This window comes from Triticum aestivum, chromosome 2B (genome assembly GCF_018294505.1).
Source record: "Triticum aestivum cultivar Chinese Spring chromosome 2B, IWGSC CS RefSeq v2.1, whole genome shotgun sequence".
NCBI lineage: Eukaryota > Viridiplantae > Streptophyta > Magnoliopsida > Poales > Poaceae > Triticum > Triticum aestivum.
Window position 1 is genome coordinate 512507684 of NC_057798.1, and position 72089 is coordinate 512579772.

The 72089-nt window shown below is 45.3% G+C and overlaps 4 protein-coding genes across 4 annotated transcripts; 3 read left to right on the forward strand and 1 right to left on the reverse strand.

The window, feature by feature from the left end:
- The first annotated feature begins 20884 nt into the window (after positions 1 to 20884).
- LOC123041527 (putative protein Brevis radix-like 5) lies at positions 20885 to 22456 on the forward strand. Its single transcript, XM_044464124.1, has 2 exons — positions 20885 to 21220; positions 21339 to 22456. Exons 1-2 carry the CDS (start codon positions 21137 to 21139, stop codon positions 22128 to 22130), a joined length of 876 nt encoding a protein of 291 aa, XP_044320059.1. The 5' UTR covers positions 20885 to 21136; the 3' UTR covers positions 22131 to 22456.
- An 861-nt stretch (positions 22457 to 23317) lies between these two features.
- Positions 23318 to 27270, reverse strand: LOC123039274 (uncharacterized). The gene is made up of 3 exons (XM_044462505.1): positions 27238 to 27270; positions 26318 to 27148; positions 23318 to 25518 (listed from the first exon to the last, which is right to left on the reverse strand). Exons 1-2 carry the CDS (start codon positions 27268 to 27270, stop codon positions 26327 to 26329), a joined length of 855 nt encoding a protein of 284 aa, XP_044318440.1. The 3' UTR covers positions 23318 to 25518; positions 26318 to 26326.
- A 3525-nt stretch (positions 27271 to 30795) lies between these two features.
- Positions 30796 to 35786, forward strand: LOC123045742 (uncharacterized). Its single transcript, XM_044468916.1, has 5 exons — positions 30796 to 31162; positions 32219 to 32286; positions 33641 to 33690; positions 35197 to 35339; positions 35424 to 35786. The coding sequence occupies exons 1-5, from the start codon at positions 31149 to 31151 to the stop codon at positions 35638 to 35640; spliced, it is 492 nt and encodes a 163-aa protein (XP_044324851.1). The 5' UTR covers positions 30796 to 31148; the 3' UTR covers positions 35641 to 35786.
- A 6528-nt stretch (positions 35787 to 42314) lies between these two features.
- Positions 42315 to 43355, forward strand: LOC123041528 (NAC transcription factor 56). The gene has a single exon (XM_044464125.1). The coding sequence runs from the start codon at positions 42476 to 42478 to the stop codon at positions 43124 to 43126; it is 651 nt and encodes a 216-aa protein (XP_044320060.1). The 5' UTR covers positions 42315 to 42475; the 3' UTR covers positions 43127 to 43355.
- Positions 43356 to 72089: the final 28734 nt, after the last annotated feature.

Sequence of the window (72089 nt, forward strand, 5' to 3'; positions counted from 1 at the left end):
GGACTTTGGTTGACTTGCTCGATGATCAGCAAGCCAAGTTAAATAAACGGATCTTCAAGAGGAAGACGGACACTGATAGTAGTGTTACTATCTACAAAGCTTGACTTGTTGCGAAAGGTTTTCGACAAGTTCAAAGGTGTTGAATACGATGAGATTTTCTCACTCGTAACGATGCTTAAGTCTGTCCGAATCATGTTAGCAATTGCCACATTTTATGAAATCTGGCAAATGGATGTCAAAACTACATTGCTAAATGGATTTCTTGAAGAAGAGTTGTATATGATGCAACCAGAAGGTTTTGTCAATCCTAAAGGTGCTAACAAAATGTGCAAGCTCCAGTGATCCATCTATGGACTGGTGCAAGCATCTCGGAGTTGGAATATACGCTTTGATGAGTTGATCAAAGAATATGGTTTTATATAGACTTTTGGAGAAGCATGTATTTACAAGAAAGTGAGTGGGAGCACTACAGCCTTTCTGATAAGTATATGTGAATGCCATATTGTTGATCGGAAATGATGTAGAATTTACTGGAAAGCATGAAAGGGGTGTTTGAAAGGAGTTTTTCAAAGAAAGACCTCGGTAAAGTTGCTTACACATTGAGCATCAAGATCTATAAAGATAGATCAAGATGCTTGATAAGATTTTTCAATGAGTACATACCTTGATAAGATTTCGAAGTAAATCAAAATGGAACAGTCAAAGAAGGAGTTCTTGCCTGTGTTGCAAGGTGTGAAGTTGAGTAAGACTCAAAACCCGACTATGGCAGAAAATAGAAAGAGAATGAAAAGTCATTCCCTATGCCTCAGTCATAGGTTCTATAAAGTATGCTATGATGTGTACCAGACGTATTGTATACCTTGCTCTGAGTTTGGCAAAGGAATACAATTTTGATCTAAGAGTAGATCACTAGACAGCGGTCAAGAATATCCTTAGTGAGGACTAAGGAGATGTTTCTCGATTATGGAGGTGATAAAAGAGTTCGTTGTAAAGAGTTACATCGATGCAAGCTTTTACACTAATCCAAATGACTCTAAGCCTCAATCTGGATACATATTGAAAGTGGGAGCAATTAGCTAGAGTAGCTCCGTGCAGAGCATTATAGACATAGAATATTTGCAAAATACATAAGGCTCTGAATGTGACATACCCGTTGACTAAACTTCTCTCACGAGCAAAACATGATCACACCTTAGTACTCTTTGGGTGTTAATCACATATCGATGTGAACTAGATTATTGACTCTAATAAAACCCTTTGGGTGTTGATCACATGACGATGTAAACTATGGGTGTTAATCACATGCAGATGTGAATATTAGTGTTAAATCACATGGTGATGTGAACTAGATTATTGACCCTAGTGCAAGTGGGAGACTGAAGGAAATATGCCCTAGAGGCAATAATAAAGTTATTATTTCTTTCCTTATTTCATGATAAATGTTTATTATTCATGCTAGAATTGTATTAAACGGAAACATAATACATGTGTGAATACATAGACAAAGATAATGTCACTAGTATGCCTCTACTTGACTAGCTAGTTGATCAAAGATGGTTGAGTTTCCTAGCCATAGACATGAGTTGTCATTTGATTAACGGGATCGCATCATTAGGAGAATGATGTGATTGACTTGACCCATTCCGTTAGCTTAGCACCTAATCGTTTAGTATGTTGCTATTGCTTTCTTCATGACTTATACATGTTCCTATGACTATGAGATTATTCAACTCCCGTTTACCGGAGGAACACTTTGTGTGCTACCAAACGTCACAACGTAACTGGGTGATTATAAAGGTGCTCTACAGGTGTCTCCCAATGTACTTGTTGGGTTGGCGTATTTCGAGATTAGGATTTGTCACTCCGATTGTCGGAGAGGTATCTCTGGGCCCACTCGGTAATGCACATCACTATAAGCCTTGCAAGCATTACAACTAATGAGTTATTTGCAGGATGATGTATTACGGAATGAGTAAAGAGACTTGCCAGTAACGAGATTGAACTAGGTATTGAGATACCGACGATCGAATCTCGGGCAAGTAACATACCGATGACAAAGGGAACAACGTATGTTGTTATGCGGTTCGACCGATAAGATCTTCGTAGAATATGTAGGAGCCAATATGGGCATCCAGCTTCCGCTATTGGTTATTGACCAGAGAGTTGTCTCGGTCATGTCTACATAGTTCTCGAACCCGTAGGGTCCGCACGATTAAACGTTCCTTGACGATATAGTATTATATGAGTTATGTATGTTGGTGACCGAATGTTGTTCGGCGTCCCGGATGAGATCACGGACATGACGAGGAGCTCCTGAATAGTCCGGAGGTAAAGGTTCATATATTGGATGATATGGTTAGGCCAAGGGGTCAAGCCCACGGGGCTATAAGTCAGTGCAACAGGAGTTTTGCGGAGGCCAGGGGGCCAAACGCTAGAGACCCTGGCGTCTGGCCCTGGGCCAGACGCCGAGGCCCATGGCGTCTGGGCCAGACGCCAAGGATTGTGGCATTTGGTCCTGGAGTCCGAGTGGGACTCTTGCCTTTCGGGCAAAACCGACTTTGAGGAGGCTTTTGCTCCAAGTTCCGACCCTGGGGCTCAACATATAAATAGAGGGGCAGGGCTAGCACCAAAGACACAACAATTGATCCCTTGGATCTCTTAGCCGCGTGCGGTGCCCCCTCCACCATAATCCACCTCGATAATATTGTAGCGGTGCTTAGGCGAAGCCCTGTGTCGGTAGAACATCATCATCGTCACCACGCCGTCATGCTTACGGAACTCTCCCTCAAAGCTCAGCTGGATCGGAGTTCGAGGGACATCATCGAGCTAAACATGTGCTAAACTCGGAGGTGTCGTGTGTTTGGTACTTGATCGGTCAGATCATGAAGATGTACGACGACATCAACCGCGTTGTGCTAACGCTTCTGCTTTCGGTCTATGAGGGTATGTGGACAACACTCTCCCCTCTTGTTGCTATGCATCACCATGATCTTGTGTGTGCGTAGGAATTTTTTTGAAATTACTATGTTCCCCAACAGTGGTATCAGAGCCTGGTTTTATGCGTAGATGTTATATGCACGAGAATAACACAAGTGAGTTGTGGGCGATACAAGTCATACTGCTTAGCAGCATGTCATACTTTGGTTCGGCGGTATTGTTGGATGAAGCGGTCCGGACCGACATTACGCGTACGCTTACGCGAGACTGGTTCTACCGACGTGCTTTGCACATAGGTGGCTGGCGGGTGTCAGTTTCTCCAACTTTAGTTGAAACGAGTGTGGCTACGCGCGGTCCTTGAGAAGGTTAAAACAGCACTAACTTGATGAACTATCGTTGTGGTTTTGATGCGTAGGTAAGAACGGTTCTTGCTTAGCCCGTAGCAGCCACATAAAACTTGCAACAACAAAGTAGAGGACGTCTAACTTATTTTTGCAGGGCATGTTGTGATGTGATATGGTCAAGACGTGATGCTATATTTTATTGTATGAGATGATCATGTTCTGTAACCAAGTTATCGGCAACTGGCAGGAGCCATATGGTTGTTGCTTTATTGTATGCAATGCAATCGCGCTGTGATTGCTTTACTTTATCACTAAGCGGTAGCGATAGTTGTAGAAGCAATAGGTGGCGAAACGACATCGATGCTACGATGAAGATCAATGTGTCACGGCGGTGACGATGGTGATCATGACGGTGCTTCAGAGATGGTGATCACAAGCACAAGCTGATGATGGCCATATCATATCACTTATATTGATTGCATGTGATGTTTATCCTTTATGCATCTTATTTTGCTTTGATTGACGGTAGCATTATAAGATGATCTCTCACTAAATTTCAAGGTATAAGTGTTCTCCCTGAGTATGCACTGTTGCGAAAGTTCTTCGTGCTGAGACACCACGTGATGATCGGGTGTGATAGGCTCTACGTTCAAATACAACGGGTGCAAAACAGTTGCACATGCGGAATACTCAGGTTAAACTTGACGAGCCTAGCATATACAGATATGGCCTCAGAACACTAGAGACTGAAAGGTCGAGTGTGAATCATATAGTAGATATGATCAACATAGTGATGTTCACCATTGAAAACTACTCCATCTCACGTGATGATCGGACACGGTTTAGTTGATTTGGATCCCGTGATCACTTAGATGATTAGAGGGATGTCTATCTAAGTGGAAGTTCTTAAGTAATATGATTAATTGAACTTTATATTATCATGAACTTAGTCCTAGTAGTATTTTGCAAATTATGTTGAAGATCAATAGCTCGCGTTATAGCTTCCCTATGTTTTTTATATGTTCCTAGTGAAAAACTATGTTGAAAGATGTTAGTAGCAATGATGCGGACTTGGTCCGTGATTTGAGGTTTATCCTCATTGTTGCATAGCAGAATTATGTCCTTGATGCACCGCTAGGTGACGGACCTATTCCAGGAGCAGATGCAGACATTATGAATGTTTGGCTAGCTCAATATGATGACTACTTGATAGTTTTGTGCACCATGCTTTATGGCTTAGAACCGGGACTACAAAAACATTTTTGAAACGTCATGGAACATATGAGATGTTCCATGAGATGAAATTGGTATTTCAAACTCATGCCCGTGTCAAGAGGTATGAGACCTCTAACAAATACTTCACCTAAAAGATGGAGGAGAATTGCTCAACTAGTGAGCATGTGCTTAGATTGTCTGGGTACTACAATCGCTTGAATCAACTGGGAGTTAATCTTCCAGATAAGATAGTGATTGACAGAGTTCTCTAGTCACCATCACCAAGTTACTGGAACTTCGTGATGAACTATAATGCAAGGGATGACGAAAATGATTCCCGAGCTCTTCGTGATGCTGAAATCGACGAAGGTAGAAATCAAGAAAGAGCATCAAGTGTTGATGATTGACAAGACTACTAGTTTCAAGAGAAAGGGCAAAGGGAAAGAAAGGGAACTTCAAACAGAATGACGAGCAAGTTTTCACTCCCATGAAGAAGCCCAAAAGTTGGAGCAAAGCCTGAAACTAAGTGCTTCTACTGCAAAGGAAATGGTCACTCGAGGCGGAAATGCCCTGAATATTTGGTGGATAAGAAGGATGGCAAAGTGAACAAGGGTATATTTGATATACAGATTATTGATGTGTACCTTACTAGTGTTTTTAGTAGCCCCTGAGTATTTGATACTTGTTCGGTTGCCAAGATTAGTAACTTGAAACAGGAGTTACAGAATAAACAGAGACTAGTTGAGGGTGAAGTAACGATGTGTGTTGGAAGTGGTTCCAAGATTGATATGATCATCATCGTACACTCCCTATATTTTCGAGATTAGTGTTGAACCTAAATAAATGTTATTTGGTGTTTGCGTTGAGCATAAATATGATTCGATCATGTTTATTGCGATACGATTATTCATCTAAGACAGAGAATAAACTGGTATTCTGTTTACACGAATAAAACCTTCTATGGTCATACACCCAATGTTGATGGTTTATTGAATCTTGATCGTAGTGATACACATATGCATAATATTGATGCCAAAAGATGCAAAGTTGATAATGATAGTGCAACATATTTGTGGCACTGCCATTTGGGCCATATCAGTGTAAAGCGCATGAAGAAACTCCATGATGATGGACTTTTGGAATCACTTGATTATGAATCATTTGATGCTTGTGAACCGTGCCTTATGGGCAAGATGACTAAAACTCCGTTCTCCGGAACAATGGAACAAGCTAGTGACTTATTGGAAATAATACATACCGATGTATGCGGTCCAATGAGTGTTGATGCTCATGGCGGGTATCGTTATTTTCTGACCTTCACAAGATGATTTGAGCAGATATGAGTATATCTACTTAATGAAACACAAGTCTGAAACATTTGAAAAGTTCAAAGAATTTCAGAGTGAAGTGGAGAATCATCGTAACAAGAAAATAAAGTTTCTACAATCTGATCGTGGAGGAGAATATTTGAGTTGTGAGTTTGGCCTTCATATAAAACAATGTGGAATAGTTTCACAGTTCACACCACCTGGAACACCACAGCGTTATGGTGTGTCTGAACGTCGTAACCGCACTTTATTGGATATTGTGCGATCTATGATGTCTCTTATCGGTTTACCACTATCGTTTTGGGGTTATACATTAGAGACAGTTGCATTCACTTTAAAAAGGCACCATCAAAATCCGTTGAGATGACGCCTTATGAACTGTGGATTGGCAAGAAACCGAAGTTGTCGTTTCTTAAAGTTTGGGGCTGCAATGCTTATGTGAAAAAGTTTCAACCTGATAAGCTCAAACCCAAATCAGAGAAGTGCGTCTTCATAGAATACACAAAGGAAATTGTTGGGTACACCTTCTATCACAGATCCGAAGGCAAGATATTCGTTGCTAAGATGGATCCTTTCTAGAGAAGGAGTTTCTCTCAAAAGAACTGAGTGGGAGGAAAGTAGAACTTGATGAGGTAATTTTACCTTCTCCCTTATTGGAAAGTAGTTCATCACATAAACCAGTTCCAGTGATTCCTACACCAATTAGTGAGAAAGGTAATGATGATGATCATGAAACTTCATATCAAGTTACTACCGAACCTCGTAGGTCAACCAGAGTAAGATCTGCACCAGAGTGGTATGGTAATCCTATTCTGGAGGTCATGTTACTTGACCATGGGGAACCTACGGACTATGAGGAAGCGATGATGAGCCCAGATTCCGCGAAATGGCTTGAAGCCATAAAATTTGTGATAGGATCCATGTAAGAGAACGAAGTATGGACTTTGGTTGACTTGCTCGATGATCAGCAAGCCAAGTTAAATAAATGGATCTTCAAGAGGAAGACGGACACTGATAGTAGTGTTACTATCTACAAAGCTCGACTTGTTGCGAAAGGTTTTCGACAAGTTCAAAGGTGTTGAATACGATGAGATTTTCTCACTCGTAAAGATGCTTAAGTCTATTCGAATCATGTTAGCAATTGCCACATTTTATGAAATCTGGAAAATGGATGTCAAAACTGCATTCCTAAATAGATTTCTTGAAGAAGAGTTGTATATGATGCAACCAGAAGGTTTTGTCCATCCTAAAGGTGCTAACAAAATGTGCAAGCTCCAGTGATCCATCTATGGACTGGTGCAAGCATCTTGGAGTTGGAATATACGCTTTGATGAGTTGATCAAAGAATATGGTTTTATATAGACTTTTGGAGAAGCATGTATTTACAAGAAAGTGAGTGAGAGCACTACAACCTTTCTGATAAGTATATGTGAATGACATATTGTTGATCAGAAATGATGTACAATTTACTAGAAAGCATAAAAGGGGTGTTTGAAAGGAGTTTTTCAAAGAAAGAGCTCGGTAAAGCTGCTTACACATTGAGCATCAAGATCTATAAAGATAGATTAAGACGCTTGATAAGATTTTTCAATGAGTACATACCTTGATAAGATTTCGAAGTAAATCAAAATGGAATAGTCAAAGAAGGAGTTCTTGCCTGTGTTGCAAGGTGTGAAGTTGAGTAAGACTCAAAACCCGACTATGACAGAAAATAGAAAGAGAATGAAAAGTCATTCCCTATGCCTCAGTCATAGGTTCTATAAAGTATGCTATGATGTGTACCAGACGTATTGTATACCTTGCTCTGAGTTTGGCAAAGGAATACAATTTTGATCTAAGAGTAGATCACTGGACAGCAGTCAAGAATATCCTTAGTGAGGACTAAGGAGATGTTTCTCGATTATGGAGGTGATAAAAGAGTTCGTCGTAAAGAGTTACATCGATGCAAGCTTTTACACTAATCCAGATGACTCTAAGTCTCAATCTGGATACATATTGAAAGTGGGAGCAATTAGCTAGAGTAGCTCCATGCAGAGCATTATAGACATAGAATATTTGCAAAATACATACGGCTCTGAATATGACATACATGTTGACTAAACTTCTCTCATGAGCAAGACATGATCACACATTAGTACTCTTTGGGTGTTAATCACATATCGATGTGAACTTGATTATTGACTCTAGTAAAACCCTTTGGGTGTTGATCACATGACGATGTGAACTATGGGTGTTAATCACATGCAGATGTGGATATTAGTGTTAAATCACATGGTGATGTGAACTAGATTATTGACTCTAATGCAAGTGGGAGACTGGAGGAAATATGCCCTAGAGGCAATAATAAAGTTATTATTTATTTCCTTATTTCATGATAAATGTTTATTATTCATGCTAGAATTGTATTAACCGGAAACATAATACATGTGTGAATACATAGACAAACATAATGTCACTAGTATGCCTCTACTTGACTAGCTCGTTGATCAAAGATGGTTGAGTTTCCTAGCCATAGACATGAGTTGTCATTTGATTAACGGGATCACATCATTAGGAGAATGATGTGATTGACTTGACCCATTTCATTAGCTTAGCACCTGATCGTTTAGTATGTTGCTATTGCTTTCTTCATGACTTATACATGTTCCTATGACTATGAGATTATGCAACTCCCGTTTATCGGAGGAACACTTTGTTGGCTACCAAACGTCACAACGTAACTGGGTGATTATAACGGTGCTCTGCAGGTGTCTCCAAAGGTACTTGTTGGGTTGGCGTATTTCGAGATTAGGATTTGTCACTCCGATTGTCGGAGAGGTATCTCTGGGCCCACTCAGTAATGCACATCACTATAAGCCTTGCAAGCGTTACAACTAATGAGTTAGTTGCGGGATGATGTATTATGGAATGAGTAAAGAGACTTGCCAGTAACGAGATTGAACTAGGTATTGAGATACCGACGATCGAATCTCAGGCAAGTAACATACCGATGACAAAGGGAACAACGTATGTTGTTATGCGGTTCGACCGATAAAGATCTTCGTAGAATATGTAGGAGCCAATATGGACATCCAGGTTCCGCTATTGGTTATTGACCAGAGAGTTGTCTCGGTCATGTCTACATAGTTCTCGAACTCGTAGGGTCCACACGATTAAACGTTCGTTGACGATATAGTATTATATGAGTTATGTATGTTGGTGACCGAATGTTGTTCGGAGTCCCGGATGAGACCACAGACATGACGAGGAGCTCCGGAATGGTCCGGAGGTAAAGGTTCATATATTGGATGATATGGTTAGGCCAAGGGGTCAGGCCCACGGGGCTATAAGTCGGTGCAACAGGAGTTTTGCGGAGGCCAGGGGGCCAAACGTCGGAGACCCTGGCATCTGGCCCTGGGCCAGACGCCAAGGCCCATGGCGTCTGGGCCAGACGCCAAGGATTGTGGCGTTTGGTCCTGGAGTCCGACTGGGACTCTTGCCTTTCGGGCAAAACCAACTTTGAGGAGGCTTTTGCTCCAAGTTTCGACCATGGGGCTCAACATATAAATAGAGGGGCAGGGCTAGCACCAAAGACACAACAATTGATCCCTTGGATCTCTTAGCCGTGTGCGGTGCCCCCCTCCACCATAATCCACCTCGATAATATCGTAGCGGTGCTTAGGAAAAGCTGACGGAACTCTCCCTCAAAGCTCGGCTGGATCGGAGTTCGAGGGACATCATCAAGCTGAACGTATGCTGAACTCGGAGGTGTCGTGCGTTCGGTACTTGATCGGTCGGATCGTGAAGACATACGACTACATCAACCGCGTTGTGCTAACGCTTCCGCTTTCGGTGTACGAGGGTACGTGGACAACACTCTCCCCTCTCGTTGCTATGCATCACCATGATCTCCCGTGTGTGTAGGATTTTTTTGAAATTACTACGTTCCCCAACAGCTTCTGGTCCCAGTTACATAAATTGGTGGTAAACACATGATATTGCCCACCATTCAGCTGCTTTGGATGGCTCTAGTATCCACCTTGCTGTTGTTGTTGACTGCCTTGGCCAGATTGTTGGCTATATCCACCTTGGTTGCCCTGGGAACTTTGGAAATTTGGGTTTGACCCGCCGCCCGGGCCATGAAACTCGCCTCCACCTGAATCGTTACCCTGCCCATTGTTACCATCAAACATGTTGGAATTTTTAAAGGCCTTCATGATCGTACAGTCCTTCCACAAATGGGTAGCCGGCTTCTGCTGAGTGTCGTGTCTCGGACAGGGCTCATTTAGCAAGTGCTCAAGTGTGGGGCCTGACCCGCCAGATCGGGGAGGTGGCCTCCCTTTGCGCCGCTGGTTATTACCCTGCGCTGGTGTTAGCCACGAAATCCAAACTGCCGTCAGCCTTATGTTTATTACCTCCTTGATTTGCCGGGTTGTGCTGAGGGCCCTTGCCATTGCCGTTCTTCTTTCCTTTCCCTGCCTTGTCATCATCAGACTCGGGATCCTTGGTACTATCAGAATCAGCATACTTAACTAGAGCCGCCATCAGCGTGCCCATATCCTTACACTCGCGTTTGAGCTGGCCCAGCTTTTGTTTCAGAGGCAAGAAATGGCAATTTTTATCCAACATTAAGACTACAGAGCCGGCATCCATCTTATCAGATGAATGTATTATCGCTTTAACTCGGCGCACCCAATGGGTTGTAGACTCGCCCTCCTCTTGCTTGCAATTCGTCACATCCATGATCGACATGGGTTGCTTGCACGTGTCCTTGAAGTTCTGGATGAACCGGGCCTTTAACTCCGCCCAAGAGCTGATTGAATTCGGTAGCAGGCCTTTCAACCAGGTGCGGGCAGTTCCATCCAACATCATGGTGAAGTACTTAGCCATTGCAGTGTCACTAACCTCCAACAGCTCCATAGCCATCTCTTAACTCTCAATCCATGCCCCGGGCTGTAAGTCAGTTGTGTAGTTTGGCACCTTCCTAGGTCCCTTAAAATCTTTGGGCAAACGCTCGTTACGCAGAGCTGGCACCAGACATGGGACTCCTCCGGTCCGGGTGGCTACACCTGCCTCAATAGAAGTCGTCGGATAAACCGGATATAGCTGGTAAGCTGTTAACTGAGTCGCCTGATCAACCGCCCGCTCGGCCTCTTGCCGTATTCTGTCTTGATCTACCAAGTTAACAGCCTCATGACGCGCCGGGTTAAGCCCACCTGGCTGGTCACGGCGTCTGACGTTGCTTGAAACGGACGCTGAATCCATGTGCATGCTATAAATCGGGCTTCGGCTTGGACGAGGGGTTGAGTGGATCCTGTCCCGGCTGTATGAGTATGCCTCCTGTTGTGCCAAAGCCGTCTGAAGAAGTTCTCTCACCCGGTGGGTTTCAACCGCTGCCGGAGAGTCGCCATCAATTGGGAGAGCCGCCAATCGTGTCGCTGCTGCTATCATGTTCTCCAATGGGTTGGAATAGTGACCCGGAGGTGTGGGTACATACTGAGGCGGCGCCATGTTTACGTGAGGAGGTCCGATCACCTGTGGCTGAAATGGCGCGCCGTCTTCGGGTGTCGCAACATGGTCCGCTCCTTCACATGGAGAGAGCCACGGCGGGTTGCCTATATGCGGAGTAAGCCACGGCGGGTTACTGGGCCCTGCCCCTGGCGTGTGAAAAATATTCCGAGGATCATAGACCAGGGGGAGTCTAGACTGAGTCTTCTGATGCCTCCTCCTCATGACCTCATTAGCTGCGTTCTAGTCCTGCGTGAGCCGAAAGGTATGTGCCTGAATCTGCTGAGCCTGAAGGTCCAGAGCCGCCCTCTTTGCAGTGATCCTAACATCTTCCGCTGCTAGGTTTTCCTTAGCTTGTGCCATGTCTAATTTTAACTGCGCCACCTCTGCATCATGACGAGCTTGATCCGCCGGGTTGACCATGGCGGTTAACAGGGTGGTCAGCTTGTCTGTAAGATCCATCAACACCTGAGTCGGCGAGCGCACAGGGCCTCCCGCCCTGGCTGCCGCTGACCTGGAGGTTATTGTTGCTGTAGTTGTGGAGTCTTGGACGGGTTGTGTGCCAACCATGAAAATCCCAACCCTGTTCGGTGGCTCGAGGCAATCCAGAATACTGCTGCCATCGAAACAGCCCCCAAGCCCGCCATCATACAGTTGATATAATGAATCCGTCTCACTTGTGGACGATTCACCATCGGAGTAGATGGTCGTCTCATCACCAGAGGCAGATCCTTCAGAGAGTCCTCCGTGGACACATCCCACGAAGGCATGCTTCACCGCCAGCGGAGCCTGGGCGGGTCTTGCATGTTGAGCCATCTCGATGATGTCGGTGCAGATGTCCGGCTCAGGGTCCGGCTCGCCAATCTTGCCGATGAAGACATGGATTCCGCCGAAGGGGACCCGGTACCCGTACTCAATTGAGCCGGCGTCGGGGTCCCAGCCTGCATCATCGATGTAGAGCTTGCCGCGATGACTCTTGGTCATCCGGCCCAAAGCATATCCTTTGAGCCAATCGAAGCTGCCCTTCAAGAACTCAAATCCACCGTGCGCTGGCCCCACGGTGGGTGCCAACTGTCATGGAATTGTCACGTCAGATGTCCTAAGGAACGGACTTCGTCGTGAAGCCATCGCAACCAGGAAGCTTGAAGGGGTTAATCGGGTCAAGAGACACGAGAGTTTTATACTAGTTTGGCCCCTTACGATGAAGGTAAAATCCTATGTCTAGTTGTGATGGAATTACTGGGGTTTCGATGAACAGGGAGCAAATACGCTTTACCTCAGTCTCGAGTTGTTGTTTCTTACCCTGAACCGCCGCCGGGTCCTCCCCTTATATACAGAGGTTGACGCCCCGCGGCTCTACAGAGTCCCGGTCGGCTTATAAACAATATCCGGCTCGGTCTCTTAATATCTCTTGCCTTACAATACAAGTCACACCTCTACGACGGTTTATCACTACGGGCCTTAAGTCTCCTCTAGGCCTTGGGCCCTTACTAAGCCGCGGTCTTCGACCTTGAGCTTTGGGCTTCAAGAATGCCTATAGGTATAACCCGTCCCTCCTGGCGGGTTATACCCAATAGTTATATCCCCAACAGACCTCGAGGCGGACAGATTGAGAATCTAAGAAACTTTTCAGAGAAAAAAATGAGGAAAGAATATGACTTGGAGAGAACAATCGAAGGGAAACCTTGAAAGAAAAATCTAATCTCGTAAAAAGAATTCCAAGAAACCTCGAGAGAGAAATATAGAAAATAAATATTTCAGAGAAAGAAAAAAAGAGGAAAGAAAATGCCTTGGCGAAGAGCTCGCCGAATTGGTCCTTGCCTGGTCGCCGGCTTTCATCCCTGAAGTCTCAGCTCATGCCAAATCTACAGTGACAGCTCGTCGCCATCATGCTTCCACAGCACCCGGATTCATGGGTGGCCGTGTGCAGGGTGGCGTGGGAGGTCAGATTTGTCGGTGCTTGGGGGTGACGTCCCGACCACTGGTGACGCGTGGGTGGCATTGGAGAAGGTGCCAGGCCGTACAGGAGGCGGTGCCAGACCATACAGGAGGCAGAGCTAGCCGCGGTTGGCCCCGCGGGGTTGAGAAGGGGCACGGCGGTGTGGGCCGGAGCACAGCGGTTGCTCGTCGGGGCGTAGGAAAGCAAAGGGATCATGACATGGGGCTGGTAAGTCACGGTGGTGCGGGCGTGGGAAGGAGATAACTATGGGAGCTATTACAGCAAGGGGAGCAGAGAAATAGTGCAAGGCGGCTGCAAATATTAACACGGTAACGGACAGTTAATACGGTGGGTCCAACTCCTACATAGGTACATAAATATATGGGAAGTTTCCTTCAGAGATACAACAGTGATACAAAACTCAACACAAAGCATTTAAAGCCAGCAATCCGAATCTAGATGCATAGGAATGGCGGTGATGTCGGGGGATGGAGCACCTAGGTGCTCCTGTGTATTTTCCCATAGTTATCATCTTTGTTTATACACATGCAAAACATGTCATCTCTCTGCTTGTTTGAGGGTGAGATGCCTGATGGCATGCACAAGTCTGCTGAAGGCTGTGAGACAAACCTAACATATATTGCATCAAAGAAGGCAAAACATCTTAAAGAAAGCGAGACAACCCCAAAGTCTTGTCTTGATGTGGTGTTCAAGTTACTTGAGACTAGCAGTCAGACAAGCTCACAGAATTCGCTGTCTGAATCAGTTCGACTTCTTCAATCCAAGTTCTAGCAGAAAGGCATTCTACAACTTGACTTTGACTTGAAGTCTTATCTCTAAGAAAGATTGCGGAGAACACCAATGAGAACCTTATTGCTAAACAGCTACACCTGGAATCTATGACAGACATGCTAGGACGGTCTCACAGCCTTGCTCCGCAGCTTGTGAAGCAGTTCCCATGCAAGGCTAACCTTTCTTGAACTGTCTTGGAAGTGGTCTTGGTTCAGTATTATTCTGTTATGCTGTGATGGCGCCCAGTTTTTGTAATCTGCTCCTTCGTTGCGCTTTATGATCATTGGTGGCGACCTTCGATGCCCAGTGGATGTAATATACCATAAATCCTTTATTGTATAGTGTAGGTTTATTCTAAGTTACTATGTCGTAATTTATTTATTGTATAGAGTAGGTTTGTTCTTAATTCCTACTAGTTACTGCCATCATTCGCTATCTGAAAATAAATGGAGAAAATCTGATGTAGTCGACCGGGCCGAAACATTCGCCTCTAACTTGCCTGCTTTTTAGCGGGCCACAATTGGGTCGGCCTGCAACTTTCTTGGGCCTGAAGGCCATTGGGGCCTTCACACTTTGCGCTAGGCCCACAACTTACACGGGCTTATATTCGGCCCACAGTTTAGTTGGGCCTTTAGTGGACCCAAAGCTTAGTTGGGCCCATGTAGCTTGGGCCATCAACAGGCTGAATATTGTGCTGGCCTGTTACGGTCTAGAAGTAACCATGGGCCTTTAGCAAGCCGAAATGCATGTTGAGCCTCAATTTTCACTAGTCGTCGACGGGCCTTCAGTAGGCTAAAATGTAGACCGGGCCTTTTTTGGCCCAGTTATATGATGGGCCATTACCAGGCCGAAACATATCTCGGGCCTTAGTTGGCCCACTAATATGATGGGCCTTTAACAGGCCGAAAGCTTTGTAGAGGCATCAACATGTCGAATTACACGACAGGCCTTTAACAGGCCCAAATCATGTTGGGCTGAATTGTTGCCACCTTTATCACGGGCCGTTAGAGGGCCGTATGTCGCGTCGGACTATATATGGCCCATGGACAACACATGCCATTCTCAGGCCGAAAGGAACACCGGGCTGAAATGGGCCCATGTCTACATCGGGCCTCTAACATGCCATAATGTCGCTGGGCCGTAATTGGGCCCAAATATTCGGTGAACAATTAACATGCTAGATCTGGCTGCAGGCCGTAAATGGGCCATGTTTAAACAAGTCGTTATTGGGCTGGCACACTAGTACCTGAGTAAATCCTACGAGCCTTTGACTGGGCCGACCTTTTTAACCTATATGGGCCTTTGTTGGGCCGTGCCACGTGTCGACGTATCATAGGCGCCTTCGGTCAAATGAGTGGATGACATCTATCCCAACGGTGAGCCGACACGTGGTTCCTCCGGCCAATGAGAAATTTAAACATGGAAAATCCCCACTGGTCGTGGCTGTTAGTGGGTTATCGGATCCAAAACCGGTCCCAGTAGCTTAACGAATGACCCCATATGGTGGATGCCACATCTCGGTCACCCTTGATGAAATCACTTCCATGACGCGTGATTTATCGTCATGGAAGTGGACACTTTCGTGATGATAATTTTGGTAATCATGGAACACTTCTACGACAGCACAGGTATGACTATCTTGATTCTGTCATAAAATCGTCATGGATGTACATGCATGACAAAAAACGTGACCTACTGTGACAAACACGTACCATCACGAAAGTGTATTTTTTTGTAGTGATTGTTCTCCTCCATCTTGCAGCTATAGAACTTGTTGGAGACTTCATATCTCTCAACTCGGGCATTTTCTTGAAATATTAACTTCAACTCTTGGAACATCTCATATGCTCCATGACGTTCAAAATGTCTTTGAAGTTCCGATTCTAAGCCGTAAAGCATGGCACACTGAATTATCGAGTAGCCATCAGATCGAGCTTGCCAGATGTTCAAAACATCAGCATGTGCTCCTGCAGCAGGCCTTTCACCTATCGGTGCATCGAGGACATAATTCTTCTGTGCAGCAATGAGGATAATCCTCAAGTTACGGACCTAGTCCGTGTAGTTGCTACCATCATCTTTCAACTTATCTTTCTCCAGGAACGCATTAAAATTCAGGGGAACGGTAGGATAGGCCATTGATCTACAACATAGATATGCAAATACTATCAGGACTATGTTCATGATAAATTAAGTTCAATTAATCAAATTACTTAAGAACTCCCACTTAGATAGACATCCCTCAAGTCATCTAAATGATACGTGATCCAAATCAACTAAACCATGTCCGATCATCACGTGAGGTGGAGTAGTCATCAATGGTGAATATCTCTATGTTGATCATATCTACTATATGATTCACGTTCGACCTTTCGGTCTCCAGTGTTCCGAGGCCATGTCTGTACATGCTAGGCTCGTCAAGTTTAACCCGAGTATTCTCCATGTGCAAAACTGTCTTACACCCGTTGTATGTGAACGTAGAGCCTATCCCACCCGATCATCACGTGGTGTCTCAGCACAAAGAACTGTTGCAACGATGCATACTCAGGGAGAACACTTATACCTTGAAATTTAGTTAAGGGGTCATCTTATAATGCTACCGCCGTACTAAGAAAAATAAGATGCATAAAGATAAACATCACATGCAATCAAAATATGTGACATGATATGGCCATCATCATCTTGTGCTTTTGATATCCATCTCCAAAGCATCATCATGATCTCCATTGTCACCGGCATGACACCTTGATCTCCATAGTTGCGTCATGGTCGTCTCGCCAACTATTGCTTCTACAACTATTGCTACCGCTTACTGATAAAGTAAAGCAATTACATGGCATTTGCATTTCATCCAATAAAGAGACAACCATAAGGCTCCTGCTGGTTGTCGATAACTGTTACAAAACATGATCATCTCATACAATAACGTATATCACATCATGTCTTGACCATATCACATCACAAGCAAGCCCTGCAAAAACAAGTTAGACGTCCTCTACTTTGTTGTTGCAATTTTTACGTGGCTGCTACGGGCTTCTAGGAAGAACTGTTCTTACCTATGGCACAAAAACCACAACGATGATTTATCAAGTTTGCTATTTTAAACCTTCAACAAGGACTAACCGCAGTCAAATCCGATTCAACTAAATTAGGAGAAACAGACACACGCTAGGCACCTTTATGCAAAACTAGTTGCATGTCTGTCGGTGGAACCGGTCACATGAACGTGGTCATGTAAAGTTGGTCTAGGTCGCTTCATCCAACAATACCGCCGAATCAAAATAAGACATTGGTGGTAAGCGATACGACGATCACGACCCATAACTCTTTGTGTTCTACTCATGCATGTCATCTACGCATAGACCTGGCTCGGATGCCACTGTTATGAAACATAGTATGCAATTTCAAAAAAATTCCTATGCTCACGCAAGATCTATCTAGGAGATGCATAGCAACGATATGGGGAGACTTTGTCTATGTACCCTCGTAGACCGAAAGCAGAAGCGTTTGACAACGCGGTTGATGTAATTGAACTTCTTCTAGCCCCAACCGACCAAGTACCGAATGCACGACACCTCCGAGTTCTGCACACGTTCAGCTTGATGACGTCTCTCGCCCTCTTGATCCAACAAGGTGTCGAGGAAGTATACGAGTTTCGTCAGCACGGCGGTGTGGTGATGGTGATGGTGATATGATCCGCGCAGGGCTTCACCTAAACACCACGAGAATATGACCGGGGGGTGTAAACTGTGGAGGGGGGCGTTGCACACGGCTAACAATTGATGTTGTATCTTTTAGGCGCCCCCTCCCCACATATATATACGTTGGTGGGGAGGAGAGGAAGCCAGGGGCGCCCCAAGTAGGCCAAATCCTACTTGGGGTCCTCCCAATTCGGCCTCCCCCTTCCTTATTTTATTAGAGAAGAAAGGAAGGGGGGAGAAGAGAAGGAAGGGGGGTTGAACCCCCTCTACTCCTTCTCCTATTCGGCCACCTGCCTTAGGGGGGCGCGCCACCCCTTGTGGGCTAGTGTGCTCCCATCTTATGGCCCATATCTTCTCCCCGGGGGTTCCGGAAACCCCTCCAGTACTCCGATATGTACCCGGTACCCTCCGGAACACTTCCGGTGTCCGAATACTATCATCCTATATATCAGTCTTTACCTCTCGACTGTTTCAAGACTCCTCGTCTTGTCCGTGATCTCATCCGGGACTCCGAACAACATTCAGTCACCAAATCACATAACTCATATAATACAATATCATCATCGAACATTAAGCATGTGGACCCTACGGGTTTGAGAACTATGTAGACATGACCGAGACACCTCTTCGGTCAATAACCAATAGCGGAACCTGGATGCTCATATTAGCTTCCAGATATTCTACGAAGATCTTTATCGGTTGAACCGTTATGACAACATACGTTATTCCCTTTGTCATCGGTATGTTACTTGCCCGAGATTCGATCATCGGTATCTTCATACCTCGTTACAGGCAAGTCTCTTTACTCGTTCTGTAATACATCATCCTGCAACTAACTCATTAGTCACTTTGCTTGCAAGAATTCTTATGATGTGTATTACCGAGAGAGCCGAGAGATACCTCTCCGGTACTCAGAGTGACAAATCCTAATCTCGATATATGCCAACCCAACAAACACCTTCGGAGATACCTGTAGAGCATCTTTATAATCACCCAGTTATGTTGTGACGTTTGATAGCACACAAGGCATTCCTCCGGTATCCGGGAGTTGCATAATCTCATAGTCGAAGGAATATGTATTTGACATGAAGAAAACAATAGCAACAAAAATGAGCGATCATAATGCTAAGCTAACGAATGGGTCTTGTCCATCACATCATTCTCCTAATGATGTGACCCCGTTCATCAAATGACAACACATGTCTATGGTTAAGAAACTTAATCATCTTTGATTAACGAGCTAATCTAGTAGAGGCTTACTAGGGACATGGTGTTTTGTCTATGTATTCACACATGTATCAAGTTTCCGGTTAATACAATTCTAGCATGAATAATAAACATTTATCATGAAATAAGGAAATATAAAATAACAACTTTATTATTGCCCCTAGGGCATATTTCCTTCAGGAATCTCGCCAACTCCTCCAATGTAGTCCAACTGTCGACTTAGTCTGTTGCTGGTGCCGGCAACAGGAATGGCCAGGGATCCACCGCTTTTGGCTCCGGCGTGACATTGGTGGGCATCATACCTACAATACATTCCCACCTCGCCTTGTGGCGCGGGTCGTTCGATTTCCCTTCCTGCTTTGCCCAGTTGACGAACGTCACCAGTGGAGCAGTTGGGTGTGGTATCCTTCACTTCTCCACCATGGTGCCCTCGAAATAGATCCGCCAGGCCAGATTCAGAAGCCCCTGATCCGCCTGGTCTTTGCATATCTGGGCATATCCCCCCCCCCCCCATGTCTGGATCTCAAATCCAGATCCTCTTCCGTGTCTTGCTCGGCTTCCTTCCATTCCCACACGCACTGCAACCATGAGAGCTTGTCGTCGCAGATCCTCATCGGTCGCTCCCTCCATCGCCGCACTCTCGTCTCCTCCAGTATCGCCGGTTGCACAGATCTGATTGGTCGTAGCATCTCCGAGAATGCTTGATAAACGAACAAGAGCGGCATCTGAGGTACCTCCACATCTCGTGGTGGGTGTGGAGGAGGAGGCGAGCACGTGGGTTTGGTCCGACGAGGCATGGGGCGACTAGTTAGCGCGACACTGGGTGGTGCGGTGGCGGTAGGCAGCAGATGGGGTGGGCGAGTCGTAGGAGAGGGCATGGGCGGGCGGATGGGGTGGGCGCCTCTTTCGGTCCCTGAAATTTAATTTCTCTTCCTCTTTATTTTTATGTTAGTCGTTTTAGCTATTTGCATAGATGTTTCTACTATATATGCCTAGTGTGTGATCACGTGATTAGATATCAGTAAGATATTAACACCGTCAATGATATGATCATAGTTTATCTCTGAATTATATTACTAATAAATTTTCTGCTAATATACTCAACAATAACTACCCAGTCATTTTTATAACAACATTAAGTGAGAAAGTAGCAACAACTAATTTTCTTAACCAAAGCGATAAATAGTACTCCCTCCGTCTAGGTGAGTAAGTCATCTTAGGCTGTGTACCGTGACCAATGAGAAGGGAAAAACAAGAGACGTTAATGTTTATTTGCTAATTAATAGTATTGCATGCAATGAACTAACCACTGCATGACGTGTTTGATAGTTTCAAGTCATTAAAAGCATGCCCACCTCTTATCTCTTATTGGTTGATATGTCAAGAAACAAGAAACGAGATAGAAGTTAATGCACCGCGCCTAAGTGTTTTGGGATTATTTGGTTTTCGTAAGATGACTTACACATCTAGACGGAGGGAGTACTGGTACTGATTGAGAATAAAGTCAACCCAATATTTTTTTCGAAAAACCATTTTGGTTTCGGTGCATTTCAATTCAAACATGAAGATGGAGCAATAAACCTCGCCAGCGTTGGTTGGGGTTGCGCGAGTATCACACAAGGCGACGTGTGAGCTGGTGCAATTTATGTTTCAGGCGTATCCCGCCGGCCCGTATCCTCTCCTTCATTGATGCGTACGTGCAGATGTTCAGACTACGGGCAAGCTGGTAATGCGACGCAACGTCTGGATATGGCGTGAATGAACCTGGCCTGCGCGGGGTGGAGCGATAATTCAAAATCCGCCGTACTGCCGCGCGCTCCCAGCCCCGGTACGAGCGGGTTGGTTGGTTCGGCTTCGGCTGGCCAGTAGTACTCGAGTACCGCTCCGAAATCTAATTTCAGCCATAACAATCGGCAATCCGCATTAACTGCATGCGCCTCTGCTGCCCCGGATCAGATGGACACGCGCGTTCGTCCTAGCGTTAATCCCGTGCCGCCCCCTCTGCTGTGCGCACGCCCATTTGAAATCCCCACCAACACCTCCTTCCTTCCGCCAGAGTTCTCGGAGCAGAGCAGCGCAGAGCGGGGCAGGGGTTTCGCAGCGCACCACCGTCCAGGTGTCGTCGTCTAGGAGGAGGGAGGGGAGGGGCGGGCGGCCTGGATCGACGAGATGCACGCGTGCTTCCATGGCGGCGGCGGCGGCGGCAGCGGCAGGACCAAGACCATCAGCATCATCAGGGACCTCACCAAGAACGTACGCCGGCAGCCCAGCGCCATCCGTCAGATTCCGTTCCATCCTTCCCGTGTACGGTATGTACGCGCGCGCGCGGATGCATCGGCGGCCTGACGTGTCTGTGTGTGCGTGTGTGCAGATGAAGTCCATGTCGCTCAAGATGAAGGCGGGCGGCGGCGGGGGCAACGCGCGGGCGAGGCGACGGCGGCGGAAAGGGGCGGAGGGGGAGGAGGACCTGGAGCCGCAGGACAAGGACGTCGCGGCGGCGTCCGCGTCCGCCAAGATCGCGCCGGAGGAGCGAGAGGGGAAGACGCGTGCGCCATGCGACCGGTGCCGCTCCGGCCTCGAAGACGTCCCCGAGGAGGGGGGAGAGGAGGAGGCGGCGGCGGCGGCGGACCATACGACCGGGGAGGAGCAGAGCGACGGCGAGTGGGTGGCGGAGCCGGAGCCCGGGGTGCTGATGACGCTGGTGTCGCGCCCCGACGGCACCAACCACCTCCGCAAGCTGAGGTTCCGGGAGGAGCTGTTCGACGGGCCCCGGGCGGCGCAGCGCTGGTGGGCGGACAACTACGACAGCATCGTCGAGCTCTACAGCATCGTGCAATCCACCGGAGGGTCGCACGAGGAGGAGGACGCTGAGGACGGCATCGACGACGACGAGCCCGCGACGCCATGCCAGTCCGAGGACGACCACCACCAGCCGCGGCGGTGGCCGCGTCTGGGGTGCGATTCGGCTTCCACCTCGGCCGGCCCGTCCAGCGGAAGCGGAAGCGGCAGCGGCAGCGGCGGTGGGTCGGCCAGCACCGTGGGCTCGCCCATACTGGGCCTCGTCGTCGCCACGCCTCCTAACAACAGTGGCAGCAGGGGTGAGAGAGGCCCAGGCCAAGCACAATCACACAAACACAAGTGTCGTTCCTTGCACATAAATTAGACAGGAATGATTATTATTTTTAGGGTTTTCTCCGGTCTGCCGTGTCCATCATCTTACAGAAGCAGGCTTGGGCACGGGTTTAACAACTTTTGTTTATACTGATTCACTGGTTTTCTACGGTAGCTCGGTGGACATGTCGTCCTGCTTGTGCATGTGCCATGCCTTCCCCCTGAAGACGTCATTTTCATTTGTATTCGATACTTTCTGCAAGGCTGTAAACAACGGCCAGGCATTTTCCTGCAAGGGCTGGCTTGAGCAGTTGGAGCAGTAAAGATCGGCTATGGCCTATTGATGGAACATTTTTGTATAATGACAAAAATGTTTAATTCTGGGAGGATGTCTTATTTGGGCACTGGTGCCTGGCTACACAGTTCTGGGAGCTACTCCCTCCGTTCCTAAATATAAGTCTTTGTAGAGATTTTACTATGGACTAGATACAGAGCGAAATGAGTGAATCTACGCACTAAAATGCATCTATATACATCCGTATTTGGTTCATAGTGGGATCTCTACAAAGACTTACATTTAGGAACGAAGGGAGTATATACTACTGTTGTTAATGAACAGAATTGCTCCATTGCTCAGGCCTGAGATGGTGTGCATTCAAAGCTTCAGTTTCGTAGAACTGTTGATGATCGCCTCATGGATCAGTTGTTTCACCTTTGTGAGATTGCTCTAGTGTCTCTCTGTCTGACGAGAAAGACGGTTATGCATGGATGCATCACCCATCTACTCCCTCCGTTCCTAAATATTTGTCTTTCTAGCCATCTCAAATGGACTACAATATATGGATGTATGTAGTCATGTTTTAGAGTGTAGATTCATTCATTTTGCTCCGTATATAGTCATTTATTGAAATCTCTAGAAAGACAATTATTTAGGAACGGAGGGAGTAGTTTGCAATCAGTGAAATCCTTTTATGCCATTGTGAGTAATCGAGGATTATTCCTGCTAGTAATACCCATTCTGCTTGGAATAGTACTATTCCTAAAGTGTACATGTGTTCCTTAGGTTTTTAAACTAACAACAAAATACTGACTAGAGATAACCTTGCTAAACGCCGAACTGTGGACGGTTCATCAAGTCATCATGTGTTATTTTGTGCTGAAAATGAAAGTGTCGCCACTTATTCTTTGCTTGGGTGTTTGCTAAAAAAAACATTTGGAAGCTCGTCTCTGACGTACTTTCGCTTGACATGGGTATTTATTTTGCACCTGTTGCTCGCTGGAAAACAAAATGCCTGCAATGTTGATCTCTGCTGCTTTATCATGGACTCTTTCAAACTATCGCAATGCTATCAGTTTCCAGGGCAATAGATGAAACATGAAAAAGCTTGTTGGATGTATGGGACAGATTACTCTCAACCATGCATTGCTGGAAAAGATTGTGCAAACCTACTCAGCTGGAGAAATTGGAGGATCACACACACCAGGCATATGGAACACAGACGCGAAGAACTGTTGCGTCTTGCCTGCAGCTGAAACCCTTTGCAGGAGCCCTTTTTTTTTCTTGAAGGGAAAGCCTCTCGGTATTTTATTTCACAGTCAAAAGAGTTACATCATTTATTACATAGGGAAGAATGAAATTGGGTGGATCTCCATCCCAATCAAAAGCAGACTGAGTATCTCCATCCCATCCCAGTCGGGAGCCTTGATTGTACTTGAGGATTTGTTCTTGCCGTGTTTGCGGAAAGTCGGCAAAGTCTTCTGGATAGTATATTAGGCAAGAGATTAACTTGATGGTCTAAATCAACTATGCTCCTGATAATGTGGAAGGTTTACTGCCTCAAGCAAGAGCTGCTGCAAAGCAAAGAGCAATGGCAGCCCCCGAATTCTCCATCCTCCTCGTAAGATGCTCATCCTAAAGTGCTCCATCAGCGCAACACAACCTTGGCTCGCTTGTCACCCTCTGGTTTGACAAGGCCATCGTTTGATACACCACCTACAGCATGTGAATGCCAGTTGAAGCACAGTTTGGGTGGCTCCTTCAGCACACTCTGAGCTTTGGAATCCCAGATTCATCTGTGCCTCCTACGATAGACACCAGAGACTGTGCTTACCAGGGCAGTCGGTTCGACACCTTCACCAACTCAGCCAATACCAACCTGCCCAATCTAGTGCTTAACCATGCTCCATGGGATAAAAGCTCTGCAGCTGGCTCATGTCGACAGACAACACCGGTGGCAGGTTTCTCCTCAATGTGCAAGATTATGACAGAAACCCTGTGTTTTACGCTGTGGCTGCACTCTAGAAACCAATACAGCTCGTCTTGGTCTAGTGACACCGTCAGGAACAGCTCACAGTTGGCAGCACTCCACCTTGACAGATCAACAATCAATATCGCATTTTTGGAGATGATCTGCATGGCGGACCACCACACTTGACGCTGATGGGAATGGAATACTCCGGCAATGCATCTACGAAAGATGGCAGCAGCAAGCATCCAGTGGAACATTCCTGCAACCTCATCCCAAGGAACATCTGCAACATCCTTGTAACAGGAGATGCAAGCAGAGTATGCACGCTGAACATGTACCACAGCAGTTCGACACAAAATTAAAGCACAGGTACTGCAGATTTGACTGGACCAGGAACCAGAGGTGGGTTGCCATTTGTCAGTTCCCAACATGTGTATGCATCATTGAACAGCAGAAGTACAGAGGGTGCCTAGCAGACGTCCAACACAGAGTCGTGACTTTGATGAACAGCATTCAACATCCAACCAGTTTGATCTACTTTCAGTGATAGCTGTGGACTGGACTCTTGCTGCCTATGAGCACAACTACCCTATCAATCAGGATAATTGCATGAAATGTGCATGATGAATTGTTTCTGCACTGTGATGGTGTTTCACCAAGTTTATTGCTGGAAGAACCTGCTGCTGTCTAACGGAAAGGCGAAAAGCAAGCACCATGTGCAGAACACTGTATCTAAACGTGCCAAAGAACAACAGCTCCCGATCTGAGCTTACCAATGACACAACAAGTGCAAGAAAGACTGAGACATATTGGGTCCTTGGGACCTCTTTGCTCCTTGGACACTCTATCCTTGTAAACCTTCCCCTCACTTCATCCTTTTTGGAGCTCGTATATTGCGGGTAAAATGTTGAACAAGAAATAACTGATGAGGAATTGAGGATAGAGCAATACTAACTGACTGGGCCAACGACCGCTACTGGGCTGGATGTACCAATCTTCCGGTGGTGGAACACAAGGCAGCTTCCCTTGACATGTAAGCGCATTGACTATGGCAAGCGATCAAACTCAGGAACGCCAGCTACTGTGATGACAGGATAGTAGGAGCCAGCGACGCGACGCACCCTAAAATGCATAGTATGACCCATATGCTTGATGGAGAAGATGAGATCCATGTGCCTCGTGATCCTGCACCTGCGCCCAATCAGTTCTATTCAGTAATACAGAAAATCACCGTAAATAACATGCAGTCTCGAAAGAGATGGCTAAAGCTAATATACATCTGCTCCCTCCGTTCCTAAATATAAGGCTTTATAGAGGTCCCAATGCGGATTACATACAGAGCAAATGAGTGAATCTACACTCTAAAATATGTCTATATACATCCGTATGTAGCTCGTATTGAAATCTCTAAAAGGTCTTATATTTAGAAACGGAGGGAGTATGTCCTATGGCATGCACTTCAACAAGAATCCGCAGTTCTCATGTAACACCATGCTCCAATAAGTGACACACTGTTGTGCCACATCACCCCTATCTGATATCTCTATGTTGAGCAATAATATGCCTCGAATTGTCAAATTCTAACTGCTTGGATGTTAATTGAGATCTGTCTTCACATGCCTTGGGCCTTTTATATGCTATATAATTTAAAACTACGACGGAAAAAAAAATCAGCATTGCTCTGTCATACATTGACTGCTGTTTCTCACTGAACATTTTTTTAGGCGGATTCTCACTGAGCACTGGAACCGGTTATCGTGGCATCTATCTAAAGATTTTGTTGCTTTGGAAAAGCCTAGTTCAGCAACATCTGCATATAAAAGTTGTAACAGATAGCATTGCATTCGCAGGTTCTACCCAAATAGACTCCCAATTCGCAAGCTGCAGTCGACGACTGTTTTGTATAACAAATATGCTACTACCACACTATTTCAGCGCACGCGCAGTCCACAGTTAAAGCACTCACTCAGCTGCGTGAGCATCCGCTTACCTGAATGGCTCAGAAACGGCCAGGCCGGACCCAGAAGAGCTCCCGCATGATGACCACGATGATCACGATGTTGGGCACGGTCGTCAGCACCACCCCCGCCATGGACACCGGCGGCCGCGTCCTCATGGGCCCCCTCCGAGCCCGCCGCCGCTGCGCGTACCCCCGGAGCTCGGCCTCGCTCCACCGCTCCGGTGCCGTCTCGATGCCGGCGGAGGGCACGAGCGGCGGCGGGAGCTGAAAGGGGCACCGGGAGCGCCAGGACGAAGGCGGCAGGCCAAGGCGGGCCGCGCGGGGCAGGAAGACGGAGGTGAGTGCCCACCGCAGGAGCGACGCGCCGGGGCAGAGGAAGGGCGGGTAGGAGGAGCCCCGAGGTGGGCACGGGACGCGGGACGCGAGGAAGAGCTGCGAGTGGAGCGACGGCGAGTGGGAGGGGTGGGTCAGGATGTGCGTTAGGGCCTCGGTCCGTTCCGCCCATGTGGGAGTGGGAGTGGAACTGAGAGCGGTAGTCGCTGCTCGGCCTTGGGATTTAGCGTCGGCCATGGCGACGGCGGAGGAGGCGAACTGGCGAAGCCGGAGTGGACGGCGTCGGTTGCCCGGCGAGAGGATAAAGAAGAGCCGTTCCGGCGAACACGTAAATGCGGAATACGCCTTCTTCTCTTGTTCTCCCCGGTGTCTCGGCGCAGCCAGAGTATCCACGAAGATATGGCTGAATTCGTAGTTAGTTTTGTCTTTGTTTCGGAGTTCGATTCGAATTTCTGTTTGAGATTTTTGACGTGATCTGTATATGTTGAATCCATGCCACAGTTTTTCCCAAATGAAAGTGTCATAGGCCTAAGCTTTTCGATGACAATTCTAGTCACGCATGGATGTTAAATTTCAGCGACATACGGCAAGTTTCTGTCAAAAACAAACCGAAGCACGAAGTTGTCATGCTTGCAACCTAAAGCTGCCATCCTCACGTAACTAAACTTGCTATAAAAACATTCAATTTGTCATGTGCTCGTACATGACATGTGACAATTATTAGGGTCCTTGTTTTTTCTAGAAAAATTAGCGGACCCTACACATTGATCGGACGATAATCCTATAAGATCGACTGCGCGGGCAGCCGTTCGATGGAGTCATTTGATCCCTCCATGTGAGCCACCGAGTCTTCGCAACAAGCCTTGTGTTACGCTCAACACTTTACAACACGAGCCTCGTTGCAATTATCTTTACAGCTTTTTCGCGCCGGGGGGAAGGGGGGGGGGTGTCTGCGCAGCAGCCGCCCGGTCCCCTCTTGTGAGCCGTTGTTTCTTTTCTATGCGACAGCTGTCCGATCTCTCCCATGAGCGAATGAGCTTTCGCAAGTTGCAACAAGCCTTGCGCTACATCCTGTTTGTGTTGCGCCCCCGCGTCTTGCAGCAAGGGATATGTAGCAGATGACTCAGAGCACATGGCATACAGACAACACGCTAGACGTTCCACGCCCGATTGGCTGGCTGAATAGCAGTATTTCGCATAAAAATTTCACAATTTCTAAAGACAAAGTCACTCTAAACACAGACGAACATAAAATGCACTCAAATCATGTAAGCCTCTTTCGCTCTCACTCGGTAGTGGAGCTAGCAAAATGTTAAGTTTGGGCACACAATTAATTATCTATGTTTGGATTTTTTTTGATCTATGCTTCTCTTCATCGGCTGCGGTTGCTGTTCTGGTGCGCTGGTCCTCTGGGGTCTTAGCACGATGACTTTTCAATTTCTATTACAATAAGGTTTGCCTGGTTTCGGTGATGGAGGGGTGATGACGGCGGCGCGCCTTCGGCTCGCTGCAGTGTTGTAGTCGTCGCTAGGTGGTCTATGGACCTGGATGTAATTCTTACTTCTGGTATTCGTTGTACTATCTTGCCAGCTGATGAATAGATCGAAAGTTTTCTCCGTAAAAAAAGTTTTTCATTTTGTCCATAAAAAACCACAAGTACGATGCTCCAAAAAAAGAAAAAGAAAACAAGTACGAGTGTGGTATATTTGGATAAAAAATATGTACAATGCGCACGCTAATGTTTTGTGGACTATAGATACACAAAATCATGACATATAGTGACAAATAACTTGGTAGACACTAGCCAAGCTAGCAAAGTTTCAACTTTTGTTCATGTTCATCACTGATGTGATGATTCTACTTGTGAATTTTTAGTATCAACTTCCCACCAACAAAAAGGAAAAAATACATTTCCAATGAAAATTGTCCACAATTTTGAATTAAACAAATCTTTACCTAATATTAAGGGAAATGATTCCCTTCGCCCGGCTGATCCAGCACGGGGTGTCGGCCGACGCGCGCCTTGTGTGACCTTAGGCACATCTCCATCATTTTTCTCTATTGCAAAACAAAATCCACAACGGGGCCTTGGTTGCAAAAAGTTCATACAACACGGCCTTTATCGCAAAATGATTCTGCAACATGACCTATGTTACAATGATGGGCAATAGAGAAAAAGAAACAAAAAGCTTCAGAAAAGATTTGCAAGAAGGCTCTTGTTGCAGAAGCCCGAGCCAACAAGGCTCTTGTTGCAGAGATTGGAATGGAAAAAGGCTTTTTGCAACAAGTTTGCTGCCGAAGAGATATATGCGCAAGAACTTACTTGCTGCAATTCAGTTGGCTCACGTGGGGGACATCAAATGGCTCTCTTTGTCTCAATCAGAAGATAGGGGAGGCGGTTGATCTTTTTCACTCCTTCAACCTGCCAGCACCTAGGACGGCCCTAATATTAAAAGGAGGATTGTTCCTGCCCATTCATCATTGTAATTGCTCCCGAGTTGTCAACATTTACCACCAATGCCACCGGTAATGCAAAAAGTGGCTCATTTTTTTCTCAACGCCAAGTAAATCCCATCAGATACGCCCTCTGATACCGTAGAGACGCGTCGTCCCTTTCCCCCATCGACTCCCCGGTGTTGGCAACACCTCCCATCCCCTTCCATCCTCTCCCCCTTCTCTACCCAGCGGACGTCTAGATGAGGGGGAGTTAATGTCTCCATCCTTCCCTTTCACCAACGTCGAGCTCCTCTACATAGAAGACGATGCCGTATCGCTGTGCACGCCCTTGATCTGGATGACGGAGTTGCAACCCACACCTCCCCCCCTCCCCCCCTAACACATTCTCCCTAGGCCGCCGGATCCGACCGAGATCCGTGTCAAACATGCTTCAACCACCGTCTATACATGTCCACCTCCCTGAATAAGATGCAACACATGTTGTAAACTATGTATGGACAACTTCTAGATCAGTATGCGCACGTGCGACTAATCAATGATTTTGTGAAGCATATGTATATACATGTTGAAAACCATTGGTGATGTCGTATTATTTTATGTTTGACTTATGTACTTCTAAGTTTGAACTTTTTTTTTCTGCATGGTTGTGTGCTATTTTCATCATTGTATTCTATTTGTATTTTTTTAACATAGTACAAACTCAAGTGCTATACGCGCATATACTCACCTCTATAAACACATACACGCACAACCTTTGAGAGACTGAGCCAGCGTATCATCTCTATGATCTACTCCTATCTAGGGATGAAAATGGAATGCGAAACTTTCCGCTTTTTCGGGGCAAAATGGAAATGAAGAGAAAATATGAAAATAGAAATGGAAATTTGCAAAATGAAAATGGAAATGGAAATTTTTATGCGAAAACAAAAGCAAAAATGAAATGGTGTTTTCCGGTGGAAACGGAACTTTCCGTTTTCGTGAATATGGAATTTTCGTTTTGAGTTAGACCCATGGCTGTTTTGTTGCCCAACCATCAAACAACACACAATGACACAATGAGTAGAATGGATCATTTGAGGCTTAACTTCTACTATAACACATATATTCAGTTTGGCCCTATACGCAATTATCCAATACTACTACTCTCTTTGTTCGGAATTACTCATCCAAGAAATGAATGTATCTAGATGTATTTTAGTTGCAGATACATCCATTTTTATCCGTTTTTGTGACAAGTAATTCCGAACGGAGGGAGTACAATACTACGCTAAGTAGCTAACATTTATGATATTATTTTGTAGCCTTATTATCTATTCACTAAATTTATGTTTTTGTGTGTATTTCTCTATGATTCAAGGTGTTTCTAAGTTCCGGTCAATGCCTACTTTTGTTTTAATGCCTACTTTTGTTTTCGTTCTGTGTCCATTTTCAGTAGTATTTGTTTTCATATTTTTTTTCGGGGTTTCTGTATTCATTTCTGCTTCCGCAAAAATAAATAAAGACAAATGTGATAGCATCCAATTTTGTCCATTTTCGCTCCATTTTCATCCCTACTCCTATCATGCATGAAAATAGGTAGAAATGAGATTCCCGAGCGGACAAATGGAGCCAGACTTGTCCACGAAGCCCAATCCTCAGTAATCAGGCCCTTGAGCGCACATCCAAATACCCAAAAGAAGCCCACCACCCCGGAGGCCCGGACCAGGTCACACATCCCACAAGCCTCGAGCACGACTGCACGAGTTGCCCCCGTGCCACATCCTCCTTGAGCGCCGCCGCGCGTGCTCCTCCCTGCCCGGACCCCTCCCGCAACCCGCATCGCCTCCAGTGCCCGCCGCGATCTCTTCTTCGAACGCCACCGCTCGGCGTTCTTCTGTCGACGCCGCCGCCCGGATATTCCTCCAACTCCGCCGCACCCCCAGTGCCCCGCGGGACCTCCTCCTCGAACGCCGCCGCGCGACCTCCAACGACGCCGCCCCTCCTGCGACGCCCCAGGCTGCTGACACCATCGCGGGTTCTCCCTCGCGCCCATACTTCCCATCCCACTCGGTTTCCCGAACTCCACTCCACCATGGCCTCAGAAAGGTGCGTCTATACATTTGCTGTATATCATTCAAAGAAAAAGGATACCATGGGTGCATTCTGCCATCAAAATGGATAGTTCTCTCGTGGCCATTGTCATACTGAAGGAGTAAAGTAGGGGCATCATTTTGTGCCAGTTATCCCCGATGAAGAAATATTAAGATTTATAGTGGCCGAAGTAATCTTAATGATAAGAGTAGATGGCACATCATGGCGGTGCCTCTTTTTCTGTCAAATATAGCATGCTCTTGATTGATGTCTGAACCTTACCATGGACCAGATTATGCATTTTGAATAAGTGATGTGTGGCTAGCCCTAGCGATAGGTGGAATGAGGCCCAAGTTGGCTAAGCTCACTAGCTCATGGAGTTACCACGCCAATACGCCGCCATCCTACCGCTGCATTCAGGCCTGTATCGTGGATAACCATTTGCCAACCAAACAAACTAATAGAACTGGCTCCCTCCGATAAACCACTGCTGTGCCATGCCCGATTTCACGACCGCCAGTTGGTGGCACCGGCAGAACAACGGCAGCATCGACTGAGCAGTCCTGCAATGCATGTTCTGTTTTTTCTCTTTGCCATGTCGAAAATAGATTGTCAGCATGCTTGCCACCGTGCCTCGTTCCCTTCATGGTTGCTGCCAACTTTGCCCTAGTCTGACTTTGCACGCTCGCTGCCACCACGCACCTCTGCGATCTCCGACTGGCGATTGTCACCTCCCCGCCAGCCCCTTGCATCATGATTTCTGGGTATCTATCGCTTATTAATGCATTTTGGTGCCAAAGAACCATCTATTACAGGTAGTGTAGCGATAATAAGATTAAAAGTGTATTTGGTGATAACTGGTGACTAGAAAGATGAAAATCAGTAGCAGGATTTGGGAGCTACCGTTGCTGATCCAGTAGCATTTGCTCTAATGCGCTCATCCACTGTTATTCATCTGAACCCTTTCTTGGAGTGAAATAATTTTGTCTCAAATTCTTGTGATTGTTTTGTGGATTTGATTGCTGTCTCCTCCTGAAGGCTCCTTATCATTGAAAATTTAAATGTATGCAGGAGTGGGTCTAAGAAGCAGGAGCTCAACTCTAAGAAAAAGCTAGAGAAGAAGCTCAGCTTCTATACAAGTAAGTGTAACCTTCCTGTTGAGGGCCACAATTTTTCTTCCATGTGTTCCTCCTGCTTGGTAGGGTTTTGTTGTATTGTTCTTGTGAACATGTACTTATTCTATATTATACATTGTTGTGTGTTGAGCCATGCAGTTTTAAAATACTCAAGGTGATGGTAATTGTCTGTAACCATATGACTTCTGTGCTATTCTTAAAGAGAACATTCTCATTGTTATAAAATCATTCTGGTAGGACCCATAGAAGATAATTTAAGCAATTAATAATTTGCTATATTTCTCTGTAAAAGAATCAAACACCTAGCAATGCTAACCCTGATTCCTGATCTATTGCTATCTATTGCTCATCTGCTTATGTGGGCAAGGTGGTCAGTGGATCCAAACAGGGAAAACTTACTTCTAGTTTCCTTGATATCTGTGAATCATATTCATCCATAAAATTAAAAAGACCCTCCTCGTTTATGTGCTTGTTGTCTTACCGTAAGTCTGGTAATGCAAAAGCATGCACATGTGTCGTGTTCGGTGATACTATACTTAAAACCAGATTTTATTACAGCAGTTGCAGTTGGGACCATGTATGTCTAAATGCAGGAATTCACGTTTTCGCACCAGTAGGGGTAACATAGCATTGCACTTTGCACCAGGTTATGATGGTTCACAGAAAACTGAACCTGATTCATTTTTCAATAAAACGCGAAGACTTTGCGTTTCTTTTCATTGAAAAGGGAAGGTAAAAGTTACATGCCTCCTAGGAGGTGGTTTATGGTTTGCGTTACAATGATTTTAATGAACCTGATTCATTGACATGGAAGTATGACAATTCGGAACCTCATGAGTCGAGGCAAAATGGTCAAATGTAAAGGACCACTCATGGGTGTCGTGTCGAGAATCCATGGCATGTTGACATGGTACCTGACAAATGGGCCCAAGTCAGGGAACCGGGTCATTTTTTATGAACTGTCAAAACCTGGTGCAAAGTGCAACATTATGTGACCCAACTGGTTGTGTATAGTGCTATATTTGGACATACATGGTGCAAATTACAACTACTATAATAAAAACTGGTCCAAAATGTAAGTTACTCATAATATAATCTGTTCTTTTGTACATATTGTTGTGTTTTCTTGTGTGTTCATTTTTCTAACTGTATAATAAAATGGAAAGGAGAATAGAGATTTTGTACTGTACACACTATTCATTATGAATTATGATTGATGATTAATTTTATTTCATGTATTTATTGCATTTTGCTTGTTCTATGCATCCACCTTGACTAATATTACAACATAATATGGCTTGTTTTGCTTGCCTCAACTTGCATTGTAACTCATTGGACTCTTTGCTTGTCATTCCAGAAGTGAAAGATGCGGTTACCTCCCTACAGGCCAAAAAGGCTATCAGTAAGGTACAAAGATGCTTCTAATTCTGCCCTCCATTAGTATATCATTCCTTTTGGTCGGATTTTGCAAATGTGCAATATTATAAATTTGTTTGTTCCTTTGATGGTTCACTTAAAACAAAAATAAAACAAACCTCTCATCCATGTCTGGCTCATAAGAACGTGAAACAGGGACCGCTCGTGGAACCAAGTTAAGTAAGAGTATTGAATCATAAATCGGTGTACCAGGTGGATATCATGTCAGGCTCACAAATTAAATTAAATCTAGAAGTTGATTAAACTCTAGATAGAAAACTCTTGCAGGGGGGAAATAGGCTCCACCTATGTCTTGGTAAGATAGGATATAATAAAGGATAGTAGCTCATATATGTGGAAACTGATAATAAATGACAATAGGCTCACTACCCAAGTATAACTAACTTTCATGCATGTTTGGCGAACAAAATAGTTTTGTGAATGCCGTGATTCAGCATGATCAAAGGTAACTTGTCTAAGCTATCACCCTAACCTTTTAAATTAGGTGTGGAAGTCCTCCGAACCAGGGTAATTGGATTCACTACCATGTGTACGCACAATTTCATCCCAAGAGACTTCTTGCATGCCCTCTTTGACAAGCTAATACTAAGAGTTACACGTGCCAGCCAGTGTGTGGAATGACAATTGAGCACATTTTGTATTGAGGGTCATTCAGACGTGGAATGTTAATTAGGCTAGTTTTCTCCAGTTTTGTCACTTGATCATCGAGGAAGAGGTCACTTAATTTCATGCTATTTTAGCATAAGCCACTAATAACTACATGGAGAGTGTGTCAGCAAGACAAACACTATCATGTGTGCCAGTCATGAAAACCAAGCCACGAGGCAGGCTATAAACATAGCGAAGCCACACGTTATGCCAAGCTGGGCCATTCGCAAAACAAAGAAAAGTTATCTACATCGATCTAGCTTGTCTAGGTACTAAGTTCTAAGTTGTAACGAATTGAGTAATCAAGGCTAGGCGGATAAGGATTACTCCTTGGTCGCAAATATGAAGGTCTTTTTTCCACAGTTTCTGCTGGTGGTGTTCTGCTACAAAAAATAAAAAATAAGGCCACTACCTTAAATGGTTTGAGTCTCGACTACTAATCTGCCTCTGAAATTTCGTCATTGGTAAAAAATAATAATCTGATGCCATTGTGTCCTTAGCGTCATGAATATTGTGGCACCATTTGATGCATTTAGCTAGTTACAGGTTGCAAATTGCCTGTCTATCAAACAAATGTGTTTGTAGGTGTTAAAAGGATGCGTTTTGCCTTTCCAAATTAGCCTCACACTACTGGTTGTTTATTTGTTTGTCTTGTTTTTATTATTTTCAATATACCCAACACAGCTTGCCTCTAGCTGTCTACTGGCACTGTCTTGTTTTTGTTACTGTTGGCCAATGGGCACCCTATATGCTGCAACTGAACCGATACAAAGATATTCACATGCAGTTGTTATACTCAGTAGTTCATTTTGAGTTTCCTGTCTGTAGAAAAAGAAACAGAGGAGCCGTCAGAAGAAACTGAAACTGAAAGCATATGATTTGTCAGCACTTTCTGAGTTCCTTCCACAAACAGCTGGCTCGCAGCAGCAGACGGAAGTAAAGCTCAACCGCAAGTCAAAGCAGGCTTTAGTGTAATTCCTCACTTGAAATCTCCATCCCCCAATCTTGTTCTTTGTTTTCTTTTTCAACACAATTTCAGCACCTTTGTTTTTCAGGCAACGAGAGTCTGCTCAACTGAATGCTGTACTGAACAACCCTCAGTTCCAGCTAGACCCATTGGCTGCAATTCATCAGCATCTGGTATCAACACAACCGCCTTCTTCCGTGAAAGACGATGAGTCTGCAAAGAGCGGGAAGAAATCTAGGAAGGACAAGAAAAGGAAGAAGAAGAAGAAGAATGCTTTGTCGACCCCCCAGTCGATGGATATCTGATACTGCGAACTACTCCTATCTATCTAAAGTAATGAACGCAGCTACGTACTTTTCTTATCTTGGTTTGTAGTTGACCCTTGTCATGTGTGAACTTGGAAGTTGTAAAATTTTGCTACCAGTGCGAGTTTTCTATGTCTGGACTTCCAGCTTGCGTTTTTCTCGAAAAAGGCAACTTCTAGATTGCTTGCAAAATCACCCTGAAGGTTCGGATTTACTCCCTCTGTCCCAAAATATAAGAACGTTTTTGACACTATTTTTCTTTTAAAAAACGGAGGCAAAAGATTTGCCTCATATATTAAATAAGGAGGAGAGAGAGTTTGTTACAACACACACCCAAGTTACGGCATGACAATTATTCTCGCAATAAAAAAGACCCTAGTTTCTTTGCTCCAGCTTTGATCCAAAGGTTTCCCTCATCTTCAATGATGTTGAGCAAGATTTGTGGAGGTGCGCTCTTTTGCCTGAGCACTCTTGCGTTGCGCTCATTCCAGATGACCCATGACACTAGCATGGTAATCGATGCCTTTGCTTTTCTGTTGGTGGTGCTCGTGATGCGAAATTTCTAAATAGCCATGTTTCAAAGCCTGAGAGTGAAGCGGCATCTGAAGAAAAGATGCGGGTCACATTCCTACACCCGTTGGCACAAGGGGCAGGGGCCACAGTTTGGCCATCCTCGCTTCTCCAATCTGTCTGCAGTCCAGATCCTATCCTGAAGCGCGAGCCAAGCAAAGAACTTGACTTTTGGTGGGACCCAAGCCTTTCAGACCATTTGGTCCATGGGGGAGAGGACCAAGCCCAAAAATTGTGCCCTGTAAGCGGAGGCCGCGGAGTAGTGCCCAGATTCCGTGTGCTTCAATAGGATGTCGTCCTCAGTGAGCTCATCCAGGTGCACCTCGTGCAGTAGCATCCAAAGGGTGAAGAATTGTGCAACATGCTCGATGGAAATCGATGCGGGCGGTCTGATTTTGAGGATCCACGCGTTGTCCTTGAGGGCCTCCCGTACCTTCCAGTGCTTCCGGGAGGAAGTCTCGTAAATGAGCGGAGCAATATCTTTGGGCTTGCGACCAAGGAGCCAAGGGGAGTCCCAAAATGGAGTCTTCGCACCGTTCCCAACCGTGATGGTGGTACAGGCGTAGAAAAGTTGAGGTCCTCCTCATCGCACGGGTTCCCACTCCTAACCCACAACTTTGTGGGCTCCTTCCACTCGTACCAAGGCCACCGCAAACGCAAAGCCCGTGCGAACTTGTTGGTGTTGAGGACCCAGAGTCCACCATAGGTGAGCGTCCGACTGACAACATCCCAATTGACCTTGCACTTTGCCCCAGATGTCATATCCGTCGTATCCGACCCCGACCATAGGAAGGCCCGCTCAAGCTTGTCGATGTTTTGCAGAATGGTGGGTTGTATGACAAGTGGCGTAATGAAGTAGATCACTTGGGAAGCGAGGACCGACTTAACAAGGGCCGCGCGGCCAATGGTGGTGATGTTTTGGCCGTCATATGTAGTCAGTCTACTTGCCACTTTATCAACAAGAAATTGTAGGTCGGCGAGCTTCAACTTCCACACAGATAGCGGGAGTCCTAGGTAGCGGAGCGGAAAGGAAGCCCTGACAGCCGGTAGCCCTTGCGTGATGTGGCCCAAGTCAAGGTTGCCGCACCGAATGGGGACCATTGAGCTCTTATGGAAGTTGGTGCGAAGGCCGGTGACTTCACCAAAACCTCACAGAATGGCCGCAAGGTTGTCCACATCTCTTTTGATCGGCGCTACAACCACAGCCGCATCATCCGCATAGAGAGAGGTTCGCACCATGACCCCTCTCCCTCGGACCTTGTGAAGAAGGCCCTTCCTTGTCGCCACATCAAGGATTTGCTTCAATGGGTCAATAGCTATCACAAAAAGGAGGGGAGAGACGGGGTCCCCTTGCCGTAGTCCCTAACCATGCTTGATGGGGGTACCAGCTACCCCATTCAAGAGGATCCTCGAAGATGAGGAGCACAACAGAGTCGCAATCCACTCTAGAAATTTGCTTGGGAAACCTTGCTTCCGTAGGAGGTCAAGCAAGTACTCCCATTTGATAGAGTCAAATGCCTTGCGGATGTCCAGCTTGAATAGGAGAGAGGGAGTCTTGCTCTTGTGCAAGCGTCGCGCAAGGTTTCTAACATACATGAAGTTGTCGTGGATGCTCCACGCTTTGATGAACGCACTTTGAGCGTTGGAGACGAGGGCGGACATGTGCGGGCCAAGCCAGATAGTGAGTACCTTTGCGATGATCTTGGCGAATGCATGGATGAGGCTAATGGGCCTAAAGTCGACGATGCTCTCCGCCCCATCCTTCTTGGGAAGCAACACAATATTCGCAGAGTTGAGCTAGTGTAGGTTTGTTGTGTGGAGGGAGTCAAAGCGTTGAATCACCCTCATGAGGTCGTGCTTGATGATTCGCCAACAGTTTTTGAAGAAGAGGCCGGTGAAGCCGTCTAGCCCAGGTGCCTTGTCGCTAGGCATACTATTAACCACCTTGATGACCTCCGCCTCAGATAGGGGAGCGTCAAGCTCATGCAGGTCATGCGACTCCAGATTGAGCTCCTCCCAATTGAAGTCCTTCGTGCTTCCGCTTCCTCTTTTCATTACTTGCGAGAAGTGGTCATGGATTATCTTCTCCTTGGCATTGTGTTTGGTCACCCACCCTTGATCCTTCATAATCCGGTGAATATAGTTTTTCCTCCTCCTCGCGTTAACACGCCGGTGAAAGAATTTGGTGTTGGCATCCCCTTCCTTAATGTTTGCGGTTCTAGCACACTGCTTTTTACGTGCTTTCTCCAGCGTGACCAAGCTTATGACCCTTCTCTTAAGCCGAGCTCGAAGGTCGCGCTCCCCGGGGGAGAGCAACCTCCCTCCTGAGCAATGTCGAGGCGGAGGATCACCAAGAGGGCGGCATGGAGGTGGATCTTGGCTTCAGATAAGAGGCCTCTACTCCATTCCGTGAGACGCGTCGCCGTTTTCTTGAGATTGTGGAAAAGGATCATGTATGGGTCGGTATGCTCAACTGGCTCGGCCCAGGCCTTGTGGACCACGTCATAGAGCCTGGCATAGAAGCCCAAAAGTTCTCAAATTTGAAGGTCCTAGGCCTCCTTGGCCCCTTATCTTCAGCAAGCAGAAGCGGGCAGTGGTTGGAGAGGGACGAGGAGAGCGCATGTAACACGTGGTCGTTGAATGTTGTGTCCCACTCCGCATTGCAAAAGAAGGAGTCGAGCTTGCAAAGGGTAGGGTTGGACCTTCATTGCTCCATCTGAATCTCCTATTCTGGAGGTGGATTTCTTTGAGCTCACAACTATGAAGAGTTGCACGAAACCGATTTATACTGCTACAGTTCACGTTTCTCTTGTTTTTATCCCTTGCCCGGTAAATCTGGTTGAAATCCCCGGAGGCGATCCAAGCCACACCAGCGGGTGGCTTTTGGCCAACGAGCTCGGCAAAGAACACATCTTTGAGCGAGTGGTCGGTGGGACCGTAAAGGGTGGTTATCTTGAAGCTCACGCCCGAGTCTCTGACACGGACCATGGCCGAGAGGCAGAAGGTGGTGATGGTGATGCTGGACATCTCCACCAAAAGGTCATCCCAAAGAAGAAGGATACCACCCCTGGTGCCATTTGCTAGACGTTGCGCGAAGCTACGCAGCCTATGCCCCCCCAAGAAAGCAGCCGTGAACTGATCGATACTATCAAGCTTCGTTTCCTGGAGGCACAATACATGACAGGAGAAGGAAGCGATAGTAGCATTAACTGTCGACCGCCGATTCAGATAGTTAATGTTCTTATATTTTGGGGAGGGGGGGGGGGGGGGTAGCTCATTGTGCAGGTGCTGCCCATGCGGTTCCATGTGTTTTGGAAAAAAAAAGAGTTTGCCTTGTGATTTTTTTAGAGATTTGAGGTTTAGATCTGTTTTGTCGCAGTGACTCGTCTGTACTTCTATTCTGTCAATCTTCTACTAATACCCAACAAAGTGTGGTTAGACGCATGCTAGAGAAAGAAGGCAATGACTTTTTTTTAGCTGCAAGGACTTTTCTTTTTTAACTGCAAGGACTTCTTGATGAAGAGACAAATGTTGGGCATTTCTCACACCCCTGCCAGAGTGCTAGTCCACCATGGCCAAGTACTTTTATGATATTTGTAGGAAGAGATAATGCATGTGAAAAAGGGATAATGAAAACCACAAGAATTTTGTAGAACTACGTAGATGTTATAACAATCCTAACAAACCTGACCAAACCAACACCAAGGCAGGAAAAACTTATAAGTATGATGTTACCTTTTTGCCTTGTATAAATCACAATAGGAAATCTATCAAAATTTTCTTGTAATACGGATCGAACAATATCGAATGTATGATTTACACATCATGACAGAATTAAAATTAATAAAAATCTTGAAAAACAAGTGAAGATGAAAGAAGCGGATGGGAATAGGTAATACGACTTCCTAATATGCATGTATAATTTTTTAACCCGAATTAGTAAGTGCGTGAGTCCAATATATTATGTTTCCAGACATTTACATTTCTGCCTCTAACTCGAACCCACTACTCACATATTCACTTAATTTTTGATTGTGCTCAGTTTTGTCCATGTTATGTCAAACGACCTTATGAAAATACCCCTTTGTGTCGTTTTTGTCCAATCAAAATGCTTTGACTGCAGACGAGCCGTTCTCTAGACACCTTTACCCCTCCTTACCGGTGGAGTCTCACTGAAACGTTCTCTCACTTCGACCGGAACCAGTGGCGATTCTACTAGGGAGGCTTTAAGCGGCTTAAGCTTACCTTCTAATAATGATACTGCTACTTAGTTAGCTTACTATTTCACTCATGCTACCCAGCGCCACCTGCCGCCGCCAAGGGAGCTAGTCGCCGACGAGTTTCTTGGCCCTCTAAAGCACCCACAAGTTTCCCGACACTTCTCACACTTTACCTCAACCGCCAGTGGCCACATCATGGCATCAACCTCAACCCGCAGGGCACTTCCCCCCAGCAGTTGCTACGCACCATGGCACCAACCTTTACCCACCGACGGACAACGTACAGAAAGAGGGAGGGGGAGAGCTTTTTTCTAGGTGGGTCCCATCTGTAAGCCCCATGTTGTCTTGTCTTTTTTGTTTTTGTTGGCTCCCACATGTAAGGATGGGCAACATTGTCCTCGAAATATTCCCATGACGGTCAAAGGACTATGACTAGACGGAAATGGGACATAAGCACATTTGTACAGCACCACCAAACGGAACAGGGGTGAACTGAGCACGACTAAAAATTAGGGGCAAATTTGAGTGATTGGTTTAAGTTAGAGGTTAGGGGCTCTAATCATACTGTGGCTCCAAATAAAGAGGATAAACTAACACTACTAGGACTGGGAGCATTATTGGAAGACATTAGTACTACTAACACAAATGAACATCTGACGGTAAGCCAAATCCAACGAAGAATACCCAAACAATCCTTCCGCCTCCCAACACCCAGCTCGAAAAGACAGCAGAGTCACCGACCTACCGAAAGCCCAGAGTAGCCTTCTCCAATCTGGTACAAATAGGCCTCCCCCCGGCAACAACCAACAAATCGACTACTGTTGGCCTGATCTCATAATCACCCGTCCGCCATGGCGAATCAGCGGGAGCAGCAGCAGGCCTCGCTGCCTCGGCCGCCGGTGCCGCGGTCCATGTCGGAGCTCTACGGAGGCATGCGCTTCGACCCCAACGGCCGCTGCCTCATCAGGACCTACCTCACGCCGAAGGCGATCCGCGGCCGCCTCCCCGACGACGCGGTCAAGGACGTCATCCCCGACGACGTCGACGTGTACGGCACCCGCCCGGAGGCGCTCCCCTTCCACCGCTGCAACCGGGGCGCCAGCGGCAAGGTCTGGGGCCACTTCTTCACGACGCGGCCCGCGGCCGCGGCATCGGGCAGCCCGGGCAGCTACGCCCGGGTCGTGCCGGGAGGACTGTGGGTGCGCTACGACGAGGAGAAGGCGTACGCCGACGCCGGCGGGGACGTGCTCGGGTACCGGTGCCGGTTCGCGTTCCACGGCGAGGACGGCAAGCTGACGGCGTGGCGCATGAAGGAGTTCCGCCTCAACGAGGGCGCCGCGGCCTACCGCGGCGTCGCGTTCCACCCCGTCGCCAAGAACCTGGTGGCGTGGAAGGTGTACAACGACGTGGAGGAGCCGCTGAGCGACGAGGAGGGCGACGACGAGGATGAGGACGAGGACGAGGATGACGAAGCGGAGGAGATGGAGGTGGACGATCAGCCAGCTGCCGCTGCGTGCGCGGAGGGCGACCTGACACAGCGGCAGGACAAGAAGAAGAAACAGAAGCTGCAGTAGTAGCACGGGAGGCGCTAGTAGATGCTGCGAGTTTGGGTTAGCATGATCTGAAGCCTGAACATTATCTGAAGCCTGAATTTCGGTTAAGATGTTGCTGCGGATTTGGGTTAGCATGCTGCGAATTCGGGTTAGTAGAAACGAAAGCTGCAGTAGTAATTCGTATGTCTGGATTTAAGCATGATCTGAAGCCTGAACATTATCGTTAGCTGTGCGTTCCATTGATAAATGGAAATTGGATTGGCGAGCCAAGCCAAACTGGTGTCAATCTGAAATCTCCGGTTCATGATTTGCAGTGTGCTCTGCTTCTACAACCTCTCCTGCCATGACGCGATAACATCTCTATAAATACAGCCCCCGAATCCTGAATCTCCCGTCACATCATTCCAACCGATCGAAACCTTCTTCTCCCCACAAATCCAACCAACCAACCTCCCCCCTCGGCTTCTAAGCAGATTCCGTGGGCAACCCGTCATGGCAATGGCGCCTCCGCCCGTGCCGAACCTGCCACTGGGCTACGTGTTCAGACCCAAGGCCCGGGAGCTCATCCAGCACTACCTCGCCCCCAAGGCGCTGGGCGGCTACTTCACCCCGGGCTTGGTGGCGGAGGGCGTGGACGTCTTCTCCGCGGCCCCGGACGCGCTCCCCTTCAGCCGCGGCCACCGGCGGGAGAACGGCGAGGTGTGGGGCTACTTCTTCGCGGCGCACCCCGCCGGGGAGAGGGCCCCGGCGCCGGGCGGGTGCTGGATCACGTACGGCCCCGAGAAGGCGTACCGCGGCGGGACCGGCGGGGAGGCGGTCGCCTTCAGGCGCAACCTCGCGTACTACGTCGCGTGGCGGGGCGGCGAGGGCGGCGGCGACGGGGTATGGGCGCGGACGCCGTGGCTGATGGCGGAGTACCGGCTCAACAAGGGCGGCGCCGCCTTCCGCTGCGCGCGGCCCGGCCCCGAGGCGAACATGGACTGTGTGGTCCGCAAGGTCTTCATGAAGCCGGCGGTCCCTCCGCCGCCTGCCCGCTCCAGCGACGACGAGAGCGCGGGCTCCAGCTCCAGGTACCGCAGCGCGGACGAGGAAGCCGGCTACCCCGGCGAGGAGCAGGCGAGGAAGCGCGCTCGATGGGTCTAGTTGAGACTTTGGGACGGCCGTGAGATTGATTGGGTTCCAGAATTGCAGAAACCAGTAGAATCAAACGATTTGACGACAAGCAATATGATCGAAAAGAGTAGTATAAGTAGAGTCTTGTTGTAACTAGTTTTGCAGCCACACCATTTTTCTTTGGACCAGATAAATGCCACGACAAGGCATACATAATGTAGTGATTCAATACCAAATGTGCTCAACATAAGGACGCAGATTTGATGAACATGGGTGCGCACACATCTTTTATAAATATTAAATTAAAAAAAAGCTAGAAAAAAATCAAAAATATTTATTTTTTAATATACATAGTGAACCGGTATATTTGCATATAAAGTTTCACGAAGAAATCACATCTATGGCAATCTGGACAAAAATGACAAAGTCGAAGCTAACCGAAGCTATATTAAAAAACACTGTTTAATGAGTATGGTCGCATTTATATTTTCTTCACTAAGAATACCATGGGTGTCAATACATTATGAAACTTCACATGTGAGTAGAATGATCAACTAAGGTTCATACTGCGAAATTTCAGAATTTTTAATTTTTTCTAGTATATTTTATGAATATACTATTCACGTGGATACGCGCGCACCCAGGTTCATCTTTGTATTTTCGTCAACATAACTGTTAATATCCTCATGGACATCAGATATTTTGTCAAAATTCTTTACGATTAAATCACTCTTCTTCAGGGGTGTGATGGAAAAGAATGCTTGAGGCATCACATCAGGAAGAGGGTTGGCAGTTGCAAACCTCTATCGCTTACATGATTGCACTACATGTTTTTGTACTTCTACACTTATATGGACAAACTGTAAGGCACGAAGGCTAACAAGACAATATAAAGAAAACTAACACGAAAATTGGAAGGATGCCTAATCATTATAATTCAAATTTGGTACAATTTGCCTTACTTTGCCTGGCATGAGAAACCAGAATCATTTTCAGCTACATATCAAATACAAAATTCTTTATTCAACTTTTAAGCCCATGCAATAATGTGTTTAAATACTTTTATGAAAATCATACAATGCTTTCAAGCTTTCAACAACTTCCCTTTTCTATTACCACACCATCTTTCAGCTCCTCACGTTTACCATCTTCTAGGTCTCTCTCCACTTGGTCTTCTTGATACATGCCACCGCCACACCAAAACCCCACAACCATGGTTACTCATGTGTAGCATTTTCACACAAGCAAGACATTGTTGAGAAGATGGAACATGATTTCATTCAACTGGGTAGATGCATATATAATCAAGTGGAAGAAGAATTAAGAACTCATATTTATTCCATTAGGTATAAGACAAATAGTAATAAACTCACAGAGGAGGAGAAAAAATACATCATCCTAACGTTCACAAACAAAAATTATACACTACTAAAAAACAAAAATAAACCAAGCATCACGGGCAACTAAAACTGGACCAAAAGATAAATATTGGAGATGTCATGAAGAGAGACTCGTAATTTAATATAAGTGGAGTTGCACACCTAGCATAAGGGACTCATTTTAGTTCTTGCTCCAGGTACTTTCCCAAGAAGCATTTTGGTCCTCCATACTACATTCCCAGTTAAAGAAATAAGCATCAAAATAGGAAGAGTCGAGTAAATCACACATAAAAATATACCAGCAATATAGCAATCTTGCATTGAAAGAGGGCACAACTTCCCATTAAAAGAAAAGAGAGGGCACAACCTGAAATCTTTCCATACTTGCATGAAAATTTGAGGCATCACCAAGATGATGTTTCATGTTGAAAAACATCAACAATACGAGTTATGAAAAATTGAAAACATTAAAAAAAAACAATTGCCGCAACATAAACGTGGAAGAGAAACAATGGTGCAAGATCATAATAAAGGGCAAGTCCTTCAGCGAGCACAAAGTCAAAATAAAATTAGATGATAGAAAATCCAATGCATGTGTGTTGAAAGCACTTCGCGGGACCATGCTGCAAGAATTACTACTATCATGAGCCGTGTCAATATTAATCTAATCTAGACAAGTGATTTAATTTCTTGAAAGAAAAGAGACATGAATGAAAAGGAAAACAGAGAAAGGAATAAAAAGAAGACCTCACTTGTAATCGGCATGTTCAAGGCAGAAGAACGAACATATACGACGCTCTCGTCGCTTGCGTGCCTCCCAGCTTGCTTCGGTCCACATCATTGCAACATGGCATATCTGTCATAGTGCTGCTCCTGAACACATGTGTGTGTGGAAGACATCAGTCGTGAGTGTGACACTCCCATTCATAACCGCATACTAATCAATCACGCATCATACACGATCACAAACAGTAACTCCACGTTAATATCACAACACAACTCGACATTACTAGGAAATACCTTATAGGTAGAAGATTAACAGTAGTGTGGGGTTAACGGGCAGCGCTACTGCAACTTAGCATTAGCGTGACCCTTGTACCGGTGCTACAGGTGGGCAGTAGCAGTAGTGCGGGCCTGCCAGACCGGCGCTACTACTATGTGGACCTCACCGTGCCTACCCGGGCTAGCCACAATAGCAGCGCTTGTCACTGACCAGTGCTGGCCACTCTAGCAACGCCTATCACCGACCAGCGCTACTGGTAATGGGTTTAGCAGCAACGCGGGTCCACAACCTGCGCTGTTAATGTGGCCAGCCCAGGCCCAACATCCCGTCCCCACTTAGCAACAGCGCTGCCTCGCAACTCGCGCTACAACTAATGGGTTTAACAGCAGCGCGGCCCCATGCCATGCGCTGCTGCTAAACCGTCTTATCCTCTTCCTGCGGGTCACCCTCACTCTCCCTCTCCACTCTCTCCCCTCATCGGCCCTCACCCACGCTCGTCGCCCGCCACCGCCGACGCTCCTACTCCTCCTCCATCGAGGTAGCTCCTCTCTCCTTCCTCCTCCTTCCACCTCCCTCCTCCCTTCTCCCTTCACGTCCCTCCCTCCCCCCTCCACCTTCCTCCTCCCTTCTCCGTCCCTCCTCTGTCCTCCACCTCCCTTCCACCCCTCCCTTCGTCCCTCCCTCTCTTCATCCCTCCTCCACCTCCCTTTGTTTTTCAATGTAGGTTTATTCTATAATGTAATAATAGAAATTTTTAGGTATAGAAATGTATTGGAATGATATATGAGAATTTTTTTGGTATAAAATTTAGTAATAGAAATTTTTAGTAATAAAAATTAGGTGTAGAGATATTTAGTAATAAAATTTTTAGGTATAAATCTTTTTCAATATAGAAATGTATTGGAATGCTATATGAGAAATTTTTAGGTATCAAATTTATAATTTTTTAGTAAAAATATTTAGGTATAGAAAGTTTTGGTAATTTTTTTCAGTACAGAGATGTATTGGACAAATTAATTATTTTTATGTCATTATCACTTTGTCATCAAAGAAGGCTATATGAGGTTTGATGATCTAAAATTTTCACTCTTTGGAATATGCAGGCTTTGTAGTCTCGTGTCTCCCTAGAGTGATCGTCGCTGGAGCTTCCACTACTTCCTCCACAGCCGAGTTAGTGAGCTAAAAGTCGACCTCCTCCTCCTTTTCTCCTCAGACATGTGTATGATGATATTTGGACATGCATTGGTTGTCTCTTTGGACATGTGTATGATTTTGCAGGGAACACCTTCGAGTATCCTATGTTTTGTCGAAATGTCGATTCATTTTCATTCCGGCAAATTCCGGACGCTCGGTATGTCTTATTTTTAGCAAAGGTCATACCAATTTTTTTTTGAGAATTTCGACATGACTTGTGCTAGAATATAGGAAATATCGAGTGCCCTGGATTTGCCGAAAAGAGAATTAAATGACATTCCGACAAACCATAGGCCATTTGTTTATTTCATTACTCCATATATGTGACTTTCATTTTGTTCTTGAAGGAAGAATTTTGACTGTCGTCGTGGGGGTCACTTCTCCTTCTTGTATTTGTGCTAGACCTTCGTAATGCACCAGGGGAAGGAGTAGCGACCATCGTCGACAGTCAATATATGAGAGAAAGAATCGCGACTGTTGCCGTGGGGGTGGCTTTTCCTTCTTCTCCTTGTGCTAGACATTTGGAATGATTAGGCTAGGGAAGGAGGAGTAGTGATACGTCTCCAACGTATCTATAATTTATGAAGTATCCATGCCATGTTTACAACAATTTTATATGGTTTTGGTATGATTTGCATGGAACTAACCCGGACTAACGTTGTTTTCAGCAAAACTACCAAGGTGTTGTTTTTTGTGTAGAAATGAAAGTTCTACAAATGAGCTGAGAGTTTTTGACGTTTTTTTGGAACAAAAGAGACCCCCGAAGCTTCGTGGGAGGGCCAGAAGAGCCACGAGGAGGGAACAACCCACCAGGGCACACCAGAGGGGCCTAGCTTGCCCCGGTGGGTTGTGCTCACCTCGAGGCCCATCTTCGCATGAAAGCGACGCCAAAAAATCCTATAAATAGAGAAACCATCAGAAATAACCCTAGATCAGAAGTTCCACCACCACAAGCCTCTGTTGCCACGAAAAACCAATCTAGACCCCGTTCCAGCACTTCGCCAAAGGGGGAAATCATCACCGGAGGCCATTTTCATCATCCCGGTGGCCACCATGATGAGGAGGGAGTAGTCCACCCCCGGGCTGATGGTTTGTACCAGTTGCTATGTGTTTAATCTCTCTCTCTCTCTCTCTCTCTCGTGTTCTTGAGATGGCACGATCTTGATGTATCACGGGCTTTGTTAATATAGTTGGATCATATGGTGTTTTCCCCTCTCTATCTTGTTGTGATGAATTGAGTTTTCCCTTTGACATTTTGTTTTACCGGATTGAATACTTTTATGGATTTGAGAACACTTGATGTATGTCTTGCTATGAATACTCGTGGTGACAATGGGGTATCATATTGATTCACTTGATATGTGTTTGGCACTCAACTCACGGATTCCTGAGGTGACATTGGGGTAATATATGCATAGGGGTTGATGCACATTCTTGTCTTTTGTTTCTTTGGTAGAAATCTTGGGGCACTCTTTGAGGTTCTTTGTGTTGGATTGAGTATTATGAATCTGAATTTGCTTTGGTGTTATTTTAGTACGAACTCTTGATAGATCAATCGAAAAGAATAACTTGGTGTTATTTTAGTACGAACTCTTGATAGATCGATCGAAAAGAATAACTTGGTGTTATTTTAGTACGAACTCTTGGATAGATCGACCAGAAAGAATAGCTACAAGCAATTTCTTCTTATGTTCTCTGCTAGATAAGAACTTTGGAGTGATTCTTCATCACACGTTGAGGGATGGTTATATGATCCAATTAGATTAGCATTGTTGAGAGATTGTAGTAGCAAAAGTACGAACCCTAGGCCTCATTTTCAAGCACTGCAATATTGTTTGTGCTCCGGTTTATCAATGGGTTTTTTACATCTGTGCCCCTGGTTCCTTAGCTCTACTCATTCATCCCCACGCTCTTAATTTTTGCTCACTTTTCCCCACTCCCTTGTCTCAAACCCTCATACATGGACACAAACGATGGATGCCGTCGGGTCAATGCTTTGACCGTTAACTCTGATGAGTGGGGCCGCGCTGGACTGTGTCGCCCGTTGGACCTGACAATTGGGGCCGCGTCGGACGGTGCCACCGTTCGCCCGTTGGGCCGTGGTTAGATAGTTGGGCCCTGTGCGCGCCGCAATGACCTGAGCCTGCTATGCATGCACGTAGCTATCCTGCCTGCATGCGCTGATGCATGCCGCCACAACGCGCTGACCTCCCCTCTTTCTCACGCGAGCCAGCACGGACGCTGACCGGCATCTTTCTGCACGTGAGCCACCACAAACACTGACCGACAACTTTCTGCACACGAGCCGCCACGGATGCAGGGACGGTCGCTGCTGGTGGTTTGTCTCATGTCGCACGCTTGTCTCCTTGATCCACTCGCATCTATTCAACATGGCAATTAAAGAGGCATATCGATCGACACCTGCTACCTCTTGAGCTTGCATTGGTTTTACCTTGAATAGGAAATGGTGATGCATCAAAGTAGCATAAGTATTTCCCTCAGTTTTGAGAACCAAGGTATCAATCCAGTAGGAGACGACGCACAAGTCATCAAATACCTGCACAAACAATCAAGAACTTGCAACCAACGCGATAAAGGGGTTGTCAATCCCTTCACGGTCACTCGCAAAAGTGAGATCTGATAGAGATAGATAAATGGTAAAGTAAATATTTTTGGTATTTTTGGTTTATAGATTGGAAAGTAACGATTGCAAAATAGTAGATCGGAAACTAGCAAGATGTAAACGAGATTCAATATAATGGAAAAGAGACCTGGGGGCCATATGTTTCACTAGTGGCTTCCCTCGAGATAGCATATATTACGGTGGGTGAACAAAATACTGCCGAGCAATTGATAGAAAAGCACATAATTATGATGACATCTAAGGCAATGATCATGAACATAGGCATCACGTCCGTGTCAAGTAGACCGACTCCTACCTGCATCTACTACTATTACTCCACACACCGCTATCCAGCATGCACCTAGAGTATTAAGTTCATAAGAATGGAGTAACGCATTAAGCAACATGACATGATGTAGAGGAATTAACTCAAGCAATATGATGAAAACCCCATCTTGTTATCCTCGATGGCAACAATACAATACGTGCCTTGCTGCCCCTACTGTCACTGGGAAAGGACACCGCAAGATTGAACCCAAAGCTAAGCACTTCTCCTGTGGCAAGAAAGATCAATCTAGTAGGCCAAACTAAACCGATAATTCGAAGAGACTTGCAAAGATGTCAAATCATGCATATAAGAGTTCAGAGAAGAACCAAATAATATTCATAGATAATCTTGATCATAAATCCACAACTCATCGGATCTCGGCAAACACATCGCAAAAGAGTATTACATCGAATAGATCTCCAAGAACATCGAGGAGAACTTTGTGTTGAGAATCAAAGAGATAGAAGAATCCATCTAGCTAATAACTATGGACTCGAAGGTCTGTGATAAACTACTCACGCTTCATCCGAGAGGTAATAGTGTTGATGTAGAAGCCCTTCGTGATCGAATCCCCCTCCAGCAGATCGCTGGAAAAGGCCCCAAGATGGGATCTCACGGGTGCAGAAGGTTGCGGTGGTGGAAAAGTGGTTTTGGTGGCTCCCCTTGATGTTTTTAGGGTATAAGAGTATATATAGGCGAAAGAACTAGGTCGGTGGAGCTACGAGGGCCCCACAAGGGTGGGGGACGCGCCTACCCCCTTGGGCGCGCCCTCCTGCCTCGTGGCCTCCTTGTTACGTCTCTGAATTCATCTCCAAGTCTTCTGGTTTGCTTTCGGTCCAAGAAAGATCATCGTGAAGGTTTCATTCCGTTTGGACTCCTTATGGTATTCCTTTTCTGCAAAACTCTAAAATAGGCAAAAAAAAAAACAGAAACTGGCACTAGGCCCTTGGTTAATAGGTTAGTCCCAAAAATAATACTCCCTCCGTTCCTCAATATAAGGTGTATTATTTTTCAAAAAAGTTAAACTTCTTTAAGTTTGACCATGTTTATAGACAAAAATATCAATATCTAGAATACCAAATCATTATCACTAGATTCATCATGGACTATATTTTTACATTTTGTACATTTAGTATTATAAATCTTTATATAATTTGCTATAAAGTTGGTCAAACATAGACAACAATTGACTTTTTGGAAAACTAATACACCTTATATTTAGGAATGGAGGGAGTATAAAATAGCATATTAAAGCCCATTAAACATTCAAAACAGATAATATAATAGCATGGAACAATAAAAAATTATAATACATTGGAGACGTATCAAGCATCCCCAAGCTTAATTCCTGCTCGTCCTTGAGTAGGTAAATGTAAAAACAGAATTTTTTGATGTGGAATGCTACCTAACATATTTATCAATGTAATTTTCTTTATTGTGGCATGAATGTTTAGATCCGAAAGATTCAAGACAAAAGTTTAATATTGACATACAAACAATAATACTTCAAGAATACTAACAAAGCAATCATGTCTTTTCAAAATAACATGGCCAAAGCAAGATATCCCTACAAAATCATATAGTCTGGCTATGCTCTATCTTCATCACACAAAATATTTAATCATGCACAACCCCGATGACAAGCCAAGCAATTGTTTCATACTTTTGATGTTCTCAAACTTTTTCTATCTTCACGTAATACATGAGCATGAGCCATGGACATAGCACTATAAGTGGAATAGAAGGGTGGTTGTGGAGAAGACAAAAAGGAGAAGATAGTCTCACATCAACTAGGCGTATCAACGGGCTATGGAGATGCCCATCAATAGATATCAATGTGAGTGAGTAGGTATTGCCATGCAACGGATGCACTAGAGCTATAAGTGTATGAAAGCTCAACAAAAGAAACTAAGTGGGTGTGCATCCAACTTGCTTTATCACGAAGACCTAGGGCACTTTTGAGGAAGACCATCATTGGAATATACAAGCCAAGTTCTATAATGAAAAATTCCCACTAGTATATGAAAGTGTCAACATAGGAGATTCTCTATCATGAAGATCATGGTGCTACTTTGAAGCACAAGTGTGGAAAAAGGATAGTAGCATTGCCCCTTCTCTATTTTTCTCTCATATTATTTTATTTGGGCCTTTTCTATTTTTATGGCCTCTTTTTTTATCTTTTTTTTATTTTTCATCCGGAGTCTCATCCCGACTTGTGGGGGAATCATAGTCTCCATCATCCTTTCCTCACTGGGACAATGCTCTAATAATGAAGATCATCACACTTTTATTTACTTACAACTCAAGAATTACAACTCGATACTTAGAACAAAATATATGACTCTATGTGAATGCCTCCGGCGGTGTACCGGGATGTGCAATGATTCAAGAGTGACATGTATGAAAAATTATGAACGGTGGCTTTGCCACAAATATGATGTCAACTACATGATCATGCAAAGCAATATGACAATGATGGAGCGTGTCATAATAAACGGAATGATGGAAAGTTGCATGGCAATATATCTCGGAATGACTATGGAAATGCCATAATAGGTAGGTATGGTGGCTGTTTTGAGGAAGGTATATGGTGGGTGTATGGTATCGATGAAAGTTGCGCGACACAAGAGAGGCTAGCAATGGTGGAAGGGTGAGAGTGCGTATAATCCATGGACTCAACATTAGTCATAAAGAACTCACATACTTATTGCAAAAATCTATTAGTTATTGAAACAAAGTTCTATGCGCATGCTCCTAGGGGGATAGATTGGTAGGAAAAGAGCATCGCTCGTCCCAGACCGCCACTCATAAGGAAGACAATCAATAAATAAATCATGCTCCAACTTCATCACATAACGGTTCACCATACGTGCATGCTACAGGAATCAGAAACTTTAACACAAGTATCTCTCAAATTCATATCTACTCTACTAGCATGACTCTAATATCACCATCTTCATATCTCAAAACAATTATAAAGAATCAAACTTCTCATAGTATTCAACACACTTTATATGAAAGTTCTTATTATACCCATCTTGGATGCCCATCATATTAGGACTAATTTTATAACCCAAGCAAATTACCATGCTATTCTAAAAGACTCTCAAAATAATATAAGTGAAGCATGAGAGTTCAACAATTTCTATAAAATAAAACCACTATCGTGCTCTAAAAAGATATATAGTGTATTCTAATAAATCACGATTCATGCGTGTCTCTCCCAAAAGGTGTGTACAGAAAGGATGATTGTGGTAAACTAAAAATCAATGACTCAAATCATACAAGATGCTCCAAGCAAAACACATATCATGTGGTGAATAAAAATATAGCCTCAAGTAAAATTACCGATAGACGAAGACGAAAGAGGGGATGCCTTCCGGGGCATCCCCAAGCTTAGGCTTTTGGCTATCCTTGAATTTTAACTTGTGGTGCCTTTGTAATCCCCAAGCTTAGGCTCTTGCCGCTCCTTAATCCATAGTCCATCAAATCCTTACCCAAAACTTGAAAACTTCACAACACAAAACTTCAACAGAAAATCTCATGAGCTCCGTTAGTATAAGAAAATAAATCACCACTTCAAGGTACTATAATGAACTCATTCTTTATTTATATTGGTGTTAAACCTATTGTATTCCAACTTCTCTATGGTTCATACCCCCCGATACTACTCATAGATTCATCAAAATAAGCAAACAACACAAGAGAAACAGAATTGTCAAAAACAGAACAGTCTGTAGCAATCTATAACTTTCGAATAATTGTGTAACTCCAAAAATCCTGAAATAAATATTTGGACGTGAGGAATTTGTCTATTAATCTTCTGCAAAAGGAATCAACCTAAAATCACTCTTCTATAAAAAATGATAGCTATTCTCGTGAGCGCAAAAGCTTCTGTTTTTTACAGCAAGATCGCAAAGACTTCACCCAAGTCTTCCCAAAGTTCTACTTGGCACAAACACTAATTAAAACATAAAACCACATCTAACCAGAGGCTAGATGAGTTATTTATTACTAAACAGGAGCAAAAAGTAAAGAACAAAAATAAAATTGGGTTGCCTCCCAACAAGCGCTATCGTTTAACGCCCCTAGCTAGGCATAAAACACAAATAGATCTAGGTATTGCCATCTTTGGTATGCAATCCATAAGTGGCTCTCATAATAGATTCATAAGGCGATTTATTTTTCTTCCTAGTAAAGTGTTCCATTCCTTTCCTTAATGGAAATTGTAATCTAATGTTTCCTTCTTTCATATCAATAATTGCACCAATCGTTCTAAGAAAAGGTCTACCAAGAATAATAGGACATGTAGGATTGCAATCTATATCAAGAACAATGAAATCTACGGGCACATAATTCCTATTTGCAACAATGAGAACATCATTAATCCTTACCATAGGTTTCTTAATGGTGGAATCCGCAAGATGCAAATTTAAAGAACAATCATCAAATTCACGAAAACCTAGCACATCACACAAAGTTTTTAGAATCGTGGAAACACTAGCACCCAAATCACACAAAGCATAACATTCATAATCTTTAATCTTAATCTTAATAGTAGGTTCCCACTCATCATAAAGTTTTCTAGGGATAAAAACTTCTAGTTCAAGCTTTTCTTCAAAAGATTGCATCAAAGCATCAACGATATGCTTAGTAAAAGCTTTATTTTGATTATAAGCATGAGGAGAATTTAACACAGATTGCAACAAGGAAACACAATCTATCAAAGAGCAATTATAATAATTAAATTCCTTGAAATCCAAAATAGTGGGTTCATTTCTACTTAAAGTTTTGACCTCTTCAATCCCACTTTTATCAATTTTTGCATCTAGATCTAAAAACTCCGAATTATTGGGATGCCTTTTAACTAAAGTTGACTCATCTCCAGTCCCATCCTTATCAAGATTCATATTGGAAAACAAAGATTTAATAGGAGTCACATCAATCACTTTTAGCTCGTCATCATTATTATCATGAAAACTAGAAGAACACACTTTTACAAACCAATCTTTTTTAGCACGCATCTTAGCGGTTCTTTCTTTGCACTCATTAATGGAAATTCTCATGGCTTTGAGAGACTCATTGATATCATGCTTAGGTGGAATAGATCTAAGTTTCAAAGAATCAACATCAAGAGAAATTATATCCATGTTCCTAGCCAATTCATCAATCTTAAGCATTTTTTCTTCAATCAAAGCATTGAAATTCTTTTGCGAACTCATAAATTCTTTAACACTATTCTCAAAATCAGAGGGAATCTTATTAAATTTCCATAAGAGTTGTTGTAGGAATTACCATAATTATTAGAGGAATTATTATGAAACGACCTAGGATTAAAATTGCCTCTATACGCGTTGTTACCATAATTGTTCCTACCAACAAAATTCACATCCAAATATTCATTATTATTCTCAATCAAAGTGGACAAAGGCATATCATTAGGATCAGAAGAAACACTTCTATTAGCAAATAATTTCATAAGTTCATCCATCTTTCCACTCAAAACATTAATCTCTTCAATTGCATGGACTTTTTTACTAGTGGATCTTTCGGTGTGCCATTGAGAATAATTAACCATAATATTATCTAGGAGTTTAGTAGCTTATCCTAAAGTGATTTCCATAAAAGTGCCTCCCACGGCCGAATCTAAAAGATTTCTGGAAGCAAAATTCAATTCGGCATAATTTTTTTGTATAATCATCCACAAATTCAAACCATGTGTAGGGCAATTATGTATCATTAATTTCATCCTCTCCCAAGCTTGTGCAACATGCTCATGATCAAGTTGCTTAAAATTCATAATATCGTTCCTAAGGGAGATGATCTTAGCGGGAGGAAAATACTTAGAGATAAAAGCATCTTTGCACTTATTCCATGAATCAATACTATTTTTAGGCAAAGATGAGAACTAAGTTTTAGCATGATCTCTAAGCGAAAATGGAAATAGCTTCAATTTAACAATATCATTATCCACATCTTTCTTCTTTTGCATATCGAACAAATCAACGAAGTTGTTTAGATGGGATGCGGCATCTTCACTAGGAGGGCCAGAGAATTGATCTTTCATAACAAGAGTCAACAAAGCGGCATTAATTTCATAAGATTCAACATTGGTAGTAGGAGCAATCAGAGTGCTAATAAAATCATTGTTGTTGGTATTGGAAAAGTCACACAATTTAGTATTATCTAGAGCCATCGTGACAAACAATCAATCCAACACACAAGCACACAAGAAGCAAGCGAGAAGAAACGAATGGAAGAGGGGCGAAGAAAAGGCAAAGGTTTTCGAAACTCATTTTAGAAGTGGGGGAGAGGAAAATGAGAGGCAAATGGCGAATAATGTAATGCAAGGGAGAAGAGTTTATGATGGGTACTTGGTATGGCTTGACTTGGCGTAGATCTCCCCGACAACAGCGCCAGAAATCCTTCTTGCTACGTCTTGAGCTTGCGTTGGTTTTCCCTTGAAGAGGAAAGGGTGATGCAGCAAAGTAGCGTAAGTATTTCCCTCAGTTTTGAGAACCAAGGTATCAGTCCAGTAGGAGACGTCGCACAAGTCACCGAATACCTGCACAAACAATCAAGAACTTGCAACCAACGCGATAAAGGGGTTGTCAATCCCTTCACGGTCACTCACAAAAGTGAGATTTGATAGAGATAGATAAACAGTAAAGTAAATATTTTTGGTATTTTTGGTTTATAGATTGGAAGATTGCAAAATAGTAGATTGGAAACTAGCAAGATGTAAACGAGATTCAATATAATGGAAAAGAGACCCGGTGGCCATAGGTTTCACTAGTGGCTTCTTTCGAGATAGCATATATTACGGTGGGTGAACAAATTACTGCCGAGCAATTGATAGAAAAGCACATAATTATGATGACATATAAGGCAATGATCATGAACATAGGCATCACGTCCGTGTCAAGTAGACCGACTCCTGCCTGCATCTACTACTATTACTCCACACATCGACGCTATCCAGCATGCATCTAGATTATTAAGTTCATAAGAACGAGTACCGCATTAAGCAAGATGACATGATGTAGATGAATTAACTCAAGCAATATGATGAAAACCCCATCTTGTTATCCTCGATGGCAACAATACAATACGTGCCTTGCTGCCCCTACTGTCACTGGGAAAGGACACCGCAAAATCGAACCCAAAGCTAAGCACTTCTCCCATGGCAAGAAGATCAATCTAGTAGGCCAAACTAAACCAATAATTCGAAGAGACTTGCAAAGATATCAAATCATGCATATAAGAATTCAGAGAAGAACCAAATAATATTCATAGATATTTTTGATCATAAATCCACAATTCATCGGATCTTGGCAAACACACCGCAAATGATTATTACATCGAATAGATCTCCAAGAACATCGAGGAGAACCTTGTATTGAGAATCAAAGATAGATAAGAAGCCATCTAGATAATAACTATGGACCCGAAGGTCTGTGGTAAACTACTCACGCTTCATCGGAGAGGTAATGGTGTTGATGTAGAAGCCCTCCATGATCGAATCCCCCTTCGGCAGATCGCCAGAAAAGGCCCCAAGATGGGATCTCACGGGTACAGAGGGTTGCGGTGGTGGAAAAGTGGTTTCGTGGCTCCCCCTGATGTTTTTAGGGTATAAGAGTATATATAGGCGAAAGAACTAGGTCAGTGGAGCTACGAGGGGCCCACGAGGGTGTGTGTGTGTGTGTGTGGGGGGGGGTGCTCCTACCCCCTAGGCGCGCCCTCCTGCCTCATGGCCTCCTCGTTACGTCTCTGACTTCATCTCCAAGTCTTCTGGTTTGCTTTCGGTCCAAGAAAGATCATTCCGTTTGGACTCCGTTTGGTATTCCATTTCTGCAATACTCTAAAATAGGCAAAAAAAACAGAAACTGGCACTGGGCCCTCGGTTAATATGTTAGTCCCAAAAATAATATAAAAGAGCATATTAAAGACCATTAAATATCCAAAACAGATAATATAATAGCATGGAACAATAAAAAAATTATAGATATGTTGGAGACGTACCAACGCTGCTCCTTTGAACGTAGCAAATCCAAAGCATGGCCGGTGACACTCCCCTTCCCTTCCCCTTTATCTATTTAAACCACCCACGCCTCCACCTATTCTACGCACATCCATTTGCGCTGCCCCCTTCTCTTCTTCACCCAAACCCAGAGCAGTCTCAAAGCCAGGTGAGGATGCAGTACAACGGCCCCACCTTCCATCTTCCGCCGACCGTGCCGGAGAGGCGGTATCCCGCTGATGTTGTCATGGAGATGATGCTCCACGTGTGGGCGTTCTCACATTGGAGGGGTGGAAAGGAGTTTGCCCAGTGGTTCCTTGGTGCGGGCTACGCCCACCTCCCGGCGGGCTCGCCGGTGATGTTCCAACTGGAGGAAGTGCGTCCAAACTCCACCACTCCGATGATAGGGCTCATCGGCAACTTCACCAACATATTTGATGCGTACTACCTCCTCGGCAAGGTGTTTTGGTGTGGGTGTGAGTTCATCACATTCACCAGCTACAACAGCTTCATGGACTTCGACAACATCTTCCCCACCCGCAATGGTACGCACAACCTCCCCTACTACCTCGGCAAGGGTGACATGAAGGAGGAGCACTGAAGAGAAGGCAAAGTGAAGATGGTGGTGAAGGCCCGGCCCGTCTCATGAAGCTTGTCTTGCCCGTTAGGGCTTTTATATATTTTATCCCATATTTTTAATGTTATGTCGTTGGTTGTACCATGAACTCTTTTATGTACAATGTGTTATATATTTATGTTATGTCGTTGGCTACCCTCGAAGATGAACTATGTGCGTGTATGGAGGGTTTGTCGTTATCTCTTCCCGTTATGATCCAGATGGACTCCCTCGTTAGTGATAGCTTAGGTAATTTTGCTCGTTTAGAAGGCATGACTATGACTTGGATAGGGTTGGGGCCTTTGGTAGCAATAGAGCTAGCTGTCATTGATTGTTTGAACCTTTTGTGATGAGTAATACATTATTTCATCCGCAAAAAAATGTTTTAGGGCACCCTATGTTTTATGTAAGAACTATGCTATGGTTGCTACTTTCTACGTTATGGATGTATGCTTGCTATGTGAGATATCGGTAGATGGATATGGTGCCGTAGCCGAGCCCTAGACATGCTCTCTAGATAGATATGGTGCCGTAGCCGAGCCCTAAACATGTTGTCTAGATGGATATGGTGGCTAATGGTGCCACCGGACTTTATTTTAGACGTGGTTTCAGATGGATATCATGATCTACATAGTTAAATATGACATGCTCTTAATAACGCAGAAACAAAAACAAAAAAAACCGTGTATACAATATTTTTCTTGCAACAAAAACATGTTTACAATACCCGCATGTCAAAAAATCAAAGTGTTGTGCCATAGGCTATATATAGAAGGATATTGCCACGATATGTACACATAAATTTGAGATGGGAAAGTCCAACAATAAATCGATTTACCATCATGCACTTTTTTTGTCCGACATGGCAATAAATGGATTTACCATGGCAATAATCAAGCCAAAAAAAGAGCCAGCGCGTGCACTATTTTCTAGGCCTCTTTTATCTTTGTGGGCCTTCGACACTCAATGCCATGCGATGGCCCAACCAGAGCTTAGTTTCAACTTGGTCCCTAGAACTACGTTTTCTTTCTTCTGTGATCAATGTTGTCTGACGAAACTGGAAGTGTACAAAACTGACAAAACTGACATGTTCCACAAATTAAGCAACATAGAGCATAGAGCACATGATCCACAAATTTAAGCAAATCGTAGAGCACATGATCCACAAATTTAACAAAATCCTAGAGCACATGAAACCACACTAATAACATCTCTAACGAGTGATGACCAGCAAGATAGCAAATCCTAGAGCAACTATACAAAAAAGAACGGGATAAAATCCTAAAGATTCAATCATATGCTTCAAGTTCTTGTTCATCTTTTTTAATTCCCCCTTCAGATCTGCATCCCCAACTGTTAGAGCAGCACTTTCAGAGACCAAATTCGTTGGTGCTGACGGTACATTGAGCTCCCGGTTGGGGCCCCATTGAATTGGATCCGCTTAACGCAGTCATCCAGCCATTCAAAATGTGTGCATTTTTTCATGATCTGAAACGAAAACATGAACCCTAAATCCCAGATCCAAGGAAAAAGAATAAAAAGCAAATGGAAAAATAAATCAGAGAAAAATCATGAGATCTAACCTGCCCCTCTGGCCTGCTCTCACATTTCACGAACTCACGCCCATAGTTACCATTCTTGACCTCCTTCGAAGTCAACTATATCAGTGGCGTGTTGTGTGGGCAGTTAGGACATCGTTCCATGGGAAGTGGACCATACTGGATCCACGAGGGGCGAGAGGCTGAAGTGGAGCTCGACATATCACCCAAAATTGTTGGAGAATAAGAAGCAGAGGAGTGACTCCTCTCGTCGCTACAGAATAAGCAGCAGAAGAAAGGGGAGGCAAGGGTGGGCGAGCACAACCAACAACTCTCACGGATCGCCTCTCATGGATCGCCCCACGATCCAACGATGCGGAGCCGTCCATTTGATCCAATGGCACGGATCCCACGCAACCTGCCCTCAGAATTCCTGCTAGTAGGCCACATCTAAGGGCTATCGCTTGGCGCTAGGGTATGATTGGATGGCTGACATTCAGAGCTAGGGTTAGGCGAAACCCTGCAGGGTTTACAGGGGTTTTGAGCTGGTCAACGGGGTTTCCAAGGCTTTGACTGAGCATAACTAATTTAAAAAAATCAAAAAAATGAAACCTTCGTTGTTCATCATTTTATAAGAGACACTAACAAGGAAAAATACTAAACTTGGTATACAGACATTTACAACAAAAACCTAGCTAGCACGATCGAGGTCAAATGAGCACCATTAATTTTAAAAAATAAAAAATATATAAAACCTGCGCACAATGTTGTCTTGTGTGACATGTTACCGACCAAAAATCATAAACTTTGTCTATGGACATTTTCATGAAAAAACCTTCACACATTGAGCTATCATGTACAACATTGCATAGAGTCCAAGGAGAGGAGGTAGGGTTGCCTTAGGTTTTTGAAAATTTAAAAATAATCAAAAAAATCACCAAAGCTTGATTTCAAAGTGAATAAGAAGGATCTGAACTTAGTTTTCCATTTAGAGTAGGTCCAAAAAAAACTTGATTACAACTGGGGCTGCTTACCCTAGCTTGGGAGCTCATTTGGAGCACATTTCTCATGACTACAAGTTTTAGCACGCAAAAGAGATCGAATTGATCACCTAACGTTTATAATAGTTCAACAAACTTTGCAACTCACACCACAGGGCAATGGACTTCAAGTGTTGGTTGAAATTCAAAGTTTGCCTAAAATTCAAATTTTGCCTCAGTTTTGTATTCTACCTCAAATTTCACATCAAATTACAAATAGAAATATTACACCTTACAAGTTTTCACAGTAGTTCAAATTAACGACAGAATCCTTATTACAAATCCTTAAAGTTCAAAGTTTATGACTAGCATTCAAGTTCAAATTAAAGTCTTTGCCTTGCTCCTTGTGTTCCAGGATGGGTTAACCTCTTGCTCCTGGTTTCCCTAGCTGGGATATTTTGTGCCTTTGAAAGCTTTGTCTTGTTGCTTCTGATCTTCACTTCTGGTGGTGGCGGTTTAGTTGAGCTTTGACTGACCGAGCAAGTGATGACCAGTTGCCGGTCATCTGTGGGTTCACTAATCCTTAAAGGAACTTCAGACCAAATAACTTCCTCCTCTCTTATAGCTTCAAAACCTTCATAAGCCATGGTTTCAAATTCTGCATCAGATGATGCTTCAACCGAAGTTTATTCCTCTCTAGGTCTTTTTTGTCCTGTGCCTCTAATTATCTTAGTGCTGGGTCAAATAGAAATAAGCTTAGCCATCGATAAAAAAGAGAACAAATGCAAAAAAGGGGAAAGGTTGCACACATACCAAGCTGCTACTTCAGTTGCTTCATTCTCCTCTAAACTTGCTACATTCTCCTCTGCATTTGCTGCTACCCATTGTTCCTCTTCTCCAAATGATGCATCAACTCGATTGGTACAAATCCTAGCAATATGCCCTAGAATACCACATCTTTTGTACTTACGCTAATTTTTACACGACCCTCTTCACCAGCTCTTATCCTATTTTTCCTTGGTCTTCCTAGTGGTCTAGTCAGTACAGGAGAATAGAGTTTGAACCCTGGGTCTACTATGTTGCATTGGTCTTTTCCCAGGAGTGCAGACACATTTTCAGCATAAGCAGCCCTAAATTTGGCAACAGAGAAATATTCAGAGCAATACTGATCAACTTCACCATCTTCACCTCCAATAACAGTCATGAGATGTAGGGCATGTATGCATGACTTCCCGTGGATCTCCCATTGCCTACAGCTGCATTCCTTAGTTGCAAGGTTCACTGGATATCTCCATTCCTTATTTGTACTGTCAGTATATGTCACCTCAGCCTCGTATGTCGATGGCTGATTGCATTTCATTCTTAGTCCTCTTGCCTTGGCATGCAACACCTTAATCAGAGATGGGAGCATAAGATGGCCAACATGTTGTGTTTCTGCAATTCTTTTACGAAGAGCCATCTTTACCATGATCATCTGCTTGATCTTATCAAATGCTTGCAACAAAAAATGCCCTTTCACTGACTTGAACTTTGCACTGAAACACTCAGCGAGGTTATTGGTCACATATCTACTTCGCAAATTTCATTGAATTTGCTTCTTGACCACACCTTTCCATGATGTTGATCCATGTACTCCTTCACCAAAGGATTGTGAGCATACAACACTCTCAAATGGTGCTCATGCTTCCTCAAGCTGCATGTGTATGATGCTGGCCATAGGTTCTCATCATAAACTTTGCCTTTCAATTTATTTTTAAAATTCCGCACTAGGTGTCGCATACATTCCCTATGTTCCATTCCAGGGAATACAATTTCTACTGCAGTCTCTAATACCTTGCAAGCATCTGTGTGTATAACTAAACCTAAGGGTGTACCTATAATGTTGCGCAACTGCTGCAGAAACCAGACCCAACTCTCATCGGACTCTACCTCCAACACACCAAATGCAACTGGGAATAGCCAGTTGTGTCCATCAACTGCAGAAGCTGCTGCTAGCTGGCCTCTCCATCTTCCATTCAAAGCAGTTGCATCGACAGCCAAATAGGGCCTACAACCATTCAGAAACCCATGCCAGCAAGCCTTGAAACAAACAAAAGCCCTCCTGAAGCACTCCTTCTCTAGTGCCTTCCCTTTTAATTTATACTTAATTGTATGCTTATCAATCTCTACAACACTCCCTGGACTAGCCGTCTCCACTTCAGCTTTGAAGGTGTAAAGCAACTGAAAACTCTCATTCCATGGACCATTAATCCTATCAAGAGCCCTTTCCTTAGCATAGAAAATCCTCATGTAAGGTATATTAATCTTGTACTTCTCAAATAGCTTCCCATGGAGTGTTGTTGGACCAATTGTTGGTGTTTCCCTCACCCAATCCAAAATTGCATCTGCCACCCACCTAGTCTTTGCAAGCTTTGATTTATCCTTCCCCCCTGCAGGTGGGCAAGTGTGCCGGTGTGGGTTGTTTTTTATCTGAAACAAAATGAAAAATGATGTCAAATACAATTAAGAAATAGTACACATGATCTGGATATAGAATGGATAAATAATCTAAAAAAAGATTAGTTGTAATACCTGAATCAATTTGCTATTTAGCATGGTGGATGCATGCAACCTCCACCTCCACCTATCATAAGGGCAATGAACAATGAATCTTCCTGGCTCACTCCTATCAACTTCATAGGAGTTTTCAGTGAGAATGCAATATGTAGTCACTGCATTACGACAGTCCACCATCGATTCGAATACGGTTCCTGGAGTAAGTTGAGGATTCTCCCTGTTCCACTCAATTGTTGGCATGTCCTCACCATCATATTCTGGCAAAACTAAGGAGTCGATGTTCTCCTCCCTTTCTTCATCGTCACTGTCATCAAATCTAGCACGGCTGCTAGGCTCTTCTGGATATTTATCTTCCACTGCATGCTGGATGACTCTATCTACCAGTTCAGGGAATGGAATCTCATCCTCATCATCATGTCGAGGCACTTCCTCGTCAGGCTCTTATTGACACCAGATTTTGGCATGGTCAAAAACATAATTAAGAAGGCCTCAAATAGAGAAGTGCTCAAAGTGAGAAAGTTCTGTATCGTCAAAAGGAGAAACTTTGATATTTGGGCCGTAGCCATCCAATCTCATCTCTAAGACCAAAATTGTGTTTGAAGTATTCAGATTTTGTATTCAGAACACTATTCGGCTGATTACGCCCCCAAGATGGCTTCATATGGGAAAACTTTCTACACGGATTGTCTTCTTCTCGTCGAAACGATTGATTTTGATATAAGAAACATCTAAATTGGTGTTCGTATGCAAAAGTTAGAGTCAAAACAGTGTGCTGCATAAGTCTGCCCCGGAAGTTCCAGGCAAAACTTCCGGGGAGGTTCCGGGCTAAATAGAAACTTTGCACGCGGTGCGCCCCGAAAACTGGAATTTCAACATTATTGCAGATTTGTGGGGACGTTTCGACATTAAGATGACCTCGGATGAAAAAGTGATCAACTAAGGAATTTTTATGCATTGCAAGATCTACAACTTTGCTTTTGGGACCATCGCTATCCGAAGCCATATGCGACCTGCAGGAGCTGTGCAAGAGGGCTACTTAATGTAATTTCAGCCCGGAAGTTCCGGCCCTCGTAGTCTGAGTTAGGTTATCTTTTGGATTTTTGGATGGGATTTGAGTCATTTTCTTGTACGGAAAGTCCACCCGCCTCATATATATGTAAGAGGTGACGGCCGATTGAAGAACAACACACAATTGATCTATCAATATATCACTTTTTACCTTTATCTTTTCCCCTTAACCCTAGTTCTTCTTCTTCCTTGTTCTTCGCTCGTTTTTCTAGTTGTAGGGCGGCTAGCCATGAGGCCCTAGGGCGATCAGGTCGACCTAGGGCAGTCCATAGCCGCCGCGCGTCCAGACGGGGTCCCTCCCGGGCGTGTGGGGTTTCAGGTCCTCAAAAGCACCCACCGGATTGTCTTGCGTACCGTGCTTCCGGCGGGTCTCCTTCAACGTGAGCTGTGGTGCATCACCCCCGGCGTCGAGGGTACACGGTGACGTGTTCGTGTGCGAACACACTTTTTGGCGACTCCGCTGGGGACGAAGCTTTGAACGGTCTCCGGTGACGAGGATACATACCTGGGGTAGGGCCATAGGCCTGACCTATACGTCCTACCCAAGGTCACTATCCCAGAAGATAAAAAGACCAAGAGTTAACATGAGAGCACCGGTCGAGTACGTCGAGTGCAATTCACTCGACGACCACATCACTCGACGGTCATCCCCCTACCGTCACTCGACCATATGGGGAGTCACTCGACTATATCAAAGACCAGGAGTCGGAAGAGCACGCAACGTCCGGACGTTCACTCCTTAGTCTTTATGAGCATTAAGAGTACTTAAGACTGGCATACCAGTAACGCCCCTTACTTTATGTACATTAAGCCCCTTGTAATGGAGGAGGGCTGGGGTCCTGGCGCACTCTATATAAGCCGCCCTCCTCCTCTGGGAGAAGGGTTCACACCCCCGTAATACAACACACATAATCCAATCGACCGCCTCCAGGCACCAAGATGTAGGGCTGTTACTTCCACCGAGAAGGGCCTGAACTCGTAAACCTCATGTGTACACCTTCATCATAGCTAAGATCTTGCCTCTCCATACCTACCCCCCTTTCTACTGTCAGTCTTAGGACCACGACAGTTGGCGCCCATCGTGGCGCAGGTATCTTAGCAACTTGCTGGTGAAGTTGCAAGTTTTTCCCGATCATCATCGTCATGGTTTCCGGCGGCGGATTGGCCGAGGGCCGCGAGATCCATCTCGGCACGCTCATGTTTGTCGCCAAAAACTTCGCGTGGCTTCAAGAAGCTTCCCTAGATGTTGAGGCGCTCCCCATCCGAGGGGCAACGCACTTCCGGGCGTGCGTTCGCGGCGTTCTCCTTCGGTAGCCGTCGACTCAGTATCAGTCAACCCCGACGGTGTTTTCACTCCCTGCTGTTTATCACCGCAAGCGATCCGGTCGATCGCGGCTTCAGCGGTGGATGAAGCACGTGGTGGCTCGACGTTTGACCACCCACCAAGTCGCGGCAATCGAGCCCGACGATACTCTCCACGGCCTGTTCGACATGTTGACTAGCTCCGCGGAGACCGCATCCGAGTGCGATAGCAGCGACCCTGCGGCTGAAGTCTTGATGGTCGACGGACCTCACAGCCTTGCCGGTTTCCGCCGTGAAGGCGGCGGAGATGGCGGCGGCGATCCGTCGCGCGACCACAAGGAATACCGACCCGAACCCCTATCTTCACAGCAGGGGGAAGAACTTCGTTGCCGCAACATGGATGCACTCCACACGCCCATCATTGGAGAAACCCCCTAGGCTCGGGCCTTGGAGGAGGTGCGCCTAGCTAACTTGGCTGAGCGCACTCGACTGGATAACCTTCAGCGTGATCTCGACGAGCGCGCTCAGGAGAGGATCCATGAGTCCAGTCGACGACAGCTTTTTGCGCCTCCACCTAAGGTATACCGAACTCCGATTCAGAATCTCACAGCTGCAGCCTGAATAGCAGAATCGATCCAACCTTCCCAGGCAAAAGCTGGCAGAGGGTTGATGCAGATCCGGGCCTTGCTCCGGGCAGCAGGAGAGCAAAACACAGCAGTGTCTCAGTCGTGGAATAGGATTCACAGCAGATCTGTTGCAGCGGATACAGTTTAGTCGGCTCACAGCCCAAGATCGCCTCCACAGTGTGAAGGCCGTGGGCAGTATGATCATCCACTCGACCATGACAATCGTCGTCGTGGATCCACACTCCTCCGAGGAGTGCATCGTATGTGCCTTGGTGGAACGATGACAGGCGCCGTCACAGTGGCGAGTGCAGAGCCTCAGTTGATCCAAGGGAACTGGGCTTCGACGCGAGGTCCATCCTCATTCAAGGCCTGGTCGACCGGAACAGAGCACACAGAGAAGACCCTGGCAAAGATCGGCCAAGTGGAAGCAGAGTGCATATTTCCGGTCCTGAGTGTTTTAGCAGGGCCATCAGGGCAGCGGTGATTCCTCCCAACTTCAGGTTGGCGTCCGGGGTCAGTAAGTTCACCGGCGAATCCAAGCCTGAGACTTGGCTTGAAGATTACCGAGTGGCTGTGCAGATTGGAGGCGGTAACAATGAGATAGCGATGAAGCATCCCCCCTTATGTTGGAAGGGTCGGCCCGAGCATGGTTGACTCAGTTGACTCCGGGCAGTATTCGCAGTTGGGAGGAGCTATCTCGAATGTTCATAAGAACTTTTGAGGGCACGTGCAAGCGACCAGCAGGGTTGCCTGAGTTGCAGCATTGTGTGCAGAAGCCGAATGAGAGTTTGAGGGAATTCATTCAGAGATGGACCACTTTGCATCACACCGTTGAGAATGTGTCAGAGCATCAAGCTGTGTGCGCTTTCAAGGAAGGCGTCAAATACAGAGAGTTGGTCTTGAAATTTGGTCGTACTGGGGATATGACTCTGACTCGGATGATGGAGATAGCAACCCGATACGCTAACGGAGAAGAAGAGGATTGACTCCATAGCGGGAAGAGTAAACTAGTCGGAAAAGAGGCCGGAGGAGGTAACTCCAGTCGAAAACAGAAGCGTAAGGCCGAACCAGCGACACCTGGAGAGATTGTGGCAGTGAATCCAGGAAAGTTTAAGGGAAACCCCAATGGGCCCTGCCCCCCTAAGAAGGTCAAGGATCAAGCAGGAAATGATGTGCTGGATTTTCCATGCCACATCCACACGAAGAAGGATGAAGAAGGTAATCTGATTTACCCGAAGCATACCACTCGACAATGTCGACTCCTAATCCAGTAGTTCCGAGAGAAAGGACCCAATGAGAAGGAGAAGGAGTCGGACAAAGATGAAGATGAAGAGGAGGACGATGGTTATCCCAAAGTCAATTCCACTCTGATGATTTTTGCTGACGTTGAAAGCAAGAGTCGATTGAAGGTCATCAACAGAGAAGTGAATATGGTCGCTCCCGCAGCGACGACCACCTACCCGAGATGGTCTCAGACAGCCATCACGTTCGACGAGTCTGACCATCCTGATCGTGTAGCCACCCCTGGGAGGCAAGCACTGGTGGTCGACCCCGTGGTTGGGGGCACTCGACTGACCAAAGTACTGATGGACGGTGGCAGTGGTATGAACATCCTTTACGCTGAAACCTTGAAGGGGATGGGCATTCCGATGTCCAAGCTTAGCGAGAGCAACATGAGTTTTCATGGTGTTATCCCTGGAAAGAAAGCCGAATCACTCGGCCAGATCGCCCTTGACGTGGTTTTCGGTGATTCAAAACATTACCGTAAGGAGAAGTTGACATTTGAAGTCGTGGATTTCCAGAGTGCCTATCATGCCATTCTGGGTAGGCCAGCCTATGCACGTTTTATGGCTCGACCATGTTATGTGTACCTCAAACTGAAGATGCCTGGCCCCAAAGGTGTGATCACAGTTACTGGCAATCGGCAGAAGGCTGAGGAATGTTTCCAGAAAGGTTCCAAAATTGCTGACGCACAGATGGCAGTAGTCGAATTCCAAGAATATCAGAAGAATGCAGACCCGAGTGACTTGCTTCGAGCCAAGAAGTCTGCCACGGATTCCGCATTTCAGTCGACTGGTGAGATGAAGCCAGTTCATATTCACCCGATGGATCCCAATGCTGCACCGACTCATATATCAACAATGCTCGACAGCAAATAGGAAGAAGTGCTCGTCCAGTTCCTCCGTGAGAACTGAGACATCTTTGCATGAAAACCTTCTGACATGCCAGGTGTGCCCAAGGGACTGGTCGAGCATCGTTTGCGTGTCGACCCCAAGGTAAAGCCCGTCAAAGAGCACCTTCAGCGGTCCACCATGCAGAAGAGGAAAGCAATTGGCGAAGAAGTGGATCGACTGTTGGCAGCAGAGTTCATCCGTGAAATCTACCACTCCGAGTGGTTAGCCAATGTAGTCATGGTTCCTAAGAAGGATGATTCACTTCATATGTGTATTGATTTCAAGCATATCAATCGGGCCTGCCCGAAAGATCACTTCCCTCTCCCTCGCATCGATCAGATTGTTGACTCGACTGCGGGGTGCGAGCGCTTGTCTTTCTTAGATGCATATTCCGGATATCATCAGATAAGATTGTATGGTCCTGATGAAATAAAAACAGCCTTCATCACCCCATTGGGTGCTTTTGCTATGTCACCATGCCTTTCGGTTTGAAAAATGCCGGAGCCACATTCACGAGAATGATTCAGAAGTGCCTGGTCACTCAAATCAATCGGAATGTGGAAGCATACATGGATGACATTGTGGTCAAGTCTCGCAAAGGTTCCGACCTATTGACTGACCTTGCAGAAACCTTTGCCAACCTGAGGAGGTACGATATCAAGCTTAATCCGTCAAAATGCACATTCGGAGTTCTAGGAGGAAAGTTACTCGATTTTCTCGTTTCCGAACGAGGGATCGACGCCAATCCAGAAAAAGTTGATACCATCCTCCGAATGAAACGCGCCATGCGAGTGCATGATGTTCAGAAGCTGACCGGTTATTTGGCTGCCCTGAGTCGATTCATTTCTCGTCTCGGTGAAAAGGCCTTGCCCCTTTACCGACTGATGAAGAAATCTGATAAGTTCGAGTGGACTGAAGAAGCTGATGCAGCGTTTGCAGAGCTCAAAACCCTGCTTTCCACCCAGCCGGTGCTTGCTGCGCCAATCAGCAAAGAGCCTTTATTGCTTTACATTGCAGCCACTAGACAAGTCGTTATTACAGTACACGGTCGAGCGAGAAGAAGGAAAAGCTTACAAGGTTCAACGCCCAGTCTATTATCTCTCTGAAGTTTTGACTCCATCCAAGCAACGATACCCACATTATCAGAAGCTTGTCTATGGAATATACATGACCATGAAGAAGGTTGCGCATTATTTCTCTGACCACTCCATTACAGTCGTCAGCGACGTGCCACTATCTGAAATTCTGAATAACATAGATGCAACTGGTCGAGTGGCAAAATGGGCGATTGAACTCCTTCCATTGGATATCAAGTTCGAGGCAAAGAAAGCTATCAAGTCCCAAGCAATCGCAGATTTCCTTGCTGAGTGGATTGAGCAGCAATTGCCGACTCAAGTCCACTCGGAGCATTGGACTATGTTCTTTGATGGCTCCAAGATGCTAAATGGTTCAGGTGCTGGGGTAGTATTGGTATCCCCCCGTGGAGACAAACTTAGTTACGTTCTCCAGATTCATTTTGATTCCTCCAATAATGAAGCCGAATATGAAGCACTTTTATACGGGTTGCGTATGGCCATTTCACTTGGCGTCTGTCGCCTTATGGTCTATGGTGACTCAGATTTGGTGGTTAATCAAGGGATGAAGGAATGGGATGTCAGGAACCCAGCCATGACTGGTTATTGTAATGCAGTGAGAAAGCTGGAAAAGAAGTTTGAAGGTTTGGAGCTTCACCATATACCTCGACTGAAAAATCAAGCTGCAGATGAGTTGGCAAAGATAGGATCAAAGAGAGAGGCCATTCCCCGAAATGTGTTTTTGGAACATATTCATTCACCTTCAGTTCAGGAAGATCCTTTCACCGAAGAATCACCATAGCCCAAGAGTGCAACAGATCCGACTGAAGTCGAAATCCCAGCCGTGGTCAACATAGTCATTGAGGTTTTGGTCATCACTCCCGACTGGACAGTGCCATACATTGCATACATTCTTAGGAAGGAACTCCCAGAGGATGAAGAAGAGGCTCGACAGATTATCCGACGGTCTAAAGCCTTTACTGTGATAAAAGGACAGTTGTTCATAGAAAGTGTAACTGGGGTCTGCCAGAAGTGCATCATGCCAGAAGAAGGCCGAATGATCCTCAATGATATTCACTCGAGGACCTGTGGTCACCATGCATCCTCTCAGACCATCGTGGCCAAAGCATATCGAGCCGTGTTTTACTGGCCGCACGCCAACGAGATGGCAAAGAAAATAGTGGACAAGTGTGAAGGTTATCAGTTTTATTCCAACATGTCCCACAAACCTGCATCAGCTCTGAAGACTATTCCACTCGTCTGGCCTTTTGCTGTTTGGGGATTGGACATGGTTGGAACTCTGAGGACAGGCAGGAGCAGATTACCCACGTGCTGGTAGTAGTCGACAAGTTTACCAAGTGGATCAAAGCCAAGCCCATTAAAAACCTTGAAGCAAGTACTGCCATGAGCTTCATCAGAGAGTTGATATTCAGATATGGTGTACCGCATAACATCATCACTGATAATGGATCGAACTTCGACTATGATGAGTTCAGAGCCTTTTGTGCTTCCCAAGGCACGAGGCTCGATTACGCTTCGGTCGCCCATCCTTAGTTGAATGGGCAGGCTGAGCGAGCGAATGGATTGATTCTCAAAGGACTGAAGCCCCAATTAATGTGTGATCTCAAGCACGCAGTAGGAGCTTGGGTCGATGAGCTCCCATCAGTGCTTTGGGGGCTGAGGACAACTCCCAATCGGTCGACTGGACGGACTCCATTCTTTTTAGTCTACAGAGCCGAAGCCGTTTTGCCGAGCGATTTGTTCCACAATGCTCCCCGAGTCGAACTCTTATCAGAAGAGGAAGCAGAGCAAGCTCGACAAGATGCAGTCGACCTCCTGGAGGAAGAAAGAGAGATGGCCTTGATCCGGTCGACCATTTATCAGCAAGACTTGCGTCGATTCCATGCCAGGAACATAAGGGGTCGTGCGTTCCAGGAAGGAGACTTGGTCCTCCGAGTGGACCAGCAGAAGCCACACAAGCTCACCCCTGCTTGGGAAGGCCCTTTCGTCGTCACCAAGGTGCTCCACAACGGTGCGTACTGTTGGGGAACGTAGTAATTTCAAAAAATTTCCTACGTACACGCAAGATCATGGTGATGGCATAGCAACGAGAGGGGAGAGTGTTGTCCACGTACCCTCGTAGACCGTAAGCGGAAGCGTTATGACAACGCGGTTGATGTAGTCGTACGTCTTCACGATCCGACCGATCCAAGTACCGAACGTACGACACCTCCGAGTTCAGCACACGTTCAGCTTGATGACAATCCCCGGGCTCCGATCCAGCAAAGCTTCGGGGATGAGTTCCGTCGGCACGACGGCGTGGTGACGATGATGATGCTCTACCGGCGCAGGGCTTCGCCTAAACTTCGCGACGATATGACCGAGGTGGAATATGGTGGAGGAGGGCACCGCACACGGCTAAGGAACGATCCGTAGATCAACTTGTGTGTCATGGGGTGCCCCCCTGCCCCCGTATATAAAGGAGCAAGGGGGGGAGGTGGCCGGCCCTAGGA

Coding starts and splice junctions, on each gene's coding strand:
- LOC123039274 (XM_044462505.1), bottom strand. CDS start 27,270: ATGGCAGCTTTAGGTTGCAAGCATGACAACTTC. Junction 27,149..27,237: donor GTTGCAAGCATGACAACTTC/GTGCTTCGGTTT, acceptor CGAAAAGCTTAG/GCCTATGACACTTTCATTTG.
- LOC123045742 (XM_044468916.1), top strand. Junction 32,287..33,640: donor GAAGCTCAGCTTCTATACAA/GTAAGTGTAACC, acceptor TTGTCATTCCAG/AAGTGAAAGATGCGGTTACC. Junction 33,691..35,196: donor CCAAAAAGGCTATCAGTAAG/GTACAAAGATGC, acceptor TCCTGTCTGTAG/AAAAAGAAACAGAGGAGCCG.
- LOC123041527 (XM_044464124.1), top strand. CDS start 21,137: ATGCACGCGTGCTTCCATGGCGGCGGCGGCGGCGGCAGCGGCAGGACC. Junction 21,221..21,338: donor TCAGGGACCTCACCAAGAAC/GTACGCCGGCAG, acceptor GCGTGTGTGCAG/ATGAAGTCCATGTCGCTCAA.
- LOC123041528 (XM_044464125.1), top strand. CDS start 42,476: ATGGCAATGGCGCCTCCGCCCGTGCCGAACCTGCCACTGGGCTACGTG.